General features: G+C 41.2%; 1 protein-coding gene across 2 annotated transcripts; it reads right to left on the reverse strand.

Moving 5' to 3' along the window:
• Window positions 1–9,908: 9,908 nt before the first annotated feature.
• On the reverse strand, window positions 9,909–53,784 carry LOC126340003 (uncharacterized). Of its 2 annotated transcripts, XM_050001679.1 has the most exons (3): window positions 53,587–53,784; window positions 39,958–40,081; window positions 9,909–10,110 (listed from the first exon to the last, which is right to left on the reverse strand). In XM_050001679.1, the coding sequence occupies exons 1-3, from the start codon at window positions 53,665–53,667 to the stop codon at window positions 9,980–9,982; spliced, it is 336 nt and encodes a 111-aa protein (XP_049857636.1). In that variant the 5' UTR covers window positions 53,668–53,784; the 3' UTR covers window positions 9,909–9,979. The 2 variants fall into 2 exon arrangements, 1 of the variants encoding a protein (XP_049857636.1); XR_007565104.1 differs by lacking the exon at window positions 39,958–40,081.
• Between the last annotated feature and the right edge of the window lie 18,305 nt (window positions 53,785–72,089).

Below are 72,089 nucleotides of genomic sequence, written 5' to 3' on the forward strand. Positions count from 1 at the left end.
TATATATATATATATATATATATATATATATATATATATATATATATATATATTGTGTGTTTGTAAATAACATGTACCTTGAGTATCGAGTTAGGATACCACATTAAGTTGTGAATGTTCGCGTGTCGTATTAACTAATACGTACAGCGGTAGGGAATATCGTAACTCGTGGTCCAGTAATGGAAGCAAATAAAACTTTGCGCATATTGAGTCATCAAAACTTTCACCTTGAATGCGAGTGCATCAAAGAAAATTCGTGTTAAAGGAGAAAACGGGTTATATTCGATTACATCATTTGTTATACGCTTTCGCACTCTGAAATCGCTGTAAAATTTCTGAGGATATCATTATGACACAAACAGCAGTAAAAAAATAAATAAATGAAAATAAATTAAGACAAAGGAAGATTAGGACTAAACTAAAGGTCTTGGGAAACGGGGCCAGATTTCTGATTCAAGAAAAATGGGAAGACAAAATGAGAATGCGCTTTTGAAAGTAACATCCCCGTTATTCTCTTTCAGTGATTTAGGGAACCCACAAATAATTTATACGTGGATGGCAGAGCGAGAATTTAAACCTATGTCATCCCGAACATGAGTCCAGTGTCTACAGCGTTGTGCTCCTCTTGAGTAGAAGGTGTTCGGGAATGAATAAGCGTGTGAACGACACTAATTTTGAAAAAAATGTAGCCTGTGGTATTGCATCTCGAGCATCGCATATTACATCACTTCGAAAGCCGCTTTCTATAGCACGCAGCTGAACACTGGCACGCCAGCCTGAACTGTTGTGCAATCTCGCCTTCTTACACCGCGTTGCCACTTCAGTGAAGTCACAAAATACAATCTTACCTTTCTTCGACAAGGAATCTAGCTCATCCAACCAGCTATCGTGTAATCTTCAATGGAACTTGCTTTCTGAACCAACAATAAAGCATTTGGTTACTTGACGCTTCAAAAATAATTCCTAAAACCGTATGGGGTTTAAGGCCAAGGAGTGTTTAAAGTCTGAAAATATTTGCTCTTACTCTTAACAAAATGAGCCACGTAGCCATTACCTACTTAAACAACTATTCCTCCGTATTAATAGTTCGTGGACAAGAGTTTTTTATGAATTAAATATTTTATTTTATCTAATAAATTAACTTTTTTAGTGTACAAACACAACAGCTCACGGGAAATTTTTGTAACTATAAGAAATGTAGACATATCCTCTGGCGAAAAAGCGGTGTGAAAGTATTTCAATAAACACCGCCCCCCCCCCCCTTCTGATGACTGGGCGATAAAGAATCAACATTTACAAAGTCTCTAACAGTTAGATGGCGAACGTAATGGACCCTGCACCACCAGTATTCGTGAGAACCACATGGGTACTGACGGTGTCTCAGATGAAGTCATAGGCCTTCACTCGATTCCCCAAGTTAACTGCTCTCACGCTTAACATAATGAGCCACGAAATCAGTGCCTACTGCAACATCCATCCCTTCTTGTTGTGGTCTCATGGATAACAGTTTCTTGGGAAACCGATTACAACAAAAGAAATCATCTTTGTTGAGTTTTAAATCCGAGGATGGGTTGGCAGTAATCTGCCTACAGATCTCAAGCGAAAGCGTCTTTCTGCTCTCTTCTTCATTTTTGAGTACGAGTTAAAGCCGAAATCTTTTATGACTGATCTAAATATTTCAGATGTGATCTCCCTTTACTTCTTTTTTCATTGGCACATCGCTCTTCAGTTGTTTTTAGCAATCTCGCAAATTTCTGTAGGCAATTCATTGTTTTCTTTTTACAACAGTGTGCCACAATTTACTCTCCCTCTCTTTTAAGCACACAGTCGTTTGTGATCAGTGTATTTAATTTTTAAGATACTTTATAACACATCTCAAAATAATGCAATCTCTCTCTTTCCTTAGTCGCCAGAGTACAGATCTCACAGCCATTGAGCACCTCTCTCCAAATATATGTTTTCCTGATTTGTAAGATTTTTTGAGGTACATACCTTGTATTACGAACGACAACACACACGACACTGATCTCATATTTTACAATATTTATTATTCCCTTTTACAAACCGATTTCAGTTGTTACGCCATCATTATATACGAAGATAAACACGTGTGGATGTGAAAGTGGTGTAGTATCAAAGATTTTAAAATAGTCTAAATAGTGCATCTGCAGAGAATATCAGTTCGTTTCCAAACATAGCAATTGTTAATTTTTTATTTTTTACTACAACGAGAGGAATAATTTTCTTGACAATGTGATGAAAAACTATTGAACTTAGATAAAATATGTGACACATTAAAACAGAACTACATAACATATTTCAATAATTGTTTTGAGAGAGGTCGAGGACAGGGTAGGGAGCAACTCAAAATTTCAAGACCTAAATAAATGGAGCATGATTTCTTTTCTAAGTCCCTCTGAATGTTGCCAGGGAGCTTAAATTCAGAAACCTTGACACATGATTTTAAGGGAACAACACTAATAGTCACGTGCTTTGATCCATTATAAATGGTATATACAAGGTAACATGCCGGGAATGCTCCATGTTCTACCTAGGACAAAGAGGCCAAACTTTCAACGCCAGGTACACAGAGGACATTAAAGCCTACACACACAACAGACACACTACATCAGCCATAGCAACACACATACATAATACGGGACACCCATTTGGAAAAATACAGCAACATGTCACAAGTACTCCACCGACTAAATAAACGACATAAAATGGATTTGCTAGAACTGGAGATATATTCACATCACAGAAAATATGAAGGTAAAATATTAAACGAAAAACCTTGGAAGTGAATCAGTGAATTGCTTCAGATGTTTCGATAGTACACTTAAATAAAAATAGTCACACACATAAACAGGCACAATTTTAAAGTCGATATAAGTAAATTATGATCCAAAGCATTAAGATAAATAACCTCTGTACAAAACCAGATCATATACTGTGGAAAACTTATAATGTTATCTCTGTTGACTATTTTGTAGGAACATCTTCGTAAGTGTTTTGTTTATGTACGATATTTTCGATGTTTCAATTGTACAGAAAGTAGTATGTGATGTTTAGTGCGTATGAGGCTCTGCATAAATCAACCATAAGAAAACTGTTAAGTACAAATTCTTCTAAATATCGCCACAAACTTTACAAAAAGATCGATAACCAACTAAAATTTGCGTGTTTCTTATATACTGCAGTAAAGTCAACGAAATGAAGCAGACTCTCACACATCGACAACATCACGTAGAAATGGTACAATACACACAAAAAACACACTTGACAATGAGAACCATTTCCTGAAACTCGTCGTGTGAACAGTAAATAAATAAAATCGTGACTGATAGCAGAAGAATTAATTATAAACAAACCTATTACACTAATAATCACTTTTTGGCCATTACTAAACGTAATACTTCAGCTATGGAATAGGGTGGAATATACTAAATCTTTTGTAGTTATGGCAAATCCTATATAGGTCAATCTGCTTGAAGAAACATCACAAAGCTGGGAACTTAGAAAAGGAGACTCTACTGCTGCAGACCACCTGCTTAAAGAAGGCCATATTCACGAGAAGCCCTACATCACATCCATCAAGGGAGGAAGGTTAATTACCTTTAAATAATGGAAATTCATAAATATAACCATTTGCCCACGCTTAGCACTGAATAATCAGACACAGCCCCCTTACTCGCCACTTATAACTTGAGATACTACTCATGATCCCAGCCAGATCATATGGTAAATAATCTTCTCCTCACATACCATATTTTTCCTTTATTTCAACTACTATAGCTTCATTTGCTCTTAGTTTGTATAATCATAGCTGCTTCACTTACTTTCTTAATATCACTTCTGTAACTTATCTGTTTTTTTATACTGGACCTGTCAAAGACAAGATTAATTAGTTCATCCACTCACTTTGAACATTTCACCAAAGTTTATTGTTCAATTTATTACCTTCTCAAAAATATTGTTGAAATTTGTTATATGGTCCATTACTTAATGTGTTGCATATTGCATCTAAGTTCAGTAGCTTTTGCATCGTATTTTTACTTAATTAATTGTTTGTATTTTTAGTCCTAATCATACATAAACAATTTTCATATTTGGAACCATACTGAGATGCTTTGTAAATGAAGTCCTTGACGCTACAACAATTTCACAGCCATACATATTTATCTTTTACCTAATTATGAGGTAACAGCCAAAAATAGATTCACAAAAGAGAATAATATTGTAGAATATTACATTAGTGTCATGTGTGTTTTCATTCATAGTGAATAAAACGACAGAACAGTGAATAGATGTAATTAAAATATTATTGTTATTATTGTTACTATTATTATTATCACTGAAGGCAATTTTTATTTATGCCACTCTACATTCCACATCTTCTTTGTTTTGTACATCTCAAGCTATCTTGCTCCCTACATAAGTAAATGAGTAAACTTGTCACAGTAGCTTGTTACTTGCATGTACTCTGTATTTAGCTTCTTCCCACCTTCTAGGCGCACCAGTCTGGGACCGCGTGACCGCTACGGTCACAGGTTCGAATCCTGCCTCGGGCATGGATGTGGGTGATGTATGTAGGTTAGTTAGGTTTAAGTAGTTCTAAGTTCTATGGGACTGATGACCTCAGAAGTTAAGTACCATAGTGCTCGGAGCCATTTGCACCACTTTTCTTCCCACCTTTTGACAAAAAATTTCTCTTTTGTTTTACACTCGTTTTTATTCTTTCCCGCCGGACGGAGTGACCGAGCGGTTCGAGGCGCTACAGTCTGGAACCGCGCAACTGCTACGGCCGCAGGTTCGAATCCTGCCTCGGGCATGGATGTGTGTGATGTCCATAGGTTAGATAGGTTTAAGTAGTTCTAAGTTATAGGGAACTGATGACCTCAGAAGTTAAGTCCCATAGTGCTCAGAGCCATTTGTAAGGTGTCAGGCAAATCCAACACCTTCCATGAAAACCCTGACATGATAAGCAAATCCAGTAGTATGCCACGTAGCTCCGAATAAATCGTGACATTAAATTAACCAAAGTAATACGAGTAACAAGTGAGCAAATGGAATACCACAGACTAACACAAGAATGCCTAAATGCATGTCATAACTTCCCAACGTGAGATAGACGCAGTTCCGAGGGGACGAACGAGAACAGAAGCCGAGAGCAGAACCGTGTTAAGCTAAAAGGCCCTACGATAAGGGACGGACTGGACACTCACGTCTCCCGCCTACCGCTAAGACCACACCACCTGCACGTTTTAGCGTGAGAGTTTTTCGCGTCTCTGTTAGGTCAAGGACCACCCCCAACCCATGTCAAAAGATAGAGCCCTCCAGAAGAACAGTATAGATCTTACGACAACGCTAAAAGGACCACACCAGCTGCAGGTTTTAGCGTGAGACTTTTTCGCGTCTCCGTTACATTGCAAACTTTAAAAACATTGCCCCACCACGAAAAATATAACGTTTGTCATTGGATAGACAGAATTTTTGTAGGCGGAGCTTAAGGTTAACATTGAGACCCTGATTGGTCAGATGAAGACACAGCCAGATAGTTTTTTTTTAAAAACCAACTTCGGTAAATTGTAGTAAGGAGAAGTTAGGAGAAGTTAGTTAGTTTCGAGACGGTGAGCTGGATGGCTGATGCGCCGGCCGCTGCCGCCCTGACGCTGCCTAAACACCGACAAGGTAATGAACGCACGCGATGCCGCATTCTTGAGCGCATAGGGCTTCACTCTGAACTGCAGAAGTCTCATCTGTTACACCCCCTTTTTGCGTAATACTAGTGTCGATCGTAAATTAAAGCTAATGGTGTTCACATTTGCCACTTGAAGTAAAAAATCTGAAACGCGATGATTTCTCTGTTATATAATTATTGAGAAGCCACATCAGCCACTGTAATTTACGACAAGTTTAATAAGTAATTAAAGATAATTGAGGGTCACTGTAGACCATTTTGATAGTTTCCTCTTTTGTGAAACTTAATTCAAACCTAGATTATAGATGTGATATGGCATAGGTCATTCTTCTATCCAATGTAGAACTTAGAAACCCATTCAGGGAATATTCGTTCACATTTTTGTTGAACGCAGTTGGTTTTTACCATCCTGTATTAAAACATTTCCTTTTATCAATAGTGCAACTTATAAACGATGTTTTGTAAGTAGAATAAAATTTCCAGTGGTAAACTTAACTGCTTTTTCGACGTTATTTTACCAGCTAACTAAAAATAGGAAAGCCTTAAACCCCTTCCACTAAATTTAGTTAGTATTAAGATTCTTTTACAGGGAGTGCAGTAGAGCTGACGCTGAGATCATTTAGTATTTATATCATCGCTAGTCTCACTGAACTCTTCTCCTTACCAGCAACAGGTCCCAGGTTCAAACTAGTCAATTCCCTAAAAAACACGCTCATAGCGTCGTTGCGCGAAAGTGGTAGGGAGACACGATATAGAACAAACAGACACCGCCATGAATGTTTAGACAGAAGTTAAGTACCATAGTGCTCGGAGCCGTTTGAACCACTTTTCTTCCCACCTTTTGACAAAAAATGTCTCTTTTGTTTTACATTCGATTTTATCCTTTCCCGCCGGCCGGAGTGACCGAGCGGTTCGAGGCGCTACAATCTGGAACCGCGCGACCGCTACGGCCGCAGGTTCGAATCCTGCCTCGGGCATGGATGTGTGTGATGTCGATAGGTTAGATAGGTTTAAGTAGTTCTAAGTTATAGGGGACTGATGACCTCAGCAGTTAAGTCCCATAGTGCTCAGAGCCATTTGAACCATTTTATTCTTTTCCCATAACCCAATCATATTCTGTCTTTCCTTACATGGCTTCAGGGTCTTCATTTTCAATTAAAACAGTTTCTACATGATGCCAATATGTCTCAGCACATCAGTTCTTTTGCTATTTGTTTCTACACGCCACGTGGGGTAGGCTCGCGGTCTTGGGCGCCTTGCCACAGTTGGCGCGGCCCCATCCCTGTTGATGGCTGGAGTCCTCTCTCGGGCATGGGTGCGTGTGTTGCCCTTAGCGTAAGTTATTTTAAGTTAGATTAAGTAGTATGTAAGGTTCGGGATCGATGAACTCAGCAGTTTGGTCAAACAGGAACTTCCACAAATTTCTAAAATTTTTTCTATACGTATCTCTAACAGTTTTGCGTTACGTTTATGTGCCATATATATATAATGAAGCACAGCCTTTGTAGAGTCCTTTCTGATGCTGTTTCTTCTTCCGTCGAGCGCCACCAGTAACACGTGTGCCGTTTTTGTAAAGTTTCGGTATCAGTTGATCTCTATACTTTATTCCTGCTTTCTTCATGTTTTCACCAAAACCTTTCTGTATATTTAAGAAAAGTTACTCATTCGTTCCTCTATAATTTAGGTTTTTCTCCGGAAGTCAGTACTTACCTTCTGCGAATGTGGCCTCAACTTTCTTTGTATCTACGTAAGGATGACATGGTTGCTATTTTTGATACGCGTTCGTAAGGTTCACATTGTAAAGTATTCGTCGAATGAACTGAAACAACTATTAACTATTCCGCTAATATAGCACCTGGATTTGTTCAAATAAATTATTAGTTTGAATGCTTGCTCTTTATTGACAGTATTAGGTTCTCTAGAACATAGCTGTTGAATTGAATAATGATAAATAAGACCTCTTCAGATGTGTGATAAGTCTTTATTTGCGACCCAACTACGTAGTTTCACGGCATTAAAGCCATATCTTCGGGGATACAGATTTATTTCATTATTTTCTCCAAAAGATGACCCAGCATTCTTTGTCCAGTTGCGATAAAACCGCTTAACCGTCAAGAGGTCAGTACTACAGTTGACAATAGACCAGAATGCACGAAACATCATCCCGATAAAGTAAAAGTGAGGCGTGACATGCGGTCGGCAGTGACCTACTAGACGAACTAGGTGGTCAGTAGTGATGGGAAAAACCGACAGACTAAAACCGACATTCTTAATTCTGAATAACTGTATTTCTCGATTGCAACATGTGTTCTTTACCTTTTACTAACAACCAGAAATCTCACTAAGCCATAGCAGCTGTGCTAAAACATTTCATTTTTAAGTAAACCTTTTTTTTTAAAAAAAAAGGGGTAATTTTTATTCATAAAATTTGTTTTGGTTTGAAATATTACGTCATTATAGAAAATGAGAAAAGCGATCTGTGCTATTTTAATAACAACGCAGACAGAAACAAAACCATGGCACAAGAATTGGTACAGCATTGCTGAGACAACGTCTCTGTCGCCGTGTGTCGTGGCTCAAGTTACATGCATTTGTCTCCCATTTCTATGAAATGATAAAGGAGGAAGGAAATTGGTTACAACAATAAATTAAAAACATAACAATTAGTTCACAATACACAATAAAAATAGAGAGTAGCTGATGTGCTGCATGTGTTTACATATTATGCCTTTATCTGCTTGTAGCCCTTGAAAACGGACAAATTACCATGAGAAACATAATTCTTGAATCACTGTTTTTACCCTTTAGCACTGACCACTCGTAATGCCCAAATAATGGCATGATTGCCAATTGCAGCATGATGTTTGAGTAGAGTTTCAGAAAATAAGAGTCAATAGGAGATACTATCGGTGTTATGTAGCATTCAACCACTTATCACGTTTCTATAAAATCAGCGAACGATGGACGGGCTAAGTTTTCTTTTATTTCCCTATTTCATGTAATATGGTATTTTATGTACCTTGAAACATGGAGTGTCAAAATTTTTCAGTCTTTTTTCGAGTTCCACGTTCATTAGAGGAAATAACAGCAATGAAAAACCGAAAATCGGTCATTTGAGAAAGCGGTTGAGTTGTTTTAGCTGGCCGGTTAAACTGATGTGGGAAAAAAACGATAAAACCGAAAAGCGGTTGTTTCAGCGATAAACTCCATCAATAGTTTTTACTGAAGACCTCAGTGTTGTTACGACGATGTTAAAAGCCTTACTTGAGTGGTTTTAGCTGGCTGGTTAAACTGAAGTGGGAAAAAACGATGTAACCGAAAACCGGTTGTTTTAGCGATAAACGCCATCCCTAGTAGTTACTACGGACCTCAGTGTTGTTACGACGATGTTAAGCCTTACTTGGGTGGTTTTAGCTGGCCGGTTAAACTGAAGTGGGAAAAAAACGATAAAACCGAAAACCGGTTGTTTCAGCGATAAACCCCATCAATAGTTTTTTACTGAGGACCTCAGTGTTGTTACGACGATGTTACGCCTTAGTTGAGTGGTTTTAGCTGGCCAGTCAAACTGGAGTGGAAAAAAACCTATATAACCAAAAACCGATTGTTTCAGCGATAAACGCCATACCTAGTTGTTGCTGTGGACCTCAGTGTTGATACGACGTTAGGCCTTAGTTATTCTATGTCGGGATGATGTTCCCGACATTCTCGTCTGTTTTAAACTGGACTGCTGACCTCTTGACCGTTAGACAGTTTTATCACAATTGGGCAAAGAATGTTGGGTATCTTTTCCCTATCGCTTGGAATAAATTACGAAATAAATTTGTATCCCTGTTGATGTGGCTCTAACGCAGCGAAACTAGTTATGCCAGAAATAAAAAAAATTATTATGCAGCTAATTAGATTAGTTGGTATAGTCTTCTGTTATGCTCCACAACATAGTTCATGTGATTCTGTCATACTTTTTCTCCTTTCCAAAAAATAAAGCGTAAAATTACGATGAAAATATTAATATTTAAGAGTACTTATTAATTACAGTTTGAACCGCGAATTTACTTTCAAAACCTTTTCTTAAGAATTTACTTTATTTACTAGCGATTCATTAAGAACATTAACAAATTTAATCACAGTATGTGAGCGTGGAAGTAGTTGCCAATGGGTAACTGATGGAACAAATTAATTTTTTTTAATAAATGGAATTTTTTTTCTAAAAGCATTTTTTAACAGATTTCAAATTATAATCAGAAATCACCCTGTAAATATCAAGCTACAGTTTATTCAGAGGCAGAAATAACAATTTTTGTTTTGACAGTATGAGCTTTCGGGCTGAGAACCTTGCCGCTCCCTTTTAACACGGCCGTAGACACGACCGCTCACCACAACCCCTGAAAGACTGCACTGGTGCAAATCTGCAACACACCACATTACTTTAAACTGCAATTTTTAACAACTCACACAAACACATATAAACTATGCACCCCGTAAGAGGGATGGAAACGGTACAAAACATTCACATTAAAAATTATTTGCCACCGAAAGTGCAACTCGTTTTTAAAAAGAACTCTTACGGTGGAAGGGTGGCAACTTTATATACTAAAATGACCATTTAAGTAAAACCCATGAAATGCAGTTTACATAAAATGTACCAACATGCTCTACATTACACATATACCACCTCGCAAGATGATAGGCAAGATAAAAACATATTTCAGGAATTCGTCCTTTACACCTTAAGCAATAAATTCGGTAACACTGAATCCGACAAACATGACAGAGGCAGCTATTAACGTACGGCAGACCGACAGACAGACAGACAGACTAACTACCTAACAAATGCGGACGGGCAAGCTGGGAACGAGAGACTGATCAAGAAAACAGGTAGAATTGAATAAGTAAATGAAACAATACATCACTAATCACTTAACTTCAAATAAACTGCGATGTCTGGCGAAGACCTGGCGCAGCACCCTCAAATCGCTCTCCCGAACCGTCCGCTGCCAGCCGCTTCAACGGACGCAGGAAGGCGCGCCGATCTCCCCTCCCACGGCGTCGCAGCTCGCACCGGCCAGACAAACGTCGTGGGTTGACTCCTGTTTCTCTCGTGTCGGCCGCGAAGCCACTATCCCTCGCTATACGGCTCGGCCCACTGGACTCACGTGGCGACCTCGCATGCCCCGACGCTAAAGGCGGACAAGTCATCTTGTGTCTCAGTGCGCGACCGCCAATGGCCGTTGCCTGAGCAACTCGAGCAGACTGGCGGCTTAACACACACTAGCACTCTGGACGACAGACAGACACTAACTGCCTCACCAGTGCGGACGAGAGACAGACCTAGACTGACTTGGCTGACCAACTGGCCGACTCCTCTCACTCCGACTGATAGACTCACTCGCGAGCTCATCGCGCCTCCTAATGCACGTGAACAAGCAACCTTTTCCCTTTTCCACCAGAGGGAGACCCCAAAGCTTCGATTACCACAGCGGCGCCACCGCCAGAAACGGAGGGCGACTGCTTCACACAACGCGCTGCGGCGCGCTCTTCAAAACAGCAAATTTTACCACGGTTCACAGTTGTTGGCATTTTGGAAGGCACTAATAAGTAAACGCCGCGGTCTATCTGGAAAGGGAAACTGCTCTTGACGGACGTAGTGTTTTGATGTCTCGCAGTTCCATGAAGGAGTAGGACTGCCGAACGCGGCGCGCCCCTGTTGCAGGTACGTGCTGCCGCTGCTGTGCATGATGTACCTGTTCGTGCGCGCGCGCGTCGAGATGAACCTGCGCGGCCCGCCGCTCGCCGCCATCATGTACCGCGCCCGCAACCACGACCGCCCCGAGTCGCCGAGCGTCGTCTTCAGGTGCGTACCCTGCTGCTGCTCCTGCCCCTCTCACTTCCTCCCTCGAACGAAACTAACCAGGGCACAAGACTCTGGTCCGCTAAAGCGGGGTTCCAGTACAACTTAATCCGCTTTACTCTCATATGCCATCACAAGTTATCTTCGAAACTTCCTGGCAGGTTAACACTGTGTTTCTCGGTCTGGCACACACTCTTAATCTGCCAGGAAGTTTCATATCGGCGCACACTCCGCTGCAGAGTGAAAATTTCATTCCGGAAACAAGTTACCCTATTTATAATGTACAGTAGCAACCAGCCGCAAGTTGGTTTTCGTATATTTTATTCAATAACCGGCGTTAGCAATCTCGGATTTATGCATTCATCGTCAGATGGCTTGCATTCTTTTATTAAAATACACTACTGGCCATTAAAATTGCTACACCAAGAAGAAATGCAGATGATAAACGGGTATTCATTGGACAAATATATTACACTAGAAATGACATGTTATTACATTTTCACGCAATTCTGGTGCATAGATCCTAAGAAATCAGTACCCAGAACAAACTCCTCTGGCCGTAATAACGGCCTTGATACGCCTGGGCATTGAGTCAAACAGACCTTGGATGGCGTGTACAGGTACAGCTGCCCATGAGGCTTCAACACGATACCACAGTTCATCAAGAGTAGTGACTGGCGTATTGCGACGAGCCAGTTGCTCGACCACCATTGACCAGACGTTTTCAGTTGGTGAGAGATCTGGAGAATGTGCTGGCCAGGGCAGCAATCGAACATTTTCTGTGTCCAGAAAAGCCCGTACAGGACCTGCAACATGCGGTCGTGCATTATCCTGATGAAATGTAGGGTTTCGCAGGGATCGAATGAAGGGTAGATCCACGGGTCGTAACACATCTGAAATGTTATGTCCACTGTTCAAGGTGCCGTCAATGCGAATGACGAGACGTGTAACCAATGGCACCCCATACCATCACGCCGGGTGATACGCCAGTATCGCGATGACGAATACACGCTTCCAATGTGTGCGTTCACCGCGATGTCGCCAAACACGGATGCGACCATCATGATGCTGAAAACAGAACCTGGATTCATCCGAACAAATGACGTTTGCCATTCATGCACCCAGCTTCGTCGTTGAGTACACCATCGCAGGCGCTCCTGTCTGTGATGCAGCGTCAAGGGTAGCCGCAGCCATGGTCTCCGTTCTGATAGTCCATGTTGCTGCAAACAACGTCGAACTGTTCGTGCAGATGGTTGCTGTCTTGCAGAGGTCCCCATTTGTTGACTCAGGGATCGAGACGTGGCTGCACGATCCGTTGCAGCTATGCGGATAAGATGCCTGTCATCTCGACTGCTAGTTATACGAGGCCGTTTGGATCTAGCACGTTGTTCCGTATTACCCTCCTAAACCCACCGATTCCATATTCTGCTAACAGTCATTGGATCTCGACCAATGCGAGCAGCAATGTCTCGATACGGTAAACTGCAATTGCGATACGCTACAATCCGACCTTTATCAAAGTCGGAAACATAATGGCACGCATTTCTCCTCCTTACACGAGGCATCCCAACAACGTTTCACCAGGCAACGCCGGTCAGCTGCTGTTTGTGTATGAGAAATGGGTTGGAAACTTCCCTCATGTCAGCACGTTGTAGGTGTCCCACCGGCACCAACCTTGTGTGAATCCTCTGTAAAGCTAATCATTTGCATATCACAGCGTATTCTTCCTGTCGGTTAAATTTCGCGTCTGTAGCACGTCATCTTCGTGGTGTAGCAATTTTAATGGCCAGTAGTGTATTTAGTATTTGGATTTTTAGGAGAGTTGCCCTAGTATAACCAGAACTCCACAGTTTCATAAGAGTGACAATAGTGCTTGTGCTAGAGGTACCACTTAAATGAAGTAATCACCTGGTAATTTGTTTTCGTCACTTATCTCTGATGAATAGCAATCCTTTTGTCGTTGTCACTTATAATCGTAGTCGTTTCGTTATTACTAACGATCGTAGGGCGTAAAGAAAAATTTCATAGATGCATCAAGTGTTATGGCTCGTTTATATTAAAGGAAAACAAATACAGAGTAGTACAGCTTCTATGAGTATCAAAGATGCAGTGATATATGGATACAGCACTTCAAGACAAGAAAGGATATATTATTGCTAATTTAAACTCAAGCCGATATTTTAGAATAAATATGGGGCATTAGAGAGAGAGAGAGAGAGAGAGAGAGAGAGAGAGAGAGAGAGAAAATAGCATTTCTGTATTTACAACATCACTAATGTAATTTACAAAATAGCTTAGAATTTAATATCACCTAAGAAAGCACGTAAAAACACAAATGCTATTTAAATGATACTGTCATCTGCACACTTCAACATATTTTTATAAATCACCTCAATAAAATTTATTACCTTCAACCCATACAAACGTAATGTCATAAAACTTACCGCCTACAGCGAATACAACCAAAATTATAAAACTAATAACATGATCTTCATATAGGTGGAGAAGCTTTATTTACTGTGTAGTGAGGAAAACACCTTGTGAAAGTTTTTTAGGGAAGGGTTATTACACAACTCAGTTTGTTCGTTGATCATATGGTCAGGGGAGTTATTTTTATATGTGTACTCTTGTTTCGTCTACCAGATTCATACGGCTCTGTCATCTACTAGATGTAGCATCTTCGTATTATTCTGAATTTTGCTCACCGGTTTTCTTTAAAAATGTTAGCTGCGAGTTGCAGATTTGTTTCAGTTACCAAGTCTCAAAAATTCAAAGTGTTATTTTTATCTGATCTCAAAACTGCTGTTAGCCTGACAAATTTAGAAATCTGGTTATAAATCGCATTTGAGCTTGTATACTTCTGATTTACTACAGGAAGCATGCGAAAGATCTGTATCGTGCTTCACTTTTTGTGGCAATTTATTGTTAGTTGAGAAGCTGATTTTAATATGTACTTCTCTAATAAATCTGCTATCTGGCGGTATAGACAACCTATTCAGTACAGCAAACTGAAAACAAATTGTGGTTACTTGCTTCTGTCATGGTTCTCCAGTCATTTCACTGATTGATTGATGCCTGTCATACAGATCTGACATGAACCAAATTTACAAACATTGGTTTCATTACATTAGGCTACAAGAACTTGGCTACAGCCCGTCTGGATATTTTAAAATGAGATGATCCTTACGGGTTTATCCAAGACGGGACAAGAAATTAGAGCTGCAGTTATAAATAATCAGTTTGAAGGTGTATCATGTTACAAGCAGAAAATTTTACAAGACAACAATAAATTATTATATGCGAAAGAGTTTACAGACATACACTCAATTCTTCTGTAGGTGTATTACTTTGAAAACAAATTAATAAAGATAATTACTACTACAGGTGGTGCCTTTGATAGATGTTATTGGGGCCGGCCGCGGTGGTCTCGCGGTTCTAGGCGCGCAGTCCGTACCGTGCGACTGCTACGATCGCAGGTTCGAATCCTGCCTCGGGCATGGATGTGTGTGATGTCCTTAGGTTAGTTAGATTTAAGTAGTTCTAAGTTCTATGGGACTGATGACCACAGCAGTTGAGTCCCATAGTGCTCAGAGCCATTTGAACCATTTTTGGAGAGTCGGAGATTTTGGGACTTTCTCGACTAAAAGTACAAGGAGAAGAGGAATGAGGTCCGAAGGAGTCTGCCATTTACAGTGGTATGAAACGACCGGGCACACACACACACACACAATGAGCCAAAACTGGCCTTGACGGCATGTGACGCGGAAAGGAAAATATGCAACTCGACCATAGACGAATGGGGAATCAGTCCCAGCCAGGGTTTTAGTGAAGGTTACCCCTGGCTGCAAAGCAAGTGACGAGACTCTTACTCCTACCTTTGCATAGAAAGAGCTATACCTTTGTGACCTTGCAAATCCAAAATTACTAAAAGAAAGTGACAAAACAGCGTGAGAAACAACAGGCTAGAAAGAGCTTCGCCCTACTGCACCCCGCCATCTTCTTCAGAGATGGAGTGAAAGATAAAAAATAAAGACTCTCTAGCTACGATAGGGACCGAAAATGGGGAAATATAATGACATAAGCGAATTTCCCAAATTGCTGGTCAGCTGTTCGCGTGCCACTGGAGTAACAATCTATATATACTGGGCGCTTTATCCGCGTCTCAAAAGTTTTGAGTCGAAACCACTGGACCGTAATTCACGGGAACTGCGTGACTAGTGCATGGAAATCTACTGTTACATAGTGCTGGAAACCTAATAAGAGCTTGTGGGATTCATATCTCGCAGAACTTTGCTGATCACTGTTATACTGTGTTCTGAAGGTGGACCACACACTATTAAGCACGATACTGCAGTTCCTGTGTTGTTAAAAAGAACAATGCATTGTTCCTTCGGACATGCATGCATATTCGAAAGAGCAGGCACTGTGGCGACTATAGCCATTATGAAGTACGTTACATGTATTCGCAGTTGCGAATTCGAACAACCATCAACTAATGGTGTAAGAAAAGTGATGGGATTAATAGGAGTCCTAAGACCGTTAAAGATGAATTAAATATGTCAGTAAATAGATCAAATGTTGAGAATGACGACAATGGAAATTTGTGCCGGACCGGGACTCGAACTGGTATTTCTTGCTTTACGCGAACAGTCACCTGATGGTTCTCTGTATGAGCAATTGTGGATATATTTCATGTACACGATTAAGCAGGTGGTCATAATGTTTTCAATCACCTAGCACTTGCACCAGAGTGAATATTGCGAAATGGTAAGTGCTGGCTCATATTTTCACCCATTACACAGGTTGTAATAATACTCAGAAACTGTATTCTTTGTGCAAACATGCAATATTTTAAATGGAACAATGCCCATTGGCATTAACAAACTAAAAGTACGGCAAATCAGAATGTCAGTGGTATTTGTTGCAAGATTCTAGTGCGAGCCATTTACAACATATCGTACGTTGAGAAGTTTCCACCATGGCACCTGTTCGCTATTCAACCTTCGTAGTTGCTATGTGAGATGCTGTTATGCTAACTTACAGTGTGCGTGCGTGTTCAAAAAAATGGTTCAAATGGCTCTGAGCACTATGGGACTCAACTGCTGTGGTCATTAGTCCCTAGAACTAATTAAACCTAAATAACCTAAGGACATCACACACATCCATGCCCGAGGCAGGATTTGAACCTGCGAGCGTAGCAGTCGCGCGGTTCCGGACTGCGCGCCTAGAACCGCGAGACCACCGCGGCCGGCGTGTGTGTTCCTTGAGCGCATTGCGCCTTTCTGGTCAGTTAGTGTATGGCAGTCCAAGCTGGAGGTCGTGAGTGGACGATGCGATTTACCATTGCAACGCACAAAAATTCAGCATGCTCATGGTGTATGGAGAGTGTAGGAAGAATGCGGCTCGTTCTCGTACGGTGTATGAGGCGACTTGTCCCAATAGACGTCAACCATCTCAACAATTATTTGTAAACCTCTTAAACCAGTAACGTGAAAATGGTAATGTAACACGTAGACAACGTAAGAGACGGAAACAAGTGACGCCAAAAGAGGGGGAAATTAATGTTCTTGCAGCTGTTGAAGTTGATGCGTGCGATAGCTCCCGTGCAATCTCACGAGGAAGTAGAACGAGTCAGGCATTGTACATCTACATCTACATCTACGCGTTTATACTCCGCAAGCCAACCAACGGTGTGTGGCGGAGGGCACTTTACGTGCCACAGTCATTACCTCCCTTTCCTGTTCCAGTCGCGTATGGTTCGCGGGAAGAACGACTGTCTGAAAGCCTCCGTGCGCGCTCTAATCTCTCTAATTTTACATTCGTTATCTCCTCGGGAGGTATAAGAAGGGGAAAGCAATATATTCGATACCTCATCTAGAAACGCACCCTCTCGAAACCTGGACAGCAAGCTACACCGCGATGCAGACCGCCTCTCTTGCAAAGTTTGCCACTTCAGTTTGCTGAACACCTCCGTAACGCTATCACGCTTACTAAATAACCCTGTGACGAAACGCGCCGCTCTCCTTTGGATCTTCTCTATCTCGTCAGTCAACCCGAGCTGGTACGGATCCCACTCTGATGAGCAATACTCAAGTATAGACCGAACGAGCTTACAAACCACCTCCTTTGTTGATGGACTACATTTTCTAAGGACTCTCCCAATGAATCTCAACGTGGCAGCCGCCTTACCAACAACTAATTTTATATGATCATTCCACTTCAAATCATTCCGTACGCATACTCCTAGATTTTTACAGAAGTAACTCTGTTTACAAGGACACACCAATTACAGTCTGTTATATGCAACAACGTACTACTGCAGCCTGCAGCCTGCTCGGACATCTCCGCTGAAATGCTGGCAGGTGTGCAGCAGTCGTTCCGTACCAAATCGGAAGCGTTTATTGCCATTGCCGGTGGTTATTTTGAACTCGACCTATGATGATCAGTTGTCTCGTTACTGGTCAGAATCCACATAACTAGTGTCTGCCCTAGTATTGTTCTTTAACGTGACCTACCACAGATATTGTCGGTGTGGGATCTTTTCAAACTACGATATCTCGTACACGAATCGCACTAAAATCCAGCAACAAACACCCCTGACATTCTAATTTACCCTACTTTTAGTCTGTGAATGTCAGTAGGTTATGTTCCATCTAAAAAGTGTCGTTTGCACAAAAATACACTTTCTAAGTATTATTACAGCCTGCTTATTGCCTGACAATACGGGCCCCTGACTACATGTGTGATCAATGTGTCTAACTGCCATCTGGAGGTCCTGTGTTCAGTTATCTGCTCTGCCAGAGTTTCTTGCATTGTGGCAGAAATGGGATGGGATGAGACCAGTGGAGGACCCGGTTGAATGAGAAGCAGCTGTTTCCAGGTCTCAAAGCTTTCAACGGTCAGGAGGCCCCATGCTTCTCTTAACTGCACACAAATGACGCTGTATGACAGAGGACAGCATCGCAAATTCTCCAGGATATTATCAGGGAATTACTTTTTACTTTTACTTATTTTCAGGGAAGACTTAAATGTTATAAGAGCTTACACATTACACAGAGAGCCCAGTCAGCTGTTCCATTTCATTCAGCCATTCTGCTCTTCAACCTGCAACTATTATGATGTTACATAGTCATGGGTGTACTCTGACATGAGCCACTACCCTACATAATACTTCAAATATCAGGAGACGAATGGTGTTCGGACTCTGGCAGAGTGCAATTGTCGTTTTGAGATCTGCAATGAGCTCCGCGCAACACCTCACTGACATCTTCAGAATGTGAGCGGTGCTGTAACCCACTAGAGAACGAGTTACGTTCTTGGAACTAGGCAACCAAAAATTAGGGCAGTAATCGTTCCCAGGTACGTTCGAGTGATATCACCTTCTCCCTCCTACGTCTACAAAGATACTCCGCAAGGCACCGTAGGGTGCATGTACTACCACTTGTCATATCCTATGCTGTTCCACTCGATAATAGAATGAGAGAAGAACGACTGTCTGTATTCCTCCGTATGAGTCCTAATTTCTCGTATCTTATCTTCGTGCTCCTTACGCGCAGTGTATGTTGACGGCAGTAGAATCTTCCAGCAGTCAGCTTCAAATGCGAGTTTTCTAAATTTTTCCAACACTGTTTCTCAGAAAGAACGTTGCCTTCCCTGCATTTGAGTTCCCGAAGCGTCTCCGTAATACATGTTATTCGAACCTACCGGTAACAAATCTAGCAGCCCGCCTCTCAACTACTTCAATGTCTTCTTTCTATCCGACCTCGTAAAAATCCGAAACACTCGAGCAGTACTCATGAATAGATCGCACCAGCGTCCTATATGCTGTCTCCTTCGAATGTGAAACACTCTTTCCTAAAATTCTCCCAACGCACCAACGTCGACCATTTGCCTTCCCCGCCACAGTTCTCACGTGCTCATTCCTCCTCAATCGCTTTGCAACCTTATGCTCAGATATTTAAACAGCTTGACTGTGTGAAGCTGGACGCTAGTAATACTGTATCTGAACATTACAGATGTGATCTACCTACTCATCCGCATTAACTTACATTTTTCCACATTTAGAGCTAGCTGTCATTCATCACACCAACTGGAAATTTTGTCCAAGTCGTCTTTCATCTTCCTACAGTCACTCAACTTCGACACCTTACCGTACACCACGGTATCATTAGCAAACAACCGCAGATTACTGCACTCCCCACACAAAGCGTTCTCCAGCGGCGAGGTAGCGATGAGCAGCGGTGATTTAAGGTTGTGTGGGACCCTTAGTGCTGATAAACTACGGATCCCTACTCAGGATTATCTACTCACAATGTTGTTGTTGTTGTTGTTGTTGTTGTTGTCTTCAGTCCTGAGACTGGTTTGATGCAGCTCTCCATGCTACTCTATCCTGTGCAAGCTTCTTCACCTCCCAGTACTTACTGCAACCTACATCCTTCAGAATCTGCTTAGTGTACTCATCTCTCGGTCTCCCTCTACGATTTTTACCCTCCACGCTGCCCTCCAATGCTAAATTTGTGATCCCTTGATGCCTCAAAACATGTCCTACCAACCGATCCCTTCTTCTAGTCAAGTTGTGCCACAAACTTCTCTTCTCCCCAATCCTATTCAGTACCTCCTCATTAGTTACGTGATCTATCCACCTTACCTTCAGTATTCTTCTGTAGCACCACATTTCGAAAGCTTCTATTCTCTTCTTGTCCAAACTAGTTATCGTCCATGTTTCACTTCCATACATGGCTACACTCCATACAAATACTTTCAGAAACGACTTCCTGATACATAAATCTATATTCGATGTTAACAAATTCCTCTTCTTCAGAAACGCTTTCCTTGCCATTGCCAGTCTACATTTTATATCCTCTCTACTTCGACCATCATCAGTTATTTTACTTCCTAAATAGCAAAACTCCTTTACTACTTTAAGTGTCTCATTTCCTAATCTAATTCCCTCAGCAGAACCCGACTTAATTCTACTACATTCCATTATCCTCGTTTTGCTTTTGTTGATGTTCATCTTATATCCTCCTTTCAAGACACTGTCCATTCCGTTCAACTGCTCTTCCAAGTCCTTTACCGTCTCTGACAGAATTACAATGTCATCGGCGAACATCAAAGTTTTTACTTCTTCTCCATGAATTTTTCTTTTGTTTCCTTTACTGCTTGCTCAATATACAGATTGAATAACATCGGAGAGAGGCTACAACCCCGTCTCACTCCTTTCCCAATCACTGCTTCCCTTTCATGCCCCACGACTCTTATGACTGCCATCTGGTTTCTGTACAAATTGTAAATAGCCTTTCGCTCCCGGTATTTTACCCCTGCCACCTTTAGAATCTGAAAAAGAGTATTCCAGTAAACATTGTCAAAAGCTTTCTCTAAGTCTACAAATGCTAGAAACGTAGGTTTGCCTTTTCTTAATCTTTATTCTAAGATAAGTCGTAAGGTCAGTATTGCCTCACGTGTTCCAACATTTCTAAGGAATCCAAACTGATCCTCCCCGAGGTCCGCATCTACCAGTTTTTCCATTCGTTTGTAAAGAATTCGCGTTAGTATTTTGCAGCTGTGACTTATTAAACTGATAGTTCGGTAATTTTCACATCTGTCAGCACCTGCTTTCTTTGGGATGGTAATTATTATATTCTTCTTGAAGTCTGAGGGTATTTCGCCTGTCCCATACATCTTGCTCACCAGCTGGTAGAGTTTTGTCATGACTGGCTCTCCCAAGGCCGTCAGTAGTTCTAATGAAATGTTGTCTACTCCGGGGGCTTTGTTTCGACTCAGGTCTTTCAGTGCTCTGTCAAACTCTTCATGCAGTATCGTATCTCCCATTTCGTCTTCATCTACATCCTCTTCCATTTCCATAATATTGCCCTCAAGTACATCGCCCTTGTATAAACCTTCTATATACTCCACCCACTTTTCTGCCTTCCCTTCTTTGCTTAGAAATGGGTTGCCATCTGAGCTCTTGATATTCATACACGTGGTTCTCTTCTTTCCAAAGGTCTCTTTAATTTTCCTGTAAGCAGTATCTATCTTACCCCAAGTGAGATAAGCTTCTACATCCTTACATTTGTCCTGTAGCCATCCCTGTTTAGCCATTTTTCACTTCCTGTCGATCACATTTTTGAGACGTTTGTATTCCTTTTTGCCTGCTTCATTTACTGCATTTTTATATTTCTCCTTTCATCAATTAAATTCAATATTTCTTCTGTTACCCAAGTATTTCTAGCAGCTCTCGTCTTTTTACCTACTTTATCCTCTGCTGCCTTCACTACTTCATCCATCAGAGCTACCCATTCTTCTTCTACTGTATTTCTTTCCCCCATTAATGTCAATTGTTCCATTATGCTCTCCCTGAAACTCTGTACAACCTCTGGTTCTTTCAGTTTATCCAGGTCCCATCTCCTTAAATTCCCACCTTTTTGCAGTTTCTTCAGTTTTAATCTACTAGATTGTGGTCAGAGTCCACATCTGCCCCTGGAAATGTCTTACAATTTAAAACCTGGTTCCTAAATATCTGTCTTACCATTATATAATCTATCTGATATCTTTTAGTATCTCCAGGGTTCTTCCATGTATACAACCTTCTTTCATGATTCTTAAAGCAAGAGTTAGCTATGATTAAGTTGTGCTCTGTGCAAAATTCTACTAGGCGGCTTCGTCTTTCATTTCTTAGCCCCAATCCATATTCACCTACTATGTTTCCTTCTCTCCCTTTTCCTACACTCGAATTCCAGTCACCCATTACTATTAAATTTTCGTCTCCCTTCACTATCTGAATAATTTCTTTTATTTCATCGTACATTTCTCCAATTTCTTCGTCATCTGCAGAGCTAGTTGGCATGTAAACTTGTACTACTGTAGTAGGTGTGGGCTTCATGTCTATCTTTGCCACAATAATGCGTTCACTATGCTGTTTGTAGTAGCTTACTCGCATTCCTATTTTCCTATTCATTATTAAACCTACTCCTGCATTACCCCTATTTGATTTTGTGTTTATAACCCTGTAGTCACCTAACCAGAAGTCTTGTTCCTCCTGCCACCGAACTTCACTAATTCCCAATATATCTAAGTTTAACCTATCCATTTCCCTTTTTAAATTTTCTAACCTACCTGCCCGATTAAGGGATTTGACATTCCACGCTCCGATCCGTAGAACGCCAGTTTTCTTTCTCCTGATAACGACATCCTCTTGAGTAGTCCCCGCCCGGAGATCCGAATGGGGGACTATTTTACCTCCGGAATATTTTACCCAAGAGGACGCCATCATCATTTAATCATACAGTAAAGCTGCATGTCCTCGGGAAAAATTACGGCTGTAGTTTCCCCTTGCTTTCAGCCGTTCGCAGTACCAGCACAGCAAGGCCGTTTTGGTTAATGTTGCAAGGCCAGATCAGTCAATCATCCAGACTGTTGCCCCTGCAACTACTGAAAAGGCTGCTGCCCCTCTTCAGGAACCACATGTTTGTCTGGCCTCTGAACAGATACCCCTCGGTTGTGATGGCACCTACGGTACGGCCATCTGTATCGCTGAGGCACGCAAGCCTCCCCACCAACGGCAAGGTCCATGGTTCAAGGGAGGGGGGGGGGCCTGCTCACAATATGTAGTGTAATACTTTATGTATAATAAAATGCAGTTTTGCAGGTCACTGACACAGTTTAAAAAAATACTAAGCATCTTGATTTTTGAACCAATATATAAGAAGGATTATCGGATTTACTCTTGAGACTAAAAATAACCATTACATTTGCCTCATTAGTTCCATTCATATATTAAGTAAACAAAATCGTCTAATAAGACTCTCCACCATAAGGTGAAAAATAGATTTGGAACCACTGCTTACTTGGGGGATATACACTCCTGGAAATTGAAATAAGAACACCGTGAATTCATTGTCCCAGGAAGGGGAAACTTTATTGACACATTCCTGGGGTCAGATACATCACATGATCACACTGACAGAACCACAGGCACATAGACACAGGCAACAGAGCATGCACAATGTCGGCACTAGTACAGTGTATATCCACCTTTCGCAGCAATGCAGGCTGCTATTCTCCCATGGAGACGATCGTAGAGATGCTGGATGTAGTCCTGTGGAACGGCTTGCCATTCCATTTCCACCTGGCGCCTCAGATGGACCAGCGTTCGTGCTGGACATGCAGACCGCGTGAGACGACGCTTCATCCAGTCCCAAACATGCTCAATGGGGGACAGATCCGGAGATCTTGCTGGCCAGGGTGTTGACTTACACCTTCTAGAGCACGTTGGGTGGCACGGTATACATGCGGACGTGCATTGTCCTGTTGGAACAGCAAGTTCCCTTGCAGGTCTAGGAATGGTAGAACGATGGGTTCGATGACGGTGTGGATGTACCGTGCACTATTCAGTGTCCCCTCGACGATCACCAGACGTGTACGGCCAGTGTAGGAGATCGCTCCCCACACCATGATGCCGGGTGTTGGCCCTGTGTTCCTCGGTCGTATGCAGTCCTGATTGTGGCGCTCACCTGCACGGCGCCAAACACGCATACGACCATCATTGGCACCAAGGCAGAAGCTACTCTCATCGCTGAAGAAGACATGTCTCCATTCGTCCCTCCATTCACGCCTGTCGCGACACCACTGGAGGCGGGCTGCACGATGTTGGGGCGTGAGCGGAAGACGGCCTAACGGTGTGCGGGACCGTAGCCCAGCTTCATGGAGACGGTTGCGAATGGTCCTCGCCGATACCCCAGGAGCAACAGTGTCCCTAATTTGCTGGGAAGTGGCGGTGCGGTCCCCTACGGCACTGCGTAGGATCCTACGGTCTTGGCGTGCATCCGTGCGTCGCTGCGGTCCGGTCCCAGGTCGACGGGCACGTGCACCTTCCGCCGACCACTGATGACAACATCGATGTACTGTGGAGACCTCACGCCCCACGTGTTGAGCAATTCGGCGGTACGTCCACCCGGCCTCCCGCATGCCCACTATACGCCCTCGCTCAGAGTCCGTCAACTGCACGTACGGTTCACGTCCACGCTGTCTCGGCATGCTACCAGTGTTAAAGACTGCGATGGAGCTCCGTATGCCACGGCAAACTGGCTGACACTGACGGCGGCGGTGCACAAACGCTGCGCAGCTAGCGCCATTCGACGGCCAACACCGCGGTTCCAGGTGTGTCCGCTGTGCCGTGCGTGTGATCATTTCTTGTACAGCCCTCTCACAGTGGCCGGAGCAAGTATGGTGGGTATGACACACCGGTGTCAATGTGTTCTTTTTCCATTTCCAGGAGTGTATATACACAAAAACTCCCCAAGTCATCGTGGTTTTAGTTTTCACTAAGAGGGATGAATACGATAAGGTAACAGATATTTTCCATTGCTCTAACTGTCAGCAAGCTAACTGTTGTACATTTCTCAAAATTTATGATAAATTTTATAGTTTATGTTAAAAGTAAAATGGATCGTACTGTAGACCCATTAACTTTAGTTCAGATGTTCAGATGTGTGTGAAATCTTATGGGACTTAACTGCTAAGGTCACCAGTCCCTAAGCTTACACACTGCTTAACTTAAATTATCCTAAGGACAAACACACACACCCATGCCCGAGGGAGGACCTCCGCCGGGATCAGCCGCACAGTCCATGACTGCACCGCCCTAGACCGCTCGGCTGATCCCACGCGGCATTAACTTTAGTTGTAAATCACACACTCCACAGTGCTAGGCCAAACAGTAAAAATCGTGATATCGCGGTTGGGAGCGCCCAGTCTTCGGCTCTTCTCAGCGGTGGAAGCGGGAAATCTAACTTTACGACATTCGGCAGACGACAATGAGCACGTTGAATTACGTAAATGGGTTAATCATTAAAAGTACTTGACAGCTTTACAGGAATGCATAGACACGTGACAGACATATATATAGTATAGGCTCATTGTAAATGAACACATAAATGTTAAAAGTAACTTAAAACAAGTCGCAAAAAAACAGCACTAAGTGAGCTAGATTAACAGTAACCTTAATTCAGGTGAATAGCTTTCAGTCTTTGGAATTACTCTGGATGCCACATTGTTTCGCTGATCGGCCTGTCATTTGATGCAAGACTACACCAAGAAACGAATTTTAAGGGATCTTTATTAACCATGCAACCTCTAACGACAGTAAAGTTCGTTACAATTCACAACAGACCATAGCGCAACAGAAGATGGAAATAAAATTCTTCTACGAATTTGTAAAATGTCTGTTATTTCATGGCAGAGTCAGGGAGGAGACAAGCGATTTAAAAAGTTTAATGAAGCTAAAAACTGTATAAACAAAATCTTTTAAAAGTCCACATTGTAAATCTACAGCACACGCTGATCCCTAGTTTCAGCTGAATATTCAGCCATCTTCAAAACAATTCGCGTGCCGTGTCCAAAACAATTTGAGTGCCATGTCTGATCGTAAGATTAGACAAAGACACATTGTCATCAACGGCTCGACGATCTAATCACTGAAATAACAGCGAATACTCTCTCAACTCTTATCCTCTTCCTTTACTGGGTACTTCAATTTCTTTGTGAGACTGTGTGTAAGTAGGGAGTAGGGCATGGTCAGTCTCACTTTTCACCCCATCTACACCTCCGTTGTCATGGTCCACCACAATGCGCCCACTGTTCGACTTAAGTAAACGAATCGGCCGTTTGGCCTAGAGTACTTATCCGAACAAACTGCTCTCTCGTTTTCTTATTTTACGTTTATGCAGGTTTATTTTATGGCTAGAGACTTTCAGCCTAACGTTAATTACCATCATTTACGACCTAAAATGGAGACCTTCCCCACTGCTGTAGATCTATTGGGTCACGTATAAATGTATGTTCAGGCTGAATTATCTTAATTACTATAATCTATGACCCAAAAAACGACGCCATAGTCACCCAGAACATGTAATTACTAAAATTTGACGATGTCATGATTTCCCATACGCTTTGGCATTCACATTCCAGTGTACGACTTAATTCCATTGCTATTTGTAGTTATGGGGTAATTCGTCACAGTTTTAGGCCAATGTATTACAATTATGATCGATTTTCTTCGCGTATCCCAAATACGCACTTCCAACTACTTTTTATGATCATCATCAAAATAAAGACGTAGACTATCGTTGCCATGAGACTTTTACTCACCCCTTCCCCCCACCCTATGAATCATGAACCTTGTCGTAGGTGGGGCGGCTTGGATCCCTCACCGATAGATTTCCGTAGGTGCACCCACAACGGACGGGTATCTGTTGAGACGCCAGACAAACGTGCTGTTCCTGGAGAGGGGCAGCAGCCCTTTCAATAGTTGCAGGGGCAGCAGCCTGGATGGTTGACTGATCTGGCCTTGTAATACTAACCAAAACGGCCTTGCTGTGCTGGAACTGCGAACGGCTGAAAGCAAGGGGAAACCAAGGCCGTAATTCTTCCACGAGTGCGTGCAGCTGCACTGTATGGTTAAATAATGATGACATCCTCTTGGGTAAAATATTCAGGAGATAAAATAGTCCTCCATTCTGAACTCCGGCGTGAATTACTCAGGAGGAAGTCATCATCAGGAAAAAGAGGGTAGGTTAGAAAATTTAAAGAGAGGAATAGATAAGTTAGTTAGATGCAGTGGGAATTGGTGAATTTCGATGGCAAGTGAATACAGGGTCCTAAATAAAAACTCAATTAGGGATAATACAGGTGTAGGTTTAATAATGACTTAAAAATACATGTAAGCTACAATGAACAACATAGTGAACCCGTTATTGTAGCCAAGATAGACATTAAGCCCACACCTACCACAATAACAAAAGTTTATATGCTAACTAGCTCCACAGATGATGAAGAGATTGAAGAAATTATTCAGGTAGTTAAGAGAGGCGAAAATTTAATGCTGATGGGGGACTGGAATTCGATAGAAGGAAAAGGAAGAGAAGGAAAACTAGTAGGTGGATATGAACTGGGAGAATGGAACGAAATATGGAGCCACTTACTAGAATTTTGCACAGAGCATAATTTAATCATCGCTAACACTTGGTTTAAGAATCATTAAATAAGTCTGTATACGTGGAAGAGATTGAAGACAGCGGAAGATTTCAGACTGCTTATACTTGTATGATGGTAAGACAGAGATCTCGGAACCATATTTTAAATTAAAAGACATTTCCAGGGGCAGATGTAGACTATGACCACAATTTATTTGTAATGAACTGCAGAACTGTGGAAGTTAAAGTAGGGAAATTAAGGAGATGGGACCTGGATAAACTGAAAAAAAAACAGAGGTTGTAGAGAGTTTCAGAGAGAGCATTAGAGGAAGATTGACAAGGACAGGGGAAAGGAATACGGTAAAAGAAAATGGAGAGCTTTGAGTGCTGAAATAGTTAAGGTAGTAGAGGATGAAATAGGTTAGAAGACGAGGCTGAGTGGAAATCCTTGGATAACATAAGAAATACTGAATTTAACTGATGAAAGGAGGAAATATAAAAATGCAGTAAATGAAGCAGGCGAAAGGGAATACAGACGTCTAAAAAATGAGATTGACAGGAAGGCCAAAATATCTAAGCAAGAATGGCTACAGTACAAATCTACGGACTTAGAAGCATATATGCCACTAGGGGGAAGATAGATATAGCCTACAGGAAAATTAAAGAGGGCTTCGGAGAATGGAGATCCACTTATATTAATATCGAGTGTTGAAATGGAAACCAATCCTAATCGAAAAAGGGAAAGTTGAAAGGTGGAGGCAGTAGAAAGAGGGCCCATACAAGGGAGACGTTTTATAGAAGTGATAGAGAACGTAAATGAACGTTAGAGGGGAGATATGATACTGCGAGGAGAATTTGATACGGCACTGAAAAACCTAAGTCGAATGAAGGCTCGAGGAGTAGACGACATTCCCTAAGACCTACTGACAGCCTTGGTGAGCAAGATGTCAGACTTCCAATTCCAAAGAAAGCAGGAGTCAACAGGTGTGAATATTATCGAACCATTAATTTAAGAGGCCGTGGTTGCAACATACTAACATGAATTCTTTACAGAAGACTGGAAAATCTGATAGAAGCCAACCGCGGGGAACATCAGTTTGGATTCCGGAGAAATTTAGGAACACGGGAGGCAATACTGACCCTAAAAGAAGAATAAGGTAGTTTTAGGAAAGGAATATTTAGGATTATATCATTTGTACACATGGAAAAAGCTTTGAGAATGTTGACTGTAATACTCTATTCGAAATTCTGAGGGTAGCAGAGGTAAAATATAGGGAGTGAAAGGTTATTTAGAACTTTTACAGAAACCAGACGGCGATTATAAGAGTCGAGGGGAATAGAAGGAGTGGTTGAGAGAATGAGACAGATTTGTAGCCTATCCCAGACGTTATTCAATCTGTACATTGAGCAAGTAGTAACGTAAACAAATAAAAAATTTGGAATCTAAATAAAAATTTTGAGGTTTGCCGATGACAATGCAGTTCTCACAGACACAGTAAATGACTTGGAAGAGCAGTTGAAACGTAACGTACGGGGTCTCGAAAGGAGGATACAAGCTGAACATTAACAAAAGCAGAACAATGATAAAGGAATGTAGTCGAATTAAATCAGATGATACTGTGGGAATTACATTAGTAGATGAGTTCTGATATTTGGGCAACAAAATAACTGACGACAGCCGAAGCAGAGAGGATATAAAATGTAAACTGGTAATGGCAAGAAAATAGCTTCTGAAGAAGAGAAATTTGTTTACAGCAAGTATAGTTTTAAGTGTTAAGAAGTCTTTTCTGAAAGCATTTGTATGGAAGTGAAACATGGACCACAAATAGTTCAGACAAAAGAGAATAGAAACTTTTGAAATATGGTGCTACTGAAGAATGCTGAAGTTTAGATGGGTAGATCACGTAACTAATGAGGAAACACTAAATAGAACTGAGGAGCAAAGAAATTGTGGGACAACCTGACTAGAAGAAAGGATCAGTTGGTAGGACATATTCTAAGACATCAACGACTAACTAATTTAGTACTAGAGGGAAGTGTGGGGGATAAAAATCGTAGAGGGAAACCAAGACTTGACCGAAGTAAACAGGTTCAGAAGGATATAGGTTGCAATAGTTAATCAAAAATGAAGAGGCTTGCACAGTATACAGAAGCATGGAGAGCTGCATCAAACCAGTCTTTGGACTGAAGACCACAACAACGAGACCTTTATTAGAGTTTATAAATTTTCACATTGCATTATTTAAATAAACAAACTCTTGCTGTGTACAAACTACAGTGGCAGCCCCTGGTTTCATATTTAACATAACCATCAAACATTACTTAAACAAATACATCCTTGCTGTTAATACACAGCATAAGAGGAGTCTATCACCATGACATTACTGTGGATTCGTAAAGTTCTAAGACACTCATCACTGCAGTAAGTTGTAGTAGAATTTGAATGGGAGAGGTATGCATTTTGTTATTTAAAAAATGCAGAAAGGTCTCTTCGATGGGCCACTGTCACTCACATTATATACAAGACGACTTCACTATTGGATGACTGCCAAAACTGTAATGTAACAATTGCAGGAAGAGAAGTGTTTATGACAATAAGCAGCTCGCATTTCAGAACTGTGAGAAATTTGCGTAAGCTTTATATATCGAGGGCAATAGTTTTAATGAAAAAATATAGGGAAAGGCAATCTAATTGTTCTCCACACCCAAGATCAAATAAGCTTTGTTGCTGCGGCTTTAATTATAAATTTCTTAGTAGAATATCCACAGACTGGCATTACTGCGTACAACAGCGTCTTCTCCCAAGGTGCTAACACAAAATACAGAGCTACGTTAAGAGTATGGAATGATTACGCTAATTAAGTGTTTCTTGTGCCGCAATATTCTCTCAGGATCCGATGTCAGTGCAACAGTGTCACTAAAAACTACGTGTTGTGGGGGGATTATTATTATTCTTTATTGTGTCTTGGGAAGTCAGTTTCACAGTGATCGATCCTATTGTATCTGATTGCGATTAACCTTTTTTTATTGGACTACACTTTTTTAAAATACCTTGGACTTGTAGGTACTTTGCCGATTAAGGTGAATAGGTTTACGCAAATAAGTGCATGAAAGAGTTAGCAGCTAAATGGAGCTATAAAATTTATTATAACAGAATGTTGTGGAATCGAGTTATACACATTTACATGCCACTGGTACATGAAGGATGAAAAATAGTTTTACTAGCTCAGTATCCTTATGGTACTACTGACGCAACATATTATCATCTCGTGGTCGCAAGAAGGAGTAAACTGGGGAAAGAAATAGAATACCTCTGGTAAATGAAGCCAAGCAGTTTACGATTTGGGGCAGCTACAAAAGACATTTGCTGCGATCTTCGTTATATTAATGTGTGGATTAAAACATGCAATTAACAGAAACCACCATCTGCTAATCGGAATTTCGTAGGCAGCTCTTGCAAAGCAAGCATAGGGAGGTGAACGGCTATATAGTCCATTTTATGAACTTAAGAAAAGAATCTAACGAATTACCTGAGATCAAACTAAACCAAATGCTTGTTCCATGAGTATTGACTCCGACTGACTGTAAAAACTGACCTTTTCAAAGGGCATCGCTAGGCAGCTTTTACAGTCTGAAGAAACGACGCCACATCTCCAGTCTGCTTCTTCACTCATAGCTGTCTTTATTGGAAAAGTACACTCCTGGAAATGGAAAAAAGAACACATTGACACCGGTGTGTCAGACCCACCATACTTGCTCCGGACACTGCGAGAGGGCTGTACAAGCAATGATCACACCCACGGCACAGCGGACACACCAGGAACCGCGGTGTTGGCCGTCGAATGGCGCTAGCTGAGCAGCATTTGTGCACCGCCGCCGTCAGTGTCAGCCAGTTTGCCGTGGCATACGGAGCTCCATCGCAGTCTTTAACACTGGTAGCATGCCGCGACAGCGTGGACGTGAACCGTATGTGCAGTTGACGGACTTTGAGCGAGGGCGTATAGTGGGCATGCGGGAGGCCGGGTGGACGTACCGCCGAATTGCTCAACACGTGGGGCGTGAGGTCTCCACAGTACATCGATGTTGTCGTCAGTGGTCGGCGGAAGGTGCACGTGCCCGTCGACCTGGGACCGGACCGCAGCGACGCACTGATGCACGCCAAGACCGTAGGATCCTACGCAGTGCCGTAGGGGACCGCACCGCCACTTCCCAGCAAATTAGGGACACTGTTGCTCCTGGGGTATCGGCGAGGACCATTCGCAACCGACTCCATGAAGCTGGGCTACGGTCCCGCACACCGTTAGGCCGTCTTCCGCTCACGCCCCAACATCGTGCAGCCCGCCTCCAGTGGTGTCGTGACAGGCGTGAATGGAGGGACGAACGGAGATGTGTCGTCTTCAGCGATGAGAGTCGCTTCTGCCTTGGTGCCAATGATGGTCGTATGCGTGTTTGGCGCCGTGCAGGTGAGCGCCTCATTCAGGACTGCATACGACCGAGGCACACAGGGCCAACACCCGGCATCATGGTGTGGGGAGCAATCTCCTACACTGGCCGTACACCTCTGGTGATCGTCGAGGGGACACTGAATAGTGCACGGTACATCCAAACCGTCATCGAACCCATCGTTCTACCATTCCTAGACCGGCAAGGGAACTTGCTGTTCCAACAGGACAATGCACGTCCGCATGTATCCCGTGCCACCCAACGTGCTCCAGAAGGTGTAAGTCAACTACCCTGGCCAGCAAGATCTCCGGATCTGTCCCCCATTGAGCATGTTTGGGACTGGATGAAGCGTCGTCTCACGCGGTCTGCACGTCCAGCACGAACGCTGGTCCAACTGAGGCGCCAGGTGGAAATGGCATGGCAAGCCGTTCCACAGGACTACATCCAACATCTCTACGATCGTCTCTATGGGAGAATAGCAGCCTGCATTGCTGCGAAAGGTGGATATACACTGTACCAGTGCCGACATTGTGCATGCTCTGTTGCCTGTGTCTATGTGCCTGTGGTTCTGTCAGTGTGATCATGTGATGTATCTGACCCCAGGAATGTGTCAATAAAGTTTCCCCTTCCTGGGTCAATGAATTCACGGTGTTCTTATTTCAATTTCCAGGAGTGTAGCATTTAAGGCTAGAAAGAGAACAACGATAACGTGCTACAATGACAGTACATATTTGAGTGACCAACTTTCTGGTACCGCAGCTTTGGACCATTTGAATTCCTTCTGAAAATCCTCTGTTATTAGGCTATCTACGGCCCCAATAAAGAAATTCGTTATCTTCTCACTATTTTAGCCTGAGTGGTGTCAAGCAAGGACACATATTTGATTGTCTCCGCTCATGTTTGTCTCCAATGATCGCAACAAGTGTGTATCGACGCTATTGTCAGAGAATAACCAGGTGCGTCTAGTCTGCTGTGGCCTCGGCTCATTGGCACAAGCGGACCAAATACATGAAGCGAGTCAGACCACCTAAACAAGCAGAATACTTTACTCTTGTCTGTGGACCTCCCCGTATTGGCGGACTCAGCCCTTCAGTAGCCCCTGCCTATAGCGAACATACGCAGGTGCGCGGAGGGCAGTCTTAACTGACAGACGGACTCCCCTTTCTGGAAAGTCCGGCACAGAGGTGGCCGGAAGCCCTAGGGCTAAAAGCACATCGAGTATTTACTTGATTTTATATTTAGTCATGAGAACTGCTCATAATTTGCTTACTCAGTAAAAAAAACTAAACCACTTTAGAAACCTGTGATAAACGAGGTATTATGCATCGACCTCCTGCAACTGCTCTTGCTGACCGTTGTTGCCAAGCTTATTCACTATATTCCGCACCCTCAAAAATATCAAACGTATCATCTCTTTATATTTCACTATTACGTTCTTGTTATATCCACCCTTTCCTTCATTCATCCCTACTTTACTCTTTCAAACTACCTGTCGACATTCTAATTGTAGACTGCCGTTGCCAAGCTTATTCACTATATTCCGAACCCTCAAAAATATCAAACGTATCAAGTCTTTATACTTCACTATTATGTTCTCGTTATATCCACCCTCTCCTCCATTCATCCCTTCGTTACACTTTAAAACTACCTGCCGACATTCTAATTGTAGATTACATGCATACAAAATGCAAATACCAAAGCAAAATCAAGAGCAATACGAGGACAATCACATGTCTATCTTAACTTGTAATTATTGCAAAAACTGAACTATCCATTACAATAATAGACACTGTTACACAATACTAATACTACAAATGACCAGTGTATTATCTGAAAACAATTGTCATAAACCACTTAAATAAATTAATTTCAAAATAGAAACTGTTCTTAACAAAAAGTCTTCTTACACAATACTAATATACAAATGACCAGTCTATTATCTGAAAACAAGTGTCATAAACAATATAAGAATAAATTTCAGAACAGAAAATATTTTTTTTACAAAAAGTGAGATTCTTGCACAATACTAATAGTACACATGACCAGTGTATCGCAAGTGTCGTAAACAATACTAAATCTCACGTCTAAACTAAATCATGAGTATCTCAAAAATAGAAAGATGAGTTTTACAAAACTGACTTGGAATGGCTTCAATAATGAAGTGCTGTAAGTAATTATTCTCTGAACGATCGTTCTGTAATTCCTATGGGATTACACTTCATTCACATTAGTTCTTACTTTGGTTCGTTACGTAAAATAAATCCCCGTTACCTTACTTCTAGACTTACAGGTGCACAGCTTTGATTACGTTCGGATGAAGTGGTCGAATTAATTCACCCTAGTACAAACCAATATAATCACTTAAATAAACTACCTCCAGCACCCTCTTTTGTGAGGAAACCTCCAACACACACACGCACGCTTCTCTCTTTCGGTGTGAGGAAAACTTCCACGATAATAGATTCTAAACCTTATTAGGGGACCAAAAAAATACACACACACACACACAAAAGAAGCAACCCTTGCGCTCTTTAGCGTGAATCCAGACTCCTTAAATTTTGCGGACCTACACATAAATCTCAAGAACACAGCTAACTATAATATATCCATGCAGTCTACTTGCCCAAGTTCAACTACGAACCACCACAAGGTACATTGCTTGACAATCGTTCATCTACGGGAATGCCATCAACGCCCTGATTCTCTTCAATAATCCATACCTCATTACACAAAATTATGGCATATCAACCTCTACTTTAGATAGAAATCACAACTACACAAACATTCACTTCAAGTAACCTCATTATTCACAGAACAAATTTAAAAGACCATCATAGCCTGAGAAAGAAACATTATTTGGAAAATTAAAACCTTCTTTGAACCACGTTTTTCAGTTCTGATTCTCTTCCTGCAATACCTGCCATGACAACCGAATTATTCTACCTTCGTTTGTCGCCTTTAATTTAGACTCATCTACTCTTGTACAGTAATGCCACTCAAAACTTGCACCACAATCGTGATGATAGGCACGAATCCACACTCACGCATATATGGCACAATAAAAGAAAAGACAGCACCACAGAAAAACGAGAATGGAAGTTAAGTTACTACCAGCCAGAAATGTCGGTTTGCAATATTCGTAATATACAAAGAAAGTACATTCTCCAACTAGTACACGACTCAAAATAAGATCCCAGCGGAACAAGGAAAAGAAAAGAACAAACGTGAAAAGATCATGGCCATGAAAAAACTAAAACGAATGACACTAAACATAAAACCAACAAAGGAAACTCTGCATCAGAGAGAAAACTGAATTCATTCACTCACCAGAATACATTCCTCTCTCCCCCCAGACTGCCGATCAAACCTTCTTTCAGAGCGATAAAGTCGCAAACCTTCACATTTGCAGTCTATTCCCGTGCTATTCACACAATATGTGTTTCCTGATAGAAACAATAATAAATAAGGCACACAAATAAACATCCTACGGAAAAACTATCCACGTAAATCACTTGCATGGAAGGCATTACTCATTCTTCTCCACACATACAGTCACGGAAATGCCATTACATATAAAATTACTAGACAAACGAAATGAAACTGACGCAGGGGAATACCCATCAAATACCTAAACAACCATCTACACGATTAGCAATAAGACCAAAAACCATCTGAAAACTCTTATGCACCCCGAATTGTGTGTCACCCACAATGAAAGTAATTAATACACACATCAAAAAATGTTTTGCATCACCCCAGTTCGTAGAACCCCTGAAGATAGACGTTGACGGTGGATATTGCATCATAGACACAGTTCCTTTGACTGTTCATAGATGTCACTAAAGCCGCCCAAAGGTGCAAACAACCATGCATGAGCAGCGTCGATCAGTTACAGTCATTTCACCAGGAAGGAAGTGCACGGCTCGTGTTGTCTGTAGTTCAACTATGCCTAGACGGTCACAACCGCGGTTCGCTTGCGTCCGCATTGTTACTTTGTGCCGGGAAGGGCTCTCAACAAGAGAAGTGTCCAGGCGTCTCGGACTGAACGAAAGCGATGTTTTTCGGACATGGAGGAGATACAGAGAGACAGGAAATATCAATGACATGCCTCGCTCTGGCCGCCCAAGGGCTAATACTGTAGTGGATGACCGCTACTTACGGATTACGGATCGGAGGAACCCTGGCAGCAAAGCCACCATGTTGAATAATGCTTTTCGTGCAGCTATAGGACGTCGTGTTACGGCTCAAACTGTGCGCAATAGGCTGCATGATGCGCAACTTCACTCCTGACGTCCATGGCGAGGTCCATCTTTGCTATCACGACACCATGCAGCGCGGTACAAATAGGCCTAACAACATACCGAATGGAACACTGAGGATTGTCATCACGTTCTCTTCACCGGTGAGTGTCGCATATATCTCCACTCACACAATCGTCGGAGACGTGTTTGGAGGCAACCCGGTCAGGCTGAACGCCTTAGACACACTGTCCAGCAGAAAGGTGGAGGTTTCCTGCTGTTTTGGGGTGGCATTATGCGGGGCCGACATGCGCCGCTGGTGGTCATGTACGGCGCCGTTACGGCTTCACGATACATTAATGCCATCCTCCGACCGATAGTGCAACCATATCGGCAGCATATTTGCGAGACATTCGTCTCGATGGACGACAATTCGCGCCTCCATCGTGCACATCTTGTGAATGACTTTCTTCAGGATAACGACACCGCTCGACTAGAGTGGACAGCATGTTCTGCGGACATGAACCCTGCCGAACATGACTGGGATCGACTGAAAAGGGTTGTTTATGGACGACGTGACCCACCAACCACTCTGAAGGATCTACGCCGAATCGCCGTTGAGGAGGTGGTCAACCTGGACCAACCGTGCCTCGATGATCTTGTGGATAGTATGCCACGAAGAATACAGGCATGCATCAATGCAAGAGACCGTGCTACTGGGTATTAGAAATACCGGTGTGTGCAGCAATCTGGACCACCACGCCTAAAGGTCTGCCTGTATGGTGGTACAACATGCAATGTGTGGTTTTCATGAGCAATAAAAAGGGCGAAAATGATGTTTATGTCGATCTCTATTCCAATTTTCTGTACAGGTTCCGGAACTCTCGGAATCTAGGTAATGCAAAACTTTTTTTGATGTGTGCGTTAAATACAAATTACGCACTAAAGAATACAGGTAGCTGCCTTGTTCCCTGCACATACAACAACAAAAATTTCACTCTTCCTTCTCAATATTCTTTCCTGTAACACTTTTCTTTAATGACATGGGTATTTTTTCATTATTTACAAGTCTCTGGTCAGTCCCTATAACGTTATTCCGCAGGACAGCTGCCCACACTTCGGCAATTTCTACTGGATCGGCGTGACTCGGCGACCTGTAATTCCTATCAAAGTTACGCCGATCACCGTGATTGTTTCTTGGAGACCAATAACATCTCCTGGGATTGTGATTGCATTTGCCATTGTTTCGAACTGGTTGTTGATAAGGCGAAAAACCTCTCTATTCCTGTGACAAGTGTTTCCAAAGCTCTTCAACTTGTCAAGACTGTTGTGCCCACCCAGGAGAAACCATATGTTTACGTATGTAACAACTCCAACACGGGGAGTTTCCTTACGTTTCCTAGATGTCATTACGTTGGATGACATTGCACATAAATTCACTACAATAATTTTAATGAATTGTAGAAATGTTAACCATAGGGCTGCATAATATAGAATGGCATTCTAATAAGTGAGTAATATTATTTACAGGTGTCTATTATTGCTTCAGACTTAATACATATTTGGGAGGTGCATGTTTGGGAAGTGTTACAATATATTCTGATCTTTCCATAGCCCACTGATTTAGTACTGCCGCAGTTTCCCATAGTCACTGTAAGAAATGCCTCCAGTGGTTCATCTAGTAAAAAATATTCTATTTATTCCCTGATCTCTGTTCAACAGCGTTTATGATGCCAACATACCTAACCTCTTTTGTAATGAACCACACAGAGACACGTGATATGACAATAACGTAACTTTAACATACAGAAATTTATTTATTTCTACACACTTTTAGTATATTGCAGCTCTCACGCTATGCCTTTAATCTGAAAGGAACTTCAACATTGATTTCCGACATCCTTCCATAAAGGAATCGTCCATGTTCTCATCTCCTTGAAGTTCAGCACCGTTCCAATTCACAAGCAAGGCTTTTGGAATCTACTGGCCTGTTAAGTGAGTTGAGAAAAGAGTTCTCACACAGTTACTGTCTTCATAATTTATTGATTTCATGAATTGCAAGCACTTATACAATTTCTTAGCAATTGTTGAATAAATTAGAAACACACATTATGCTACCCATCTCTTGGTTGAATGATTAAAACCACAACTGAAGAACATAAGAGCTCTCTTTACAAATACGCAGTCTTCAGTGGTTTTCAGTGTTTTACACTCCAATGTTCTCACGTACAACTAAAACAAAATGGATGTTGTGACGGAGAGGAGTAGTAGCAGTAGTAATAGTAGTAGTAGTGGCTTTATTCATCCGAAGATCTCTTTGTACAAGGATACAGGACATGTCTGCACTTCCTTCACTACAGTGATTGAGTGGCAGGTCGTCGTAAATTGGAGTGGACACAACTGTGAGAGTCTGACAACATATCCGACACATGTGTGAGAGTCTGACAAGACAACCGACATCAACGCACTTGATCGAGATCAGATTGAGAGGACCCGACGCATGATATACTTCAAGTGCCATGTTACGGCCGAGTGAGGTGACGTAATGGTCAAGGCACTGGTTTCATATTGCGGAGGATGGCTTTTATAATCCCCTTTTGCTAGTGATATGTAGACTACACAGCTTCACGCAGAGAGCCTGCAGTGTCTCAGTTTCGTTTTGTGACAGCCCTATGACATAGACATTTTATATCTTTTTTGCCATCATTTTATCTCTGTATCTCTTCTATGTACGTCAATGACAAATAATAACTAAATTAAAGATGGAAATAGAAACATACCGTAATGAAGACAAAGTAAATCAGTAGACCTTGTTACGAACCAATAACAACTTCTTAGCAGCTTGTTTGGCCCAGTTGCTCTGCAGTTTTTCCAACTCACAACTCCCAGAATGGTTCTCTTGAACAGGATACTGCCGATTTCCTTCCTAATCCGAACTTGTGAGCCTCCTGTAATGACCTCACCGTCAACGAGACTTCAACCTTAACTTTTTCTTTCCTTCCTCTTGTTTCATATTTGTTTTTAATGTTCTAGCATTTGTTTACGGGCCACGCGGCTGCAGGTTCGAGTCCTGTCTCGAGCATGGATGTGTGTGATGTCCTTAGGTTAGTTAGGTTTAAGTAGTTCTAAGTTCTAGGGGACTAATGACCACAGCAGTTGAGTCCCATAGTGCCCAGAGCCATTTGAACCATTTTTTGACCTTGCTTCCGGTAAAACTTCAGTTACAGTCAGCGTAAATATTCTGTCAGTCTTGCTTCGCCCTCTCTTTATTTCCTCTTTTGACATCTTTCCCTTATTCATCTGTACGCAGTCTCCCAAAAACTGTAAAAGAGATTAAGACTCAGAGGTTTGTCAGTTTCGAAGTAGCCGCAGGCGCAATATATGGCGTTTATGGTTCAGGATGTAACTTTGGTGAAATTTGTACAGGTCCGAGTATCAGTATAAATATTTGTGTAAAAACTCTTTCAAATTTCTAAAGAAAGATGTATGTAATCATAGGTACACGCGAAACGCGCACACACGCGCGCAAATAAAGTTTCCTACCGCGCTTAGCTATGGTAGGGACTTTTTCTTATATTTTTCTTCATTAGTATTGCCCTGAAGAAAGTAAAGACATTAAAGTTTGTCTCGCCGACGACGAGGTGTTTAGAGATGGATCACAAAGTCATTTGATTTGAGGGAAGGCGGGAAGTTAGACAGAAAATCGGCTGGCTCTTTTTCAAAGGAATCTTGCTTGCTAGTCCACTTTCTTACCACCATTGTACCTCGTTCGACTGCCTTGCTTCACACACCATACCACTTGGTCCCTGTCCGCCACGATAGCTGAGTGGGAGCCGGCACGGTACTCACCGTGCTCGGTCAGACAGCTGGTTGGCCTCTGTAATAAAAAAGTGAGTGGAAAGATCAACAAGCGAACTTGACCGGATTTCATGTGACGTTCTCAACGACCAAACATAACGATCAACAACGAACAAAATGCAAAAAAAAAAAGAAAGAAAAGGATGTGGTCAGCGTGACGGTTTGCCGTCCTCCGGGTCCGGGTTCTATTCCCCCCTGGATCGGGGATTTTCTCCGCTCAGGGACTGGGAGTTGTGCTGTCTTCATCATCATTTCATCCCCATCCGGCGCGTAGGACGCCCAACCTGGCGTCGAATGTTGTAAGACCTGCACCAAGGCGGCCGGACTTGCCCCGCAAGGGGCCTCCCGGCCAATGACGCCAAACGCTCATTTCCATTTTTAACTGGACCCTGTCCACTACATTCACCTTCATCCACAAATGCATCTTCCCATCACTCGGGCTCCTCACTAATGTAGCTCCTTGCGCTGCATAACGTCTGCATTCGGTTCAATTCGCTAATACTGTGCGTTTTTCTTGCTATTCGTCTGGTAGCCATGGTTATGCAACAGCCTTCGTTCTCTAACTTAATCTTCTTATTTATCTTTTCAAAATGAGTTCCACTTACACATGTGCGTGGGCAGAATCTCTTCACCCTCTTCCTCCCTATGTCTCTGTCTCTCTCTCCCTCTGTAATACTAAACTCAAAGCTTCCGTGGAGGCCCTATTACCACACTCAGTCCGTTTTATCATTATTTCTGTATCAGCTGTTCATACCGCTAACTTTGAAGCGGGATATCTTAAACAAACCAATTACCATGGTGACGAATGATCATCAGCTGTTACTAATCGAAGGAGGTGTTAGGATTTCTTTCGCACCATTTCAAGTTCATTACTGCTGTAGCAGTGGAAATCGATGTTTGGACTACAGCAGTCATCGGCAACACGTCGATGGTTTTCTGCTGGTGGATAACGAGCGCTTATTTGGTACACGGCGTCAGTACTGAGAGCGCAGTAGGAAAATTATTGAATAAAAATGAAAACATTGTTTTTCGTTTCATTGGAAATGTGCGGTCGTTGGACACAGGTTAGTTTTGTTTGTTAACAAGGGCGCAGAACTGGTACCATCTGACTTGAACCTCTAAGACCGTGTTAATCGTACCTGATCATGTTTCTCGCAATAGTTCAGTCAGCTGTCAACTGTACGCCTCTTGTTGCTACATTATTTCATTTATAAATTGAAGTAGATTTTGGCTGCTGCGAAACTGGCCACCACAAGAAACTTTCTATTTCATTTATTTTTGTTCATTATTGGTTCGGTACATGTCAGGAGAAGTCATTGAGTTTCATGAACTACTTAATTCTTTGATGCAGTAGTGCATGGAATAGGCGCAGGGAGTACATTGTAACACGTAACAGATAATATATAGAAAGAAAAGTAGAGGGCGGTTCCTCTGATTTGTGTAAACGAAGCGTTGCGCTCGACACCATACCGAAACCGAGAAAACGTGTAATCATAGCTGCTTATTACAACAGCTCGAAATGGACTTTCTTACGAATCACCATTAATCTAGTCAACTGGATGAAAACTTTCACGGAAGGAAATGCTGAAATACCAAAAGTGATAATTCTTTAACTAAAATCTTATCACATGAGCTTTTAAATTAATTACTGCTCTCATGTACAAGCTGGGAACAGCCACTGCTTTTAGCTTCAGATGACAATGAAGTTATTTTTTTCTGTAAATACCGGTTTTTTCGTTGCAGTAAATTTAATTTACTCCTTCATTTTTCTTTTCTGGGACCGTGAACTGATAAATAAACTTCACTTCCAACGGAGACAGCTTTTACTGAACATTGTGTAGGTGTTTCATTGTTGACATCAGTGATAGAATTTTCATTCATGTTTTCAACCTGAAAGTAACATACAGATATCGCTCTAAATGAAGCCAGCAGGCTGATTAAAATTTAATATACGCAGATATTTTCAATCATGCCCAGAGCTTTCAGTTCACTCTAACATATTACGTAACTTGAATCATATTCATATAATAAATAACGATTGATAAGTGTCGTAAAGAAACTTTTCTCAAATATTGTCCTAAGTATGGGATGTGTTCAACTTTTCCTTTGTGTAACTGTTAGTGTAGAACGTCTTTTCATCATTATTTTCTTTCAGCAATAAGTACTACAATAAATCGCAACCATAGTTTGTTCCCACGAACTGTTCACACCCGAAAAGGAGACCGCGTCTACCGTTCGTCACAGACTTCCTCCAAATTTATGGCATACGCAGTGACTGGTCAGAAATGAGACTGACAGAAGGGGGCGCTCCATACGCCTAGCGTTAAGAAAATAATAGTATTTTTGTGCGGATCAAGAGAGCTATTAGTCATTTACGTAAGTTAGCGTAGTCTCTGGCCAACGGTTGGCTCGGCGGAAAGAATGTAGAACGGAAATCCGACAGCCGTAGCGTAGGGACGCTTTGCGGAAACAATTTTGTCTTTATTTTATGTTTTTTGTTTTCATTTTTGCGTTACTACATTGAAAATAGACTTAACTAATCCACGATATATTTTATTTATCAATACTTGCATAAAAGGCATGAAAAGGAAAGGTGAAGGCAAAATATAGGAATTTCGTCATTATTTAATCAAAATCTGTAAGCTTATAAAACTCTATTCAAAAAAGTTTTTACTGATGTGTTGAAGCCCTAACTACAGGACAGTAAACTTCTTCTGTTAACTGACTCGTCGGGAGGATAAATAAATCAATAATTAGACGAGATCTTTCAAGATTAAGAAGGACTGTCATAGTGCAGTGGTAAAATTGGTTCCCTGAAATGTACTCCGTTAGTGCAAACCCGCGATGTCTGTCTTCATCGCCAGGTAAAGAAATTGATCAGAAAACTTCAAAGCTGCTCTTATCTCATCGAGAGAGAAAAGGAAATCACATACCGAGTAGAGGGTCTCAAAGTACGCTCTACCTTCCATGATTCGTCGTGTTCACCAGCGTTTGGTGACATGATGCATTACGTGTGGTCTGCTGCCAAGCGATGAGAGAGAACATTTTTATGAACATAAGCCATGTTTGTTTTTCTATAGAAACTTTAAAACAATCATGCAAATTGTAATGCAACGTTCATAACGTGAACAGCAGGCCATGAAAATTACGGCTTTCCCTGTTTTTGTGATAAATATCAACCCAATAAGTTTAAGTCATCAACTGTAATATAATGAAAACATCTAACTTTATATACAAAGCTCTCATGTTCAGCTTACAGTCGCTGCCTGTAAAGTCATATGCAATCCCAAATTTTTGGCTGCCTTTCCTTTTCATGTCTTTGATAAAATCATTAACAAATACAAAATATTGTTGTTGTTGTTGTGGTCTTCAGTCCTGAGGCTGGTTTGATGCAGCTCTCCATGCTGCTCTATCCTGTGCAAGCTTCTTCATCTCCCAGTACCTACTGCAGCCTCCGTCCTTCTGAATTTGCTTAGTGTATTTATCTCTTGGTCTCCGTCTACGATTTTTACCCTCCACCCTGCCCTCCAATACTAAATTGGTGATCCCTTGACGCCTCAGAACATGTCCTACCAACCGATCCCTTCTTAGAGTCACGTCGTGCACAAAATCCTCTTCTCTCCAATTCTATTCAATACCTCCTCATTAGTTATGTGATCTGCCCATCTAATCTTCAGCATTCTTCTGGAACACAACATTTCGAAATCTTCTATTCTCTTCTTGTCTAAACTATTTATCGTCCATGTTTCACTTCCATACCTTTCCTTAATCTTTCTTCTAAAATACTTCGTAAGGTCAGTATTGTCTCACGTGTTCCAACATTTCTACGGAATCCAAACTGATATTCCCCGAGGTCAGCTCCTACCAGTTATTCCACTCGTCTGTAAAGAATTCGCGTTAGTATTTTGCAGCTGCGACTTATTAAAATGATAGTTCGGTAATTTTCACATCTGTCACACCTGCTTTCTTTGGGATTGGAATTACTATATTCTTCTTGAAGTCCGAGGGAATTTCGCCTGTCTCAAACATCTTGCTCACCAGATGGTAGAGTTTTGTTAGGCCTGGCTCTCCCAAGGCTGTCAGTAGTTCTAATGGAACTAAACATTTCTTCTGTTACCCAAGGATTTCTACTAGCCCTCGTATTTTTACCTACTTGATCCTCTGCTGCCTTCTACTTCATCCCTCAGAGCTACCCATTCTTCTTCTACTGTATTTCTGCCCCCCATTGCTGTCAATTGTTCTTTTATGTTCTCCCTGAAACTCTGTACAACCTCTAGTTCTTTCAGTTTATCCAGGTCCCATCTCCTTCAATTCCCACCTTTTTTGCATTTCTTCAGTTTTAATCTACAGTTCATAACCAATAGATTGTGATCAGAGTCCACATCTGCCCCTGGAAATGTCTACAATTTAAAATCTGGTTCCTAAATCTCTGTATTACCATTATATAATCTATCTGAAACCTTTTAGTATCTCCAGGGTTCTTCCATGTATACAACCTTCTTTCATGATTCTTGAACCAAGTGTTAGCTATGGTTAAGTTATGCTCAGTGCAGAATTCTACCAGGTGGCTTCCTCTTTCATTTCTTTGCCCCAAATATTATTTCTATTTATTCTGCAATGTAAGTAATGTAAAAATTGAAAATATGTGAGATAAAATAGTTTTCATAAGACAGACTCGAACCCGCGATACCACCTATCCCTTATGAACTGTGCTACCCTAAATGGCTCATGCCTGGCCACCTGGAGCCCCCATGTCTGCGACTTTCAATTCTCACCAAGCCTAGCGTACAGTATAAACATGGTCGTAGTTGGTGATGAGCAGGCGCGGTGTGCGGTCCCCTTATGCGCTGTCGGCTACTTGTGCGTGTCGGTCTATTTTGTCCATACTGTGGTCAAATGTGACTTCCTTTCATTTTTAAGAACAATTACGATATGTTAGCTGCATTTAGTATACAGCAATGTATCACCTAAAATAAACCAAACGCAGAGTAGCCAGAGACCACATTTTTCTCTGCAAACCCTTCAAATTTTATGCTACCCAGTACTTGGAAGCTAAGTATCACATTAACAATTTCCCATATCGAAAAATAGACACGTTATCAACAAGCTGTGGTAAGACACTATAAGTCATGAAAGAAATTAAATTTATGTACCAATGATTTCCCTCAGAAACGAACGAGAGATAATACACACGGGAGTGGAGAAGGCACTCAAATGCGAAGCAAGTAGTTTTTAAATTTTTAAAGGAGAAGTAGAACCTGTATCCTTACTCCAGGAGCTGATGCAGCTTTGTTTCATTTACATTCAGTATTTTTTATTGTTTAATGTATTTTTATTGTTTCCAGTAAAAGAAACAAAAAACCTTCTGCTTATTATATGTACTCAAACTTCTACAGCACGTCAAACAACTTTTTACTTGTAGGGAAGTGCAGTAGCTAAAAAACACAATTTATAAAATAAACTAAAACTATACGTTCACCTTTGGCTTCGAAGACAGCTGTTCACTTGGTTTCAATATGGTAGACTTCGCACTTGGACGTTAAATTTTGGTGTATGGATTTCACCCGAGTTTCTGCATCCACATGTACATCTACATCTACTCTCTGCGAAGCACTGTAAATTGAATGGAAGAGGGTACGCCTCATTGTACCAGTAATGTGGGTTTCTTCCTGTTCCAGTTACGTGTGGAGCACGGGAAAAACGATTGTTTGAATGCCTCTGTTTGTGATGTAGCCATTCTAATCTTATCCTCAAGATCCCTATATGAGCGAAATGTAGAGGTTTGCAGTATATTCCTAGAGTCACCATTTAAAGCCAGTTATTAAAACTTTGTCAGTAGACTTTCTTAGGATAGTTTACGCCTGCCAGTTCATTTTCTTCAGTGCCTCTGTGACACTTTCCCAAGGACCAAAATAGCTTGTGACTATCCGTGCAGCCTTTCTATGTATACGTTCAAAGTGTCCTTTTAGTCCTATTCGGTTTGGGTCCCACACACTTGAACGATATTGTAGAACTTGTGGCACCAGTGATTTGTAAGAAATCTCCTTTGTAGACTGACAGCACATCCCCATCATTCTACCAATAAACCGAGGTCTACCACCTGATTAACCCACGACTGTGCCAATGTGATCAATCCATTTTATGTCCCTACAAAGTTTGACACTTAGGTATTGGTGTCAACTGGCCGATTCTTACAATGACCCACTGATATTATAATCATCGGATACTAACTTTTTTTCGTTTTGCAAAGTGCACAGTTTTACATTTATGAACATTTAAAGCAAGCTGCCAATCTTTGCACCACTTTGAAATATTATCAAGATCCGACCAAATATTTATGCAACTTCTTTCAGACAGTACTTCATTATAGATAACTACATCATCTCCAAAAGGAGCGAGATTACTATGAACATTTATATGAAGATAATATCTGTTCTTTAGGACATGTCTGTTCTTTCAGACATGTGCGAAAGAACAGATAACACTCGTGATCTTGCAGCTTTCGAAGAATGAAATTACAATGAATCCAGCCCATAAGCTGCTGACAGGCGTTGATAAATATCAACGGGGACAGCCCGACTGGGAATAGAACCCGGGATCTCCTGCTTACATGACAGACGCTCTATCCATCTGAGCCACCAAGGACACAGAGGATAGTGCGGCTGCAGGGACTTATCTCCGGCACGCTCCCCGTGAGACCCACAGTGCCAACTCACTGTCCACACACTACATGTATAGTGCCCATGCCCACTATACTCATTACTCGCAGCAGTCAATCTACCAATTCCCCCTAAGAGTTCGGGCAATGAGAGTGCATCTGCACTGAAGAAGATCATTGGCCGGTAAGCCTTATCTATATGAAGATGGTATCTGATCCTTCGAACATGTCCCCGCTGATATTTATCAACGCCTGTCAGCAGCTAAAGGTCTGGACGCATTGTAAGTTCACACTATTAATATTGCCTGCAAGGTCATTAATGTACAACGTGACCAGCAAGGGTCCCAAAGCACTTCCCTGCGTAATCTGTATTCCGTGGTCGTAAATAGTTTGTTTGTGCTGTCAGTGCTGAACATCCATAAATAATAACACACTGTGCGGGAACGTAATCTCAGTTCACTACGAGAAAGTGAATGTTATCTCAAGGGTCATGTTTGGTCATCAGGAAGGTTTTATGACTAAGATTTTCAGATGTGATCTTGTATTAAGAAAATAACACGTAGTGCAAAGACTTCGCGCGTAATGAGTTGTGTGTCAGAGAAACGTGAAATTTATCATTTTCATTCTGAGTGGTAACATGACTTTTTCGCAACAGAAAGAAACAGCAAATGTATTTGTTTATTATGTTAGGTTCCTATTACATTTGTGAAAAAAGATAAAGGCTGAATGCCGAGTTTCTTTTAATTGTAACCGAGAAAAGAAAAAGTCACGAAACTTATAAAACAATTCAGTGTTACCGGAAATTTGTTCACAGAACCAGTAGAAAAAATTATTGCCTCCTTCCTATCGTGTTTAGAATGTACTGACGAAAAGGAGGAAATGCTTTGAAGACAGTGAATTCGTACAAGAAGCATTTCGAGAAGCTTCTGATGAGTTGCCCAGAATTTGAAAAACAATTCCTAAATAGTGATTGCCATCGAATCCCTTCAATTTCCATCAAGATTGGTCAAAAGAAGAGTTGAAATAATGTCCAATGATGTTTTTCTCGTAATTAAGAACAGACTTGGATGAGTGTTTTTGTTTGTCAATGCAAGTAGATGAGTCTAATGATACAACAGGCACTGCTCAGTTGCCAGTTTTTATAAGGTTGAGTTTTAGTAACTTTCATGCCGAAGAAAAACTTTTGAAAGTAATTTTATTGAAAAGCTGTACAAAAGTAGAGGATTTTTTTTCGCCGTGTAGCAACTCATCGTATCTGAGAAAATAGCTAACTGCAAGCTTTAAGCATTACTTCACATGGAGCTTCAGCCTGAAGGGATTGTGAAACTTGTTTTCTTGTTCAGTGCTGAATAGATAAAAGATTTCTGCAGTTTTTAACATATCACTGTATTTTACAACAGCAGAGTCCGTGTAGAAAGTTTTTAAATTCGAATGAAAATGTGAAACCTGTTTTGAAAATAGTCAAAAAAGTTAGAGTTTTCAAAAATGTTAGACTTTTCAAAGATTTGGCAGAAATGGAACTGCAGTATGGAGATTTACGTTGGCTCAAAAATTTTTAAACATTCATTTGTATGCAGTAATAGGTCTCTGGTTGCCTACCCCTGGACTACAGGGTAAGAAATTGGATGCATAGGGACAAGGTGCTTGGTAGATGGATTTTAAAGGGGAGGTAAGTTGATGCAGAGTCCTCAGTGCCCAAGGCTCATGGTGGTCTCTTAAGTGCTGAAATCAACCAGGGTGCAAATTTTGGCAGATGGCAGACCGCTATTGTAAAATAAATTATGTAAATATAATAAATGATATTACTCCAGCACCAGCATAACCAGTCTAGCACTTTCTTTTGACGTCAGTAATTCAGTTTTATGAGCCATACTGACCAGTTGCATACTGTTCTGTTTCGTGCTTAATTTCGAATGCAATATATTTTATTTAGACATCATACACTAAAACCATCTTGAACAATTCAATTCGTGTTTCATCTTTCATATGCCATATTTTCTTTAGATATCGTGCTTTAAAACCATGTTGTATGGAACTGAAAATGCGATTTCTTCTTGAAAATTGTGCCAAAACAAATTCCCTAACAAATGCACATGGTAACAACTGCGAGACTTGGTTATAATTCAGTAGGCTTGCCACCAGCATTAAAAGACAAGGCATTTCAGATTCCATCACAAGAAGATTTTACATAAAAAACGAGTGTACAGAAAATATTATGTATTTAACAGAATTTACATAGTTGTCCTGGAAGAACAGGAAAAGTGAAGAAATTTACATGAAAGAGATTCATTGACCAAGCTGAGACGTTTTACGTGCAGAATGAAATACTTAAGAATTTAGGTGAGACATTTGGGTTACAGAAATACTCAAAGATGACTGTCAATCACATCACTAAGGTATGCAAATTATTTATCAATGAATAACATAATGATGTCAAGACAGATTTAGAAGATGAAATTAAATATTTGAAAACAAATCATACTTCAGCCTTAAAATACATTACTTTAGAGTCATAGGAATTCTTGAATAAGACGCAGAAGCTGAAAAATGTAAGCTTTTTTCGCAGCTTTGCGCATATTTTATGCTCTTCCAGTGACTGTAGAGTTGTCTCGAATCAACTATGCATCAACAATGTCTCACAGGTTTGGGAAACTTGGCAACTTGATGTAATTTGACAATGCAACTAGACTCTGATAAGCTGATTCAAAAATTACCCCAAAAAAAGGTTTGCAAAGCGACACTGGCAATGCTATAGTCAAGTAGGTTATAACACTCTACCCTTTGCACGACTCATTGGAGTTCACATGCGAATGCACTTATGTCTGTTTACTGAAATGTGTAGGCATGCCAAGGAATAAGAGGAGTCACAACACTCCTATCACAGTGTTACTGGCTAAGGTATTTCTTCACTGTAAAAATCAATATAATACTGTCTTCTGTAAAGTGGGCTAAAAGAAAAATAACGCAATTTAAAAAAATAAAATGAAATGGAGCATACCTACAGTTTACAATAATTCATTATTGACTAGCATCCGAAGTCAAACTTGAAGGTCATAGCAGTTTTCTCCCTTCCCTTGTATCTGTTGTAGAGCTATCTTCCAGTTCCCTACTTGTGGTGATCTTGGACCCCTGGTAACAGTCTTCTACTTTTGAAACCAATTTATTTCAGTTCTTTCCGTCTCCTACTTCATGAAAACATTATGGAGGTCATATTATTTCTTGGCATATTTAATCTTTGCACACTCATTGACGATTCATCTGACTAGTGCATTAGTTCTTTCAAACTCCACAGTGTGAAACTGGAGACATGATTGCCGTCTATTTTTTGTTTTTACTACCTTCCAAATAATTTTGACTGTAACAGAACATGATATGAGATGTATCACAATAGCTATTTCTAGATTTAAAAAATAATAGAGGGCATGAAATTAAATATTTTTCTCAATTAAGCAATATCCAGTTATATGTCATTTTGAGCTTCCACTGGGATGTTACATATTGTAATAAAAGTGCTAGAAAGACTTCTTTGCAGAACGAGTGTGAAATTTACAGCATAATCTTAGCAATAGCACAACACACAGGTGTGGTACTAATTGCTTTCTTTTTATGAAATTATTACAATTAAATACAAAGAAAATAACGAATATATTTATAAATGTTATTTAAGTTTGTAGTTATCGCAGTCTACTCTAATTCTGATTGAAAAATGTGAGTGAAGCAGAAATTTGAATACAGAAAATGTGATTGGAAAAAAATTACATACTGGAGGCAGAAAATTAAATTACAGACACTGTTTTAATGATAAGTGTTGGTAACGTTTACGTTCTTGTCGTCGACGATATCAGAAAATTAATACTAGTTACTTTGATACACCTATATATAAACTTTCTTCAGGGGCATCCACTTTCTAAATTTAATGCAATGATAGGTCAGTCCGTATAACTTCCTCGAATTTTCACATGTTCTGTAATCAGGATAACACTGCACACAACAAGCAAACGTGTGTAAGCCACTGCACACTCTGATTCAGCCTATTGTGACAATATTAACTGTTAATTCGTTCTAATCCCGGCGGCAGATCTCGTGCAACCTATAATACCATAGCATAAACCTGCTGAAAAACTGCTCCTGCCATAGCACCACAAGGTTAATATGTTCCCCTTGAGTAGACTCTGGCAGAATAATGTAAAACCAGCTGCATCAATTGATATTCCACCTTCTTCGCCAAAAATTTTGCCATGCGAACTTATTTGTGCTCTTTAAAACAAAATATTCTACATTCTTTTACACAGCCTCTCTATGTAGTGAAGCCTTCATAGACTCTTCCTCTCAATATCACCATCTATTCTCTCTCTGGCTGTCTCGTTTTTCTGCCATTGATTGACAGTACATCCCACTACCACTGTCCCTCCTCTCTCACAACCTGTCTCCTTTTATCTCTTCGTCATTGTCACTATCTTCACCATTTCTCAGTAGTTCAGAAATTATGGTGGGGTAGGGGTCCAACTTAATTTCCCCCATACTCATGTATTTAAAATTTCGGTCCAAAATGTACCCTCCCTAATACTCACGTTCGCTGATCTGGAAGGGTCCACACCCCACCAAGCCAGTGAATAATGTCCACTCATCTCTCCTTTTCATTTCCGCTGTCTCCTCTCTCTTTTCCTCTCACTACTTCTAACTCCATGCAATTTTCTCTGTCTCTCTTTTATTATCATTGTCTCTCACAGACCTTCAATGTCTCCTTTCTCTTTGGTTCCCACTGCTATTTTCATCCGTCTATCTTTCCCTTTCACTGACTCTTTGTCTCCCCCCACCATCACTGTCTCCTCTCTCTTCCACCGTCGCTATCTCTTTGCTTCTCTCTTTCAACACAAATGAGCGAAAATGTTCACATGCCAAAATTTTTGGTGAGGACGGCATAATGAGGACTACTTTTCTGTCCGCATCTTTTCAAGAGTAACGTATTTGACTTTTTGTGCTCCGACAGCAGCATTTTTCTACAGGTTCCCTTCTTTTTCCTGCTACAGCACATTTGTGTATCTGTACACACACACACACACAGATGACAAATAACCAGGCATAACATAAGGTTAACACGAAATTGTTTGCTTTATTGTTTTTCTTAATTCAGTGAAAACGCCCAGCTTATAATTTATATTGTAAAAACGTTATTAGAAATATTTTACTTAATTTCCAGTTTTGCATAATCTTTGACATTCAATTGAAGTTCTTTTCAGGCTTGTTAACACCCTTTTGAGCCTATTATTTTAATACTACAGTATCACTTTGGCCATATTTGTGTAGGCGTAAAGTGTACATCACACAGAGACACTGAGTCATAAAATTTTATTGGTGACAAAATGATGACTAAAAACACGGATTGGTGACATACTAATGGCACTAGAACCCTTGCCATGTGTTCACTATGTCAGTGAAAACTACATTTACATCTCAGACCTGATACGCGCACAGCTTATAGCATCAGTACAACTTTGAACCTCTGGATCTTGGTAAAAGATACTAATATCGAAAAAAGACTCGAAGTTCATATAAAATAACATCTTAAGAACATATGGTATAATTTTTGACGATACGTCATCAATATAAATTACGGAAGTGACCATCCCCACAATTGGTACACAATGTTCATAACGGATACAGATTTTCGAAAATGAGGAAAATATTTTTCACAATGAATGTCTAAGTAATGTACAGTAAAAACTTGTCCCTTTCGGTATGGTTAGTTATTTAGAGTCTTGTGACCCACGACACAAAAACGTCTAAAAATCAGTTTTTGCGGTTTCCTGCGTAAGTTCAGTAACTTTCAACCTCTGGCTATCGAAAAAATGTTTCGAAGTCCACAGTAACGTCTTCTTCTATAGAGCTTATAGAATTTTCCATCCCCACCACTGGTATTTTTCGTACCCAAAGATCCTGGTTTTACAGGGTTTCTCAGGAACCGCCGACGAACGAACGGTGCTTTTATAAGCCACGTAAGGTCCTCCCTAGACCACATCGAATACAAAAGAATCAACCGATTTCCTCACTTTGCCTGGCCTGGAGAAAGAGTCTAGTGTTTGAATTTTGATCCTCTGATAAAGGCCAGCTACAGTAAACCCTTTCTTTCGTTAGGTACACAAATGGTTGGTGGGTCAAGGGTTTTCTTGACCCCTTATCTCTGTTGTGAATAGAAACCAGGATATGACCCCCTGAAAAATATCATTTTCGAGCGCGGCTTTTTGGAACATTTTGGTGCTTGTGCAAGACCTGTTTAGCGTTTTAATAAGAAATTATACTTATTCTGTACTTCATCCCAATGAGATTTTTTGATGTATCGCCAATATTCCACTAATTGCGTTATGTTTAAATCATATCAAACGTTCTTTAAAATAACAATAAAATTAGGTCGCGATGTTTGGCACGGGGCACAATCATGTATTTTGTCCCGTGTCTAGTCCTGGCTCTCAGCGGCCCGGACACCATTTCATCGTGGTTTCCATTCCGAGAGAGTACACGGGTTAAGTAACACCGCGATTAAATTGAGATCCATTAATAGCATCATAACGAATACAGTTGCCTGCATTTTAGTACCGAGGAAAGTTAAACAGAAATTCTAATTAGATGATTTTGCAAGTGTCACATGAGCCAGATGCTAACAACAATCTAGATTGCCTAAATGCTAGAAAATCACATTATGCCTTGAATGTTGTTGTGTACTGAGACTGTATATCAGATTAGTTATTGCTACTGAGAACTGTACACAGGTGCATAATGAAATATTAGTTTATTTTCATTATCTAATTTTGAGTCATTTCATGAGCGTGCAGAGATTTGCATAATTACCTTTAGAGCATCACACAAACCTTTAATGAAGCGCCACATCTGGTAGTTGTTGCACGTTCTATCGAAAAGCGAATTTTCTTCTGTAGGAACACGGGTGGCATTGATGCTAATGGTAATCCAGGATGTCAGTGGGACTCCACCAACTCATGCCATTCAAGCGGAGCTATTGCTGATACATAGTGGGCAGAGTTACATTCTGCTGCATCCAACTCATACTTCATTCACTGTCAATATCAATTTTTATGAGTTTTATAATGCTGATGAAGAGACAAAGTCCAACATGACAGAAACGTATCTTTGTGGTACATGAAGGCCATACAATTTGCCAAAAAACTTATGTTTGTCGCTTCGTTGAGCAGAAGAAAATGCGATACCAACATGTCCAGCTCATGGTTGTCATTTGGTTCTCCAAGTATTTTTGGTTTGTTCTTTGTTTTCTTATGAAATGCTGAAGTTAAATCACAAGAGGCATGTTAAAAGTCTAATACAATACATGGAAACTGACCGGCTATCAAAATAAAACCAAGAGCAGTATAGAGAGACACATAAGTATTCGTTATATGACAATAAATATATCAGTTCATCAATCTGTTCGTTATTACCAGCATATGATGTGTTCGATAGCGAAAAACAATACTGCAAACCCAGAGCAAAGTGATCCATTATTCACGTCATAAAGAACGGGATTCTTTAATGGTTACAAAATTAGGGTTGTATTGTTGATACTGTCAACAATGTTTTCTTGCTTAATTTATTATAATTATTGTTAATTTTCGACCTTTTTTCTCAGTAGACACCACAAAAAATAAAATATTTCTAATCCAGCAGCAAAGTAACACCAATGGTGTTCTCTGTATTTTTTTCCCTCTGAAGAGGATGTTTTTGTGCAAAACCCCCATACGAGCGCTGGAGAAACAGATAATATTAAAAATAGTTAGCCAACTTTCACATTGAAACGTTTCAAATGTGAACGAATGAAGGAAATCTTGAAAAAATTATATATATAATTTATACTTCACATGAGTATACATAGGAATGGAGAAATTACGTTTGCACGACACATGATAAGTGACACACCTTAAAATTAAACCTCAATGAATTTAGTTCAGTCGTCAATTCGAGCAGTTAGTGACTTTAGTCTAAATGAGCAGAACTTAAGGAGAAATATGCGAATCCGTTTCCATGATGTAATATTACTTTCCTGAAATGAGAAGACAAGTAAAATCTGCAGTGTGGGAAAAAATAACTACAGGAAATTTGAGATTTCAGTCGTAACTGTAATGTGCTTGAGAACCGGAAGCACTGATTTAAGGAAATTTGAAAGACACATTCTGTGAAACAACGTCATTTCCTGAGATGAAGAATAGGTGGGTGAGAAACTAAATATAATGCGCGTGAAACATTTTTGCAGAACGTTAGTATTATTTTGCTTTGTTAATGGAAGGCACGTGAGATACCAGAAGCTGTCATTGACCAGTACGTTGGCAACAATCTCGGACTCCGACCCTATCTGTAAGGACGTCCTGCTGTGTAGCTAGCTGACGCATTTCCCAATATGGCGGTACTGCGCAGTACTGTTCCGCCAAGGCCAGCCCAGGGAAGTTGGCTGCGCGGTGGCGCCGCCTAGCGACGACCTCTACAACTATGAACGGCGAAGTAGCAGGCTAGCAGCCGCCTGTTCGCCATATTATGAGGTCAGACACCTTCAAAGGTGTCATGTCTCATACGGAAATGGGAGAGTCCCGAGTCACCATCATAAAAGAAACGTATTCCATAGTAATTCGGCGCCACACGTATTTTTCCACTAGTAATTGCGCACGCTTCATTATCGCAATCAGAGCTGATAACAAGGACAACCACTCGGAATACTGCACGCCAGTAAACAGAGCGTAGCTTACTGCGCAGTTTCGAAAGAATGCTTTGTTAGCACATTATGTGCAACCGATAACAATTTGCCACGACACTATTGGATTCCAACCTTGGCCCTGTAGCAGAAGAATTCCTTCCAGCGCCAGCTAACTTACGGCGTAGTCAGCCGATCTCATAAAGACAGTCGCATCTGTCCATAACATTTCTTACACAAATTCATGATTCCAAAAGTCGGCCGTCGTAAAGTGACCATAGAATTACATTGTTCCTTTCTGTTGTCGCGTCGAAAGACTGGTTTGTTGCTGTTCTTTCCTTTGCGAGGCTGTTCATCTCCCGATAACTACCGCAACCTTAATCCTTCTTAATCTGCTTACTGTAGTCATTTCTTGGTCTCACACTGTTCCTCGGAAATTAATAAAAAGGTACTCATCAAGAGAGTTGGCGTAACGACGAGATTCTCGTCTCGTATTTAGAGGATGCAGTTTCAGGTTTAGTCCTGTGTGGCTTTTCTGCTTTCAGTGTTTTCACAGAAGCATTTCAAGTGAATGCCATAGCGAGTACTCCTCAGAGACTGTGCACTGTATGGTTTCTAACAGTTGAGCTAATGCTTCGTCTTCTATAACCACAATGTATCTATCAAGAAAAATTATGAAAGTTATACTTTGTCTCTTGCGGGTGCTGCTCGTTGCACTTAAATGTAGAACACCAGTTTTATGCAATGATTTTATCTGAGCTCTGCTTCACATATCTCACTAGCACCATTTAACACATAAAGACGATTGACGGCCAATACGTTATAGTTTTGTCAGTGCCTGTACTTGACAAGCGACAATAATTTCGCTACATATTCCTCAGGTGAAAAACGAGGCGCCTGCATTTGTGACTCGTCTCTGAAGATTCGTATCTTACCCTTTACTCTCAAACCTTTTTGTAACACTACTACAGTGCAATAACTAGCTGTCTCAACTCTGACTACTCGTTACACTTGGCATAAAATCCTAGGAGCGTCACTCATGGATATGATGGTGCATAGTTCCGAATTATTTAAAAGAAATACGAAGTGTGTGAAACCTTTAGACACAGAATTATGAACATTTCAAATTCATTACAGTCAACTTCAAGTTTTGTAAATTAATAAAACATTAACTTATGCAAGTACGCAGATGTGCCACCTGCAATTATCTTTAATCAACGTTTTTCGAACAAATGCTCTGAAAAATATCTATAAGCTCAAACAACGACCTCAGAGTACTATAATAGTCGTCCGTCTTACACAAGGAAAATTGTACTGAGTAGACCCTGGAGAGCCTAGGAAAAATTTTCTTTTTAGAGAAAATATGTTTACGGGCTCCTTAGTGAATGGAATGTACCGAATTTATCTACAGTGCATTTTTAAAGGCTGGCCGTCAGCAAATTGATCGCTTCATATGTCCCGTATTTGTCCGTTGCTTTGTCGTATATATATATATATGTGTGTGTGTGTGTGTGTGTGTGTGACTGAGAGGTAAGTAGAACTAGTCGTTTTTGGGAAGTGTAGAAATGAGAAACATCATACTCATACTATTAATTCAGCCGTAGTGTTACTTCGTTGTTTAGTGGCATGTTGTCAGATATATATTCTTGTTTTCTTGGTTCACCTCGTGTCTCCGTAGGAGGAAACAGTTGTGGATGACGACGGTAACATTTTCGTTCTCTTTTTCGGCACTGTACCTTGACAGAACTGTCTGTGAGCACACTTTGCGGCGTTTCAGTTGCTTCCAGAATCTCATGTACCGGCCTGTGAGTGGAGATGCAGAACGAAATTGAACGTGTCACGCGGCAAGTCCCGACACGTTGCTTCAAGTTTCAATACGTCGTACATAGTTACCACGTATCATTCTTGGCGAATGCGTAGTAGTTGAAACATAGTTCATCTGTTTCACTTATTAATGACCACGAAAAATACAACTAAGGGGCTTATGTCTTTTTGTTTACTTGTCTAAAGCGCCTATGTCACCAATCATACTATTTATGTGTGGTAGTGGCAGTACTGTACTTAAACATAAAATAATGGTGGTGTCTCTGCACAGAATCTAGAAATTAATGATATTAGTTAAACGCCAGAGCTCAGTCACGATTTGTGATTTACGTATAACGCTTCGTTCGTCACTTGATACAAGTATGGTACTCCATTCTCTGGATTAAAAATCAACGAAAGGTATGCGTCGTCAATGCACATTTCAGGGCAATTCATAGAAATATAATTTCTAACAGAATGCCGCCGCCTTAACTTCAGGAGAAAACACAATCTGAGGAGATCATTTCGGTGCGAATGAGCATATCAGGTGAGTCAAAGGCCTGTCATGGCAATCATCAGACTCAAGCCATATTAGCAACCTGCAGACTCAAGCCATATTAGCAGCCTATCTTCATAGGGTTGCATATCTAGCTGGGACCGTGCGATGGGAGTGCAGAAATGATGTAAGAAATTTATTTAATATACTTTTTATTTAGAACACAATTACATGGGACTTGTTGCGACAGTAGTTCGTACACCGCATTTTTCGAGAGATTTCTCATTTTTGAGCAACTATTTTGTGTAATCGTCCGAAATGTGAGACTTTCTCTTTCCATCCTTAGGCATTTTCAGAAACTATGGTAAGTTTATTAGACGGTAAACAGCCGACGATAACACTTAAGTCATCGAAATACACGTCACTAAACACTCCACGCCCACAACTGCCTTTTCTGTTACTATTAGTGGCAGCATTTAAGAACTAAAAAAAGCATAAACTTTTTGTTTTCTCACTGTTTTTCGGTAAGTACTGGATTCATAGCTGATCTGGGATGAATGCATATCAGCGCTGTTTTTCTGTTTCATGTAAGCGAACTGAACATGAGTAAAACAGGACATATTAAGGGGTTATAATGTACTATGTAATTGTATATTAATACAACTTCTAAAAGTCTAATAAATTATTTAGATTTTTCTCTATGATTTAAGGTTTCATTAAGAAAAAATCTTGTTCCGCCACATGCTAGGACAAATAACCAGCTCATTCGATTTCTGTACCCACTGTTTCATAAACTTGCGTAATTAAATGCGACATAAAGGTCTGCAATAGCTGTTACTTTTGAAGCGGACATTGAAACAGCAGTTTTGTTTGTTTCAGGGAAGAGCCACAGGGACTATACGAAGCGCAACTGGATTTGGAAGACGAGAAACGCGTTCACGCGAACTTCGTTTCAATGGTGGTCACCTACGCGCTGCTACTGTTGCCGCTGATGACTCTTCGGTAAGAGCCGTGAGAATACTTCTGGAGCAGCGGTTCCCAACGTCCTACGCTGTGTGGACTGCCTATTATGTAAAACAACCTTAGAGGCCCAGTAACTAAATGTGCAAGTACAAAATAGAAACACACACAAACAGACCCATATATACATGATTAAGATATACGGTACATTATGTAACATGTGCACATATATCAGTAAACCTAATTAGTAAAAACACTGTATGACACGGTCTGAAAAATATTTACATATTATTTTTGTAAAGAAAAGATTTTTATTGAATTTAGTTAAATGTCACAAGTATATTGAAACTCAAAATCGTCTGGTCAACATTCAAAAGGACTCAATGGGATATTTGACACTGTTCCTCCCACATAAGAGTATCAATATCTGGATTAGCTTTAGCCCCAGACCGCTACCTACATTGAATCCATTCCTAGGCTTATTTTTCAAAAAACGTAAGGTTTAAAGGACTCACTCACATCGGTATGTTGTCGAAACGCCCATCAAGTGTCTCAGTGCAATTTTGGCAATTGCTAGATACTCTTGCCAAACGCTTATCCAGAAAGGGAACAATGGTGTTATTTTAAAAATAAATTTTACAGACGGGTCACATGATACTCCAGTTAACTAGACTTCTTCACTCGACGACATTTTCAATTTCATTAAACTATTTTCTTCAAAGGGATTTTCGATCCATTGGGTTTCGCAGTTCATAAAGAAACATGAAAGGCTCAGATATTGCTCTATTAACTTCAGTTAACGGATTAATCAATTACATCAATGAAGAATAAAAGATGTAGTCAGAGCATAAGACTAAAATAAACAATTTTTGATCATCAGAACCATAGTGTTCGAGAAATCAACCATTTTAGATAAAGTTAGTGTTTTAAAAAATTGTTTTTGCAGTTACATGTATTAAAAATATTGCATAAAATACACAGTTTAAAAACCTGAGGCGGAATGCCAAGAATTTGAGGTTATCTTTTATGTTTTTTGCTGATCTTTTGTCTGCTGTTAGCGACGATAGAACATAAGAACTCGGCTGCTTGGTACGTACGATCTGTTTCGAAGATTTTTTTCTTCATTTGATAGAAATCGAGAGACTTTTTGACACATAGAGGATATTTAGTTGATAGATGCCTTCTTTGGATAGTATTTGGAAACAAATCCCACACTGAAGTATAGGCTCTTCTTCGGCACAAGAATTCACAAACTTGTCTTAAAAAATCGGGGTTATATATACGAAAGTATGTTTTAGTCCTCTTTGCTTTTTCGTTGCTACTTGGACTCGATATTGGCTAACTAACAATCTCACTATTTACAGAATCTGATGCGCAAAGTTCCTTCACCACTTCACTGCTGCTTCTTACAGCCAGACCCCGTCCGAAACCAAGCATCCATACTGACGTAAAGTAGCAGTAAGAGCAGACGCAATCCTACATACATGTCACTCATTCTTTTAGGTTTCATATTTTTAACTAACAACTTTTTCACAAAACCTCTGTGTCATTGTTAGACGCATTTTGACACAATGGAAAACTACCAACGCTGCTTTCTGATCGCATGCCAAGGGTGCCTTAGTTGTTAGAGATGATTTCTGTCTTCATTGTTAGTAATTTATCCGTTGGAGCTAGGCATTTTTAAGGAAACTAAAAGGCAATAGTATTTACAAGCCGTTACAACCACAGTCATTGTAATCAACCACACTGTTTCCATTGGGTGTCTGCAGTTTCCACATCTCTTTAGATCCGCCTCTGCATACGGAATATTACAGCGTTAATAGTTGCTCTGTTGTAGTTTGGACAAAACTGTCGAAGACAGTGAACGATACAAACAGCCGTCGGTTGTCAGCAATAACAACGCATAAGTGGTCTGTATGCACACCGACTTTTCGATACATTCAGAAATTTCATCCTTGGAAATTGCAGGCAATATTCAGTAGGAATTTTCTCTTATCTCTCCCTGTTTCTCTATTTCGCAACGACTTATCTATGAAGGTTAACGTACATGCTCAAAAGCTAGTATCTCGATATCAGCTCTACAAACCTGTACAGATTCAAATTCTATTAGTAGCCAAATATGAAATACACTTCATCATCATCAGGTATCTGCTATATTAGCAGGTCCTTTGCCTCTCCATTTTCTGCGATCCATTGCTTCCTTCTTAAGGCTGCTGTATGTTGTACCGTCCATCATGTCATCCAGTATCTGGAATCTCTTCCTTCCTCGCTTCCTTTTCCCTTCTACATAACTTTCTAAAACTGTTTTTATCAGTCCGTCATTCTTTCTTAATACACTCCTGGAAATGGAAAAAAGAACACATTGACACCGGTGTGTCAGACCCACAATACTTGCTCCGGACACTGCGAGAGGGCTGTACAAGCAATGATCACACGCACGGCACAGCGGACACACCAGGAACCGCGGTGTTGGCCGTCGAATGGCGCTAGCTGCGCAGCATTTGTGCACCGCCCCCGTCAGTGTCAGCCAGTTTGCCGTGGCATACGGAGCTCCATCGCAGTCTTTAACACTGGTAGCATGCCGCGACAGCGTGGACGTGAACCGTATGTGCAGTTGACGGACTTTGAGCGAGGGTGTATAATGGGCATGCGGGAGGCCGGGTGGACGTACCGCCGAATTGCTCAACACGTGGGGCGTGAGGTCTCCACAGCACATCGATGTTGTCGCCAGTGGTCGGCGGAAGGTGCACGTGCCCGTCGACCTGGGACTGGACCGCAGCGACGCACGGATGCACGCCAAGACCGTAGGATCCTACGCAGTGCCGTAGGGGACCGCACCGCCACTTCCCAGCAAATTAGGGACACTGTTGCTCCTGGGGTATCGGCGAGGACCATTCGCAACCGTCTCCATGTAGCTGGGCTACGGTCCCGCACACCGTTAGGCCGTCTTCCGCTCACGCCCCAACATCGTGCAGCCCGCCTCCAGTGGTGTCGCGAGAGGCGTGAATGGAGGGACGAATGGAGACGTGTCGTCTTCAGCGATGAGAGTCGCTTCTGCCTTGGTGCCAATGATGGTCGTATGCGTGTTTGGCGCCGTGCAGGTGAGCGCCACAATCAGGACTGCATACGACCGAGGCACACAGGGCCAACACCCGGCATCATGGTGTGGGGAGCAATCTCCTACACTGGCCGTACACCTCTGGTGATCGTCGAGGGGACACTGAATAGTGCAAAGTACATCCAAACTGTCATCGAACCCATCGTTCTACCATTCCTAGACCGGCAAGGGAACTTGCTGTTCCAACAGGACAATACACGTCCTCATGTATGCCATGCCACCCAACGTGCTCTAGAAGGTGTAAGTCAACTACCCTGGCCAACAAGATCTCCGGATCTGTCCCCCATAGAGCATGTTTGGGACTGGATGAAGCGTCGTCTCACGCGGTCTGCACGTCCAGCACGAACGCTGGTCCAACTGAGGCAAAGGGTGGAAATGGCATGGCAAGCCGTTCCACAGGACTACATCCAGCATCTGTACGATCGTCTCCATGGGAGGATAGCAGCCTGCATTGCTGCGAAAGGTGGATATACACTGTACTAGTGCCGACATTGTGCATGCTCTGTTACCTGTGTCTATGTGCCTGTGGTTCTGTCAGTGTGATCATGTGATGTATCTGACCCCAGGAATGTGTCAATAAAGTTTCCCCGTCCTGGGACAATGAATTCACGGTGTTCTTATTTCAATTTCCAGGAGTGTATATGCCCAATCCAATTTCTTTTTCTTCTCTTTATTACATCTAGTTACTATAAGGGGTACACCTGTGATTTAGGCGTAGCGTCTTTGATTCGTAATCAAAACGTCTTCGGTCCCGGGTTCGATCTCTGCCACTGCCTAAATTTTGGTAAATAATCAGCACTGGCGGCAGAAGACTTTCGGAATAAGAAGTCAGCCTCATTCTGCCAACGGCCTTGTCAAAGAGGGCGGAGGAGCGGATAGAGGTTCAGGGCACTCTCTTGTCCTAGGGGTGGGAAATTGCCCCTAAGGGCGGAAGAATCAGCAATGATCAACGACATGAGGCTGTAGAAGGCAATGGAAACCACTGCATTAAAGATACGTAACGTGTATCCACAGGACATGTGGCCTGTAGTTGAAGAAGTGTCATTGGCAAAAGTTCCGGAATAGTCCCCCATTCGGATCTCCGGGAGGGGACAGCCAAGGGGGAGGTTACCATGAGAAAAAGATTGAATAATCAATGAAAGGATAATGTTCTATGAGTCGGGGCGTGGAATGTAAGAAGCTTGAACGTGGTAGGGAAACTAGAAAATCTGGAAAGGGAAATGCAAAGGCTCAATCTACATACAGTAGGGGTCAGTGAAGTGAAGTGGAAGGAAGACAAGGATTTCTGGTCAGATAAGTATCGGGTAATATCAACAGCAGCAGAAAATGGTATAACAGGTGTAGGATTCATTATGAATAGGAAGGTAGGGCAGAGGGTGTGTTACTGTGAACAGTTCAGTGACCGGGTTGTTCTAATCAGAATCGACAACAGACCAACACCGACAACGATAGTTCAGGTATACATGCCAACATTGCAAGCTGTAGATGAACAGATAGACAAAGTGTATGAGGATATTGAAAGGGTAATGCAGTATGTAAAGGGGGACGAAAATCTAATAGTCATGGGCGACTGGAATGCAATTGTAGGGGAAGGAGTAGAAGAAAAGGTTACAGGAGAATATGGGCTTGGGACAAGGAATGAAAGAGGAGAAAGACTAATTGAGTTCTGTAACAAGTTTCAGCTAGTAATAGCGAATACCCTGTTCAAGAATCACAAGACGAGGAGGTATACTTGGAAAAGGCCAGGAGATACGGGAAGATTTCAATTAGATTACATTATGGTCAGACAGAGATTCCGAAAACAGATACTGGGTTGTAAAGCGTACCCAGAAGCAGATAGAGACTCAGATCACAATATAGTAGTGATGAAGAGTAGGCTGAAGTCCAAGACATTAGTCAGGAAGAATCAATATGCAAAGAAGTGGGATACCGGAAGTTCTAAGGAATGACGAGATACGTTTGAAGTTCTCTAACGCTATAGGTATACAATAAGGAATAGCGCAGTAGGCAACACAGTTGAAGAGGAATGGACGTCTCTAAAAAGGGCCATCACAGAAGTTGGGAAGGAAAACATAGGTACAAAGAAGGTAGCTGCAAAGAAACCATGGGTAACAGAAGAAATACTTCAGTTGATTGATGAAAGGAGGAAGTACAAACATGTTCCAGGAAAATCAGGAATACAGAAATACAAGTCGCTGAGGAATGAAATAAATAGGAAGTGCAGGGAAGCTAAGACGAAATGGCTGCAGGAAAAATGTGAAGACATCGAAAAAGATATGATTGTCAGAAGGACAGACTGAGCATACAGGAAAGTCAAAACAACCTTTGGTGACATTAAAAGCAACGGTGGTAACATTAAAAGTGCAATGGGAATTACACTGTTAAATGCCGAGGAGAGAGCAGATAGGTGGAAAGAATACATTGAAAGCCTCTATGAGGGTGAAGATTTGTCTGATGTGATAGGGGATCCAGTATTAGAATCGGAATTTAAAAGAGCTTTGGAGGATTTACGGTCAAATAAGGCAGAAGGGATAGATAACATTCCATCAGAATTTCTAAAATCATTAGGGGAAGTGGCAACAAAACGACTATTCACGTTGCTGTGTAGAATATATGAGTCTGGCGACATACCATCTGACTTTCGGAAAAGCATCATCCACACAATTCCGAAGACGGCGAGACATGACAAGTGCGAGAATTATCGCACAATCAGCTTAACAGCTCATGCATCGAAGCTGCTAACAAGAAGAATGGAAAAGAAAATTGAGAATGCGCTAGGTGACGATCAGTTTGGCTTTAGGAAAAGTAAAGGCACGAGAGAGGCAATTCTGATGTTACGGCTGATAATGGAAGCAAGGCTAAAGAAAAATCAAGACACGTTCATAGGATTTGTCGACCTGGGAAAAGCGTTCGACAATATAAAATGGTGCAAGCTGTTCAAGTTTCTGAAAAAAGTAGGGATAAGCTATAGGGAGAGACGGGTCATATACAATATGTACAACAACCAAGAGGGAATAATAAGAGTGGACGATCAAGAACGAAGTGCCCGTATTAAGAAGGGAGTGAGACTAGGCTGTAGCCTTTCACCCCTACTCGTCAATCTGTACATCGAGGAAGCAATTATGGAAATAAAAGAAAGGTTCAGGAGTGGAATTAACATACAAAGTGAAAGGATATCAATGATAAGATTCGCTGATGACATTGCTATCCTGAGTGAAAGTGAAGAAGAATTAAATGATCTGCTGAAAGGAATGAACGGCCTAATGAGTACACAGTATGGTTTGAGAGTAAATCGGAGAAAGACGAAGGTAATGAGAAGTAGTATAAATGAGAACAGCGAGAAACTTAGCATCAGGATTGATGGTCACGAAGTCAATGAAGTTAAGGAATTCTGCTACCTAGGCAGTAAAATAACCAATGACAGACGGAGAAAGGAGGACATCAAAAGCAGACTCGCTATGGCAAAAAAGGCACTTCTGGCCAAAAGAAGTCTACTAATATCAAATACCGGCCTTAATTTGAGGAAGAAATTTCTGAGGATGTACGTCTGGAGTACAGCATTGTATGGTAGTGAAACATGGACTGTGGGAAAACCGGAACAGAAGAGAATCGAAGCATTTGAGATGTGGTGCTATTGACGAATGTTGAAAATTAGGTGGACTGATAAGGAAAGGAATGAGGAGGTTCTACGCAGAATCGGAGAGGAAAGGAATATGTGGAAAACACTGATAAGGAGAAGGGACAGGATGATAGGACATCTGCTAAGACATGAGGGAATGACTTCCATAGTACTAGAGGGAGCTGTAGAGGGCAAAAACTGTAGAGGAAGACAGAGATTGGAATATGTCAAGCAAATAATTGAGGACGTAGGTTGCAAGTGCTACTCTGAGATGAAGAGGTTGACACAGGAAAGGAATTCGTGGCGGGCCACATCATACCAGTCAGTAGACTGACGACCAAAAAAAAAAAAAAAAAAAAAAAAAAAAAAAAAAAAAAAAAAAAACTGTCTTTTTTCTCCCGCTCTTATCAGTACCTCTTAATTTTTTACTCTGTCCAGCCAACTTATTCTTTCCATCCTCCGCCATGTCCAGATCTCAAAAGCCTCCAGCCTTTCTCTGTTTTTTTTTTTTTTTTTTCCTCATAGTCCATGTTTCAGCGCCATATAGAAGAACACTCCGTGCAATACATTTTATGAGTCTCTTTCTGAGTTCTCTGTCCATACCGCTACAGAAAATTCTCCTTTTCTTATAAAACGCCTCTTTTGCCATTACTATCCTTGTTTTAATTTCTGTGGTGCACTTCCAGTCGGTGTCTATCCTGCTTCCAAGATACTTAAAATTTCTCCATTCAGCATAATTTTTATTTCCTCCTACTGCCAATCATTTTGTTTTATTTGTGTTAATTTTCATTCCATATTTTTTTAGTTGCAATGCTGTCCACCAAACTCTGTGATTCTTTTTCCCCTGTGGCTAGAAGGACCATGTCATCAGCAAACCTCTAACACCCTACTCTTCTTCCTCCAATTTCTACTCCTTTGTTGCCTAATGAGCATTGGTCAATCATAGTTTCCAAGTAGAGGTTGAAAAGAGTCACACCTAGTGATACGTGGCTGGCAACCACCGGGTCCCGAGCTGAGTCCTGGCATTGCTTCCACTTATTTATGCTAGGCTCCTCACTTTTATGTTTCCTATCTGGCCACCCTCGGCCAGCTCTTGTTCTTTTCCGACCCTGACGCTATCAGGTTTCGAGGGCTAGGGGGCTTTCATTTTCCAACCTATACTTCTCATGCAGCGTCTGACCCGGAGCGGGCGGCTGCAAAAAGCGTCTGTATCCCATGTTAGGGGCGGCCTCCAGAACTGCGGAAGGCTACGGAATACCAACGCAGATTATTTCCCCTGCATAATGCAGTCTCCATTTTATGCACAAAAATGAAAAAGACTTAACGAATAGTAACCTATCATTATGTCCATGGAGACTGAGTGAGGTAGTGTATTGGCTAACACCCACAACTCGCTTTCGAGAGACTCAGTTTTAGTTCTCGGGCCAGACATCCAGATATCGGTTTTCTGATCAGATCACTCCATGCAAATGCCGGGATCGTTCCTTAAAAGGGAATAAGAAATATAAGGGAAGCTCTGTCACTAATAATGTTAGCTGTCGACGGAATGTAGAACACCTGTCTTCCTTCCTTCCTTCTTGTTGTCTATGGATATTAAATGGCGAAATTCAAGCGAATCGTTGTGAACAACTGCATCCGAGAAACTACCAACTCGACAAACTACGATCGCATTGTGAAATGTTATGCGATTACGCCATGAGCAGCCAGCCACCGCCACGCGCCACCCTTATAGCGCTGTCTGCAGAAGTTTACACTTCTAGCCGCTTTGTGGCACACCATATTGGTAATTTTCGACTTTAAAACAAAAAGTGGCAGTCCGTCTTATCAGCATCTTTTGACGGTACAGGGCAGGTATCGACAATGGACCATTCCTTTGTAAATGGTATAGGACAAAGACAGTGCATTCCAACTCTTATTTCATTCTGTACTCGCTGACTTCGTCAACTGACAAAAGGAAGCCTCTGAAGTTCCCGACAGTTTTTATCTTGTATTCGACTGTCATACAGAGTCCACGTCTCAGTGCCATACTGTCCACGGTCCACGCCTGCGAGTAGGCTGCGGCCCATGGTAAGGGAAATACTGTTTAACAATTTCCTGGAGTTGCGCCACGTTTCATGACCTCAGTTCAGCGAGCGCTGTCACTTCCGGGAAACAATTGTACAGCGCACTTCTACCGGCTTGTGGAGTGTCTCTTGATACTAGCTTGTCAACAAACGGGCTCGCAATTCTGTTATGTCTTCGAGAGCAGAACCTCACCATCATGCCCAATTGACTGTACGACGCGGATACTGTAATAGTTAGCAACTGTTGACCTCACGTTTTTTTTTTTTTCCCATGACCTAAAAGCGCATGCCTGCTTCAAAATACGAATAGGTCACGTTTCTTTGGAAGAAAGAAAGCTGTTTCCTACAGAACATGTCAATGGACGAGAAATCTATTTCGAAGTATTGCTTGTCGTTGAAACAAAAACATAAGGTTTGCTGCAGTCAGCCACGGTGTTCTTTTATTTGTTTATTTCACTACGTTTCTCGAGAGGTAATTCCCATTCTCAAATTCGTTCTCCGTGCATGATAGCATGTATAAGTGATGTCTTCGATGTGTGAGCTGTTGCATTATTTTATTTCGTTTACTGTAAAATGTAAGCAGGTGCAACTTCGAAAAAAAAATTGGGAAGTGACTTAGTAAATTTCTGCAGGTGCTTCGATACTGTTCTTAAATAAGCAAATGAAACTAAGAAAAGTGGAAATACGTATGGTTGTAATTAATAGGCTCAAATAACGACGCCGATTACACACATAAAACATTTTCTGAACTAAAGAATACATTCTCACAGCCGCGGATCTACGACATTTCCTAACCGGGGCAAAAATTTGACACAGGCACTCCTCTCTTGCCCCTCCCCCCCTCCCTTTCGTGCGTTTGAGACAGGACCTAAAAAATGTAAAAAAACGATTTTTCTAAAATATGTTCATTTTGTAGCGCACGTCTTTCGGAAGAATTTGATGTATAAAACATATGTGTATCTTCGAGAAAACCTGAGACAAGTAATTTGGTCGCAAGTGCAGTACCATGCCTCTTCACACAACGCTCTTCTATCGCTCGTCGCTGTATTTCGTTCGATGGAATTCAAATAAGTATATTTTGTAAAGGAGCCATCAAACCTATTTAAGGCTAGTGGATATTAAAGGTCGTGTGCTACCCACCTTTAAAAAAGCCTCACAATTAATACTGAGTGGGATTCCATTAAATATGTGGGATTATTTGCGACCGGGAGAATAACAACTCTTCAGAGAATCTGCACTCTTCATTGCCTATTAACTAACAACTCCCGTTTTTGCGGAATAAAATTAAATTTGGAAACATAAAACCAGTAAAGACAAGAGACAAGCAAGATAGTGTACATTTCTTCAATCCTTAGCTTCCAGCATTTTTTTCGCTCTAATCTTGCTACAGCTTTACACGGCGTGCTTTCCTTTCCGCGAAATAATCTATTACCTCATCAAAGTTCGTCAAATGTTTTGCTACGTGAAAAATCAAAAGTCCTTTCAAAAGTCATTGTCTGATAGATAAAACGAAATAGGCCTTTCGAATATTGCAGCAGTTGTAACACACGAAACAAGACTATTTTGGCACAAATGGTCATTTTTATCTAGCTCATTTACATAAATAACTCGACAGAATATAATTCACGAAGTATCTGTATCAAATGCCTTTTAGGCCAATTATAAGCAAAACATTTTATGTAAGGAAATGGTTTCACATTTCATTCATATGCTCGAGATTCTCATGCATGAGATCGAAAAGCAGCAGTACGAAATTTTTACATAAATTTGGAATCTTCATATTCTTCTATATAATTTGTATTATGTCCCTGTTCCTTCTCCTTCCTCGTTCTTACAAACAATCTGGTCATCACTAATTCTGTAACTACTCCTGCCATTGACAATGTGTATTCTCCGGTTAACTTCACTAATCCCGTCAGAATCACAAGTTTAGTTATCCCGTGTCCGTTCTCCTGTTCCGCAATATTATGCGTTCGTACAACGCGCTTTCCGCGCTGTCCCGAGAATAAAACTTACGTGGCTGCTAACACAACAGGGAGACATCTGTTTATTTTGAAAGTACTATTTGACTTGAATGAGACTAATTTCATTTGCAAGTGCCACATCCTGTATGATTTACGTGCTTCGCATTTCATGAAGGCAACTAACAATTTTCTGCACTGTCGCCCCGTATATAAACACACCCTGTTCGCCATATTTCAGGTGATAACTGGACATGCTTTTTCTTCTGCTAGATACCAACACAGTAAAGATCTGTGTAACTGTTTTGTTTATGCAAAATACTTTCGATATTTAAAAGTGTACAACAAGTAGTGTGTGATTGTTAAAAGTGTGTGAAACTGCACAAATGGACCATAAGGAAACTTAAGTCAACGAAATGAAGCAGAGTCTCACACATCGACAACATCACATAGAAATGGTATAACAAACACACAAAAATCGCACTTGAAAATTGGAATCATTTCCCTAAACGCGTCGTGCGAAAAATGAAATATAGAAAATCGTGACTGGTAGCAGATGAGTTATTTATAATCAAACCTACTCTTGGTGATAATATGCCCGTTATCCACGAAATAATATTTCCGTAAATACCACCACCTCGTCAAACCTACAATGGTCTGAATGCTAAAACCTGGGAAAGCATGTATTTCAACATAGTAAACCGCAGCCTGTTGCTGTTTGTGGCTTTTATGACTGTATATTATCTTTGTATCGACAATTACTTTTATGGAATGTCACATAATGCAGTCTGGTCATGTGGCATATTACATTTTTTAAATAGTGGATCGAAGCAACTTACTAGTTGCCAAGTTGCAAACGGTCTATTTGCTTCGATCCACTATGCACTGCATCTAATACGAGCAGATTTTTGTATCAAATCGAACTATGTAGGCTAGACATGTCTCCCGCTCAAGCACAAAGTTAAGTATAGGTGATCTGCAATACCCCTCATATTCTAAACGATGATCCACTATGCTTGCTTCTGCTCAGTGCTGTGTTGTGGTCGCCGCAGATCGTCCCCCTGTATCATTTTCTATACAGTGAGCTTTGCCGCTGTGTTCGTTTTCTCATGTAGGAGAAAACGTCCGCAGTGAAGCTCCAGGCGCCCCCTCAAGAAAGGTCACCGCTTTGTGCGCAGTTCCGTGCGCCAGCTGGAAACCTGCTTTGAGCCCCTCACGGCCGTTAGGTTCAAGCCGGCAACAGCGCGTCCCGGATAAGCAAGGCTGCACGCGGCCTACGTCACGTAGCGGATGCCTGAGTCACGTGCGAAGATTCTGGGCGGCGGATGGAAACGGAAAGTCTAGCGGCGGGGCCTGCGAACGGCGATTACCAATCCAAACAAATTTTCCACGCACCGCTCTTTCATGACCTACAAGCGTGACGCAATAGGCAAGTGGTTATTGTTTGTCTGACCTAGTAGCGTGACAAAGTTAAAAAAAATGCTAACTATAAAATAAATTCATCGTTCATTGAAATCTGGCTTAATTTCATGTTTCACGCAGTACAGCAGTATTTTGCTATTCGTAAATAATTTTTTTTATAGCGTCGTACGGCGATAAGAGTTTTGGTATTCCTGGATTAATAAATCAGTCCTTCAGTCGCACTAACATTTTATTTATTACGAAGAACGTGTTTCGAAACCAGTGACCTCAGAAGCAAGTTTCACTGCTGGAAATCTCCTTACTTGGACTTTGATACAAATGATGCATTGCGTGCTCAGAAGCACAATAAGCTCATTTTCCGTGTAGACACAAAAAAACTTCACAGTTCTGCTTGCGTTTCGTCTGTGAATCAGCTGACACAGTAAAGAAAGTAAGCGATCCAATCTGACAGATTTATGTTTAACGTCCCGTCGACATTGAGGTCATTAGAGCAATCTGGTAGACACTGACAGAATTTGGTGTAGTTGTGAGGCATATAAAACAAATATGGTTCTAAAGAAGCTACAGTGGAAGTGAGAGTACCGCGTGTTTTTTATATTTTTCTTCCTGATCAGGTCAAGCAAACGTAATACCAAGATATTATTCCACGAACAAGAAAAAGAGGACCTTCTCATTTTATCTAAAAAGAATAAAACGGATATTTATCTTTGATGTTACTTATTTTTTGAACGAGTTGTTACCCAGTGAATTAACTGAATTGCGGTAGATAAAGACATTATTCACATCTGGGAACTTTCCAAAGTGATGACGCTCTTATATGGTGACTCAGTGTTGTACAGGTTCAGCCGTCTGTACGTACTTACTGTAACCACTTGCTTTTGGTATCGCGAAACTGTCAGCACCTGTGATATACGGAAAGAACAACATTTCTGAATATTTCTAATGGCATGGTCGAGCGAGGTAGTGCAGAGGCTAAAATACTGGACTCGTATTCGGGAGGACAGTGGCTACATCGAGTCTTCTTCGGACGACCCAAAATACTGTATGTTTTCCGTCGTTTCCCTGCGGGCTAGAAGACTCCGTTGAGAATGTCGCAGCCAGTTTCTTTCCGCGTTCGTGTCCCAATCCGACACACCGCGTATCTCGTCGTGGAAAGGCTGTAAGTCACCAGATTTTCTCTCATTCGTTTAGATGGCAACACCTGATAAAATTTAGAAATGAATACATTCTTGCCTTCA

The sequence above is a fragment of the Schistocerca gregaria genome, chromosome 1 (assembly GCF_023897955.1).
Source record: "Schistocerca gregaria isolate iqSchGreg1 chromosome 1, iqSchGreg1.2, whole genome shotgun sequence".
NCBI classification, from domain to species: domain Eukaryota; kingdom Metazoa; phylum Arthropoda; class Insecta; order Orthoptera; family Acrididae; genus Schistocerca; species Schistocerca gregaria.

Coding starts and splice junctions, on each gene's coding strand:
- LOC126340003 (XM_050001679.1), bottom strand. CDS start 53,667: ATGCCACCCGTGTTCCTACAGAAGAAAATTCGCTTTTCGATAGAACGT. Junction 40,082..53,586: donor GATGTGGCGCTTCATTAAAG/GTTTGTGTGATG, acceptor TTTTTATTACAG/AGGCCAACCAGCTGTCTGAC. Junction 10,111..39,957: donor TCGAACGAGGTACAATGGTG/GTAAGAAAGTGG, acceptor GGTGTGTTGCAG/ATTTGCACCAGTGCAGTCTT.